The sequence below is a fragment of the Dioscorea cayenensis genome, chromosome 16, assembly GCF_009730915.1.
Source record: "Dioscorea cayenensis subsp. rotundata cultivar TDr96_F1 chromosome 16, TDr96_F1_v2_PseudoChromosome.rev07_lg8_w22 25.fasta, whole genome shotgun sequence".
NCBI lineage: Eukaryota > Viridiplantae > Streptophyta > Magnoliopsida > Dioscoreales > Dioscoreaceae > Dioscorea > Dioscorea cayenensis.
In genome coordinates, this window is record NC_052486.1 from 10147117 (window position 1) to 10206771 (window position 59655).

General features: G+C 33.7%; 1 protein-coding gene, 1 non-coding gene and 1 pseudogene across 2 annotated transcripts; 1 reads left to right on the forward strand and 2 right to left on the reverse strand.

Annotated features, from left to right (window-relative positions):
- Window positions 1–21732: 21732 nt before the first annotated feature.
- On the reverse strand, window positions 21733–21839 carry LOC120279887. The gene has a single exon (XR_005542188.1). It is a non-coding gene; the product is annotated as a small nucleolar RNA R71 (small nucleolar RNA).
- Window positions 21840–40340: 18501 nt separating this feature from the next.
- Window positions 40341–45217, forward strand: LOC120278502 (4-coumarate--CoA ligase 2-like). The gene is given in 8 exon segments (XM_039285286.1): window positions 40341–41443; window positions 41549–41688; window positions 41690–41750; window positions 44300–44513; window positions 44598–44700; window positions 44864–44929; window positions 44931–44987; window positions 45125–45217. Coding segments are annotated over 8 exon segments (1728 nt in total). The 5' UTR covers window positions 40341–40449.
- A 995-nt stretch (window positions 45218–46212) lies between these two features.
- LOC120278503 lies at window positions 46213–47990 on the reverse strand (annotated as a pseudogene).
- Between the last annotated feature and the right edge of the window lie 11665 nt (window positions 47991–59655).

Here is a 59655-nt window from a genome sequence, read left to right on the forward strand (position 1 = left end):
GTTTGGGAATCAATATAAGGGCTTTTAAAACCTGTATATGTTGAACAGAAAGTTAGAGTGACTTAGCTGTGATTTTCTTTGAGAATCAGTATAAGGGCTTTTAAAGAAGAACTGGATCTATGGAATAATACTTTTGAATTTATAGTAGCTTGAGTTACTATGTGATAATAGATGTATCAACTTTGAAGGACTTTGTGTTGCTCCATAAACTTGTAATTTTCTTTTCTTAGTAATCAGGCTTAATTTTTCTCAAATTGAGCCAAAGTTGGTTGATAGCCTGAGACTTCTTAGTAAAAGGACTCCACATTGTTTTAGATGTAGTTTACATATGACAAACTTGGGTTTAAGATTTTTTTAATTGCACAACTTTTTTGTGCTCTAGGCGACAATGTAATCAATAAGGGGCCGTTTGTTTGCAAGGAATGGAATTGAGGAGGAATTCAATAGGAATGAGAATAAGGAGGAATGAATTAGGAATGGAAGAAAAATGTGTTTGGTTGGAGGGTATGGGATAGTAATTCATTGGGAATGGGAAAAGTAAAAAATAAGAAATATATGTGAAAATGTCTTTTATGCCCTTAACATATTAAATAAGTGTATAATTTAAATAAATAAGTGAATATTAAATAAGTAAGTGTATTAGCTAATAATATCATTATATTTATAATATCTTATCATTTTTGTTATAATTTAAATCTTTTTTTATTTTTTTATAATTAATTTTTAAATTTTTAAAATATTGTAATAAAAATATTTGTTATTATTATTATTATTAAAAATTGAAGAAATTATTATAATAATAATATTTATTATTATTATTATTATTATTATTATTTCTATCAGCCACCCTCGATTAATAAAATCCTATCCATCCTCATCGCCTTCAAGAAAGCGAGGCTTCAGTCTCCCCATCCTTCACAGCAAACGTGATGCCAGCAGTCTAGAAACACCGGCTTGCACGCCATCACCCTCTACGCGTGGCCTTTCAAACGCGCTCTTCTCAACCTTCTCCACTCCGATCTCGCCACCGCCACCAGCTGCCGACGCGCTCATGGAGGCTCTCGAACCCCTAAGCATTTTGAGTGCGGAACCCAAACCCCACCACGGTGCCCAAGGACACGGGATTCGATCGAACCATGGGTTTCAGCGTGGGTCAATGGCGAAGGAGGCAAACCACGTGATGGGGCTTAAGAATCTTGCAGATATAAGCGTGTGGAGGCCGCGGCATCGGACGGGATGGTGCGTGAGCGAGTGGCGGCGGACAACTTTCTCTCACGCAGATCGAGCGAAGAAGATGCGGTGGTTTCTCTCCCAGACCAATGGAGAAGGATAAAACTAAGATAGAATTTTTATAAAAATCAGGGGTAAAATAGTCATTTTAAATCCCGGATTGGGCACTCCTTGAGAAATTTGGATGAATCCCAATCAGACTTCTCCCCTCATCTCATTCCTTAGAGAATCCTTCCCCATTCCTATGCATCGCCAACCAAACAACGGATTTGGCCCATTCCTAATCCATTCCCAGTCTAATCCTTGCAAAACAAATAGCCCCTAAGATTTGGAAACTTTTTCGAGCTTTTTCCATTGTTAAGTTTTTTCCAATCTTCTACTACTATTGTTTTTCTTATGTTTCGCATAATAAGTCATAATTATGATGATCTAGTTATGTTGTTATTTTGTGTTGGATTTGCTTTTTATTAAAAGTATTAGTCATGGCTTTATAGGTTTTTATATTATATATAGATTGTGATTTGGGATGACTTTTGTTTGACTTTGGTTTTTGTTTTGAGGGTTTGAGGAACGGAAAGAGAAGGATATAGAAAGTAGTATTCGGAAGTGGAAAAGTATAAATATCTATAGATGAATTTAGATGGTTAAGTGATTGGGGTTTGATATTGATCACTAAAATTGAATAAAGCGTGCTAAAAGTGAAAACACTTACAAGCTTGTAGTGAGAATTGTTCTCTTGGCCCCAAAAGAGAGACACAAAAGCAAAAGAAAGAGAAAAGATAAAACATGTGGTTGCCAAGAAATAAAATGTTGTTCTCATAGAAAACTTGTTGAGAAAATCAAGTTTAGCATATTATTATATTGTTTTCATTTCACATAATCCACATCGTAGAATCCATGTAAGGGAAAGTAATCGGGATTAAAATTGTCATGTGTGTGTTGTGTAATGTGACGAGGGCTTACCCTGTTATGTCACTATATGCACAAAATGAAGTGATTATAACCATGAGAAAATGAACTATTGTATTTCATATTTTTGAACATGATTCCCTCGTATTTAACTCACCCTAGTAGTTTTGGGGCTTGAGTAAGATTCACAACCTTTGAGCAAGAAACATCTAAATCGAAACCAGGCTACGGAGAAGAGCACCTCCGCCATCTGATGAAGCAACTACACCAACACAGGAGGAGTCTATAACATTGAACTAAGGCACAGGTATTTATACTTGTGCATATTATGTTGTTTATACTTTTAGTCTTGTCATCCTTTGTTCCATGAAAGAGCAAGTTTGATCTAACTATTGTCCACAAGATGTTCGGCACTCACTCACATATATCCTAGAACAACTCATGTTTGTTCCAAGCTTCTACTATTTCAAGACTAGACATTAACATATCAGTAGAGAGACCAATGTATTGCTTGCCTTTCAATCTTAAAATAGAATTGTATTAATGCGAAACTGATATAGGTTCATTCGTCTCGACAGGAGGAAAATAAAAACCTCTGGTTGCTTGCCAATAATAATTAGCTTGATATACCTCTGGTTCATTTTCTCAAATATATTTATTATATTTGATAATTAAAGATATCATAGAGGTAATATTTTTTTTTACTCTCATAATTTATTGTTGACAATGTATACAAATTATTTTTGAACTTACGAATATTTATAATATATTTATATATTATAAATATAAAAATATATTTAAGCTGGAGCCATGAAAGTAAATTTGGCTACGGATTTATGGACAAGGTGGATAAGGTTGTGGTTTTATAGACAACAAACACTGCGAGTTATAGTGATGTTATTGTTGGGTTGAGTGATACTGAATAATGAGCATGAGATCTCTCCTTCCACTTTGTTTGTCATAGCTGCTGAATATGAAAAATATTCCTTTCATCAATGGAAGTCCTCAGAATATCTTTTGTTCCTAGTATAAATGATTTCCAAGTGAGGAAACACAGGTTTTTGGAGGAGATACCATTAAAGAAAAATGCTAGCCCTCATGTGCTTAATAAATCTGTGTATATACTTTTTTGTTTTGAGAGACTAATAATGTGTGTGTGCGTGTATGTTTGTGTGTGTTTGCTTATAATATGTATATCTATAATAAAAAAATTTGTTCTTTGGTTTATCTTTTTTAAAATTTTATGGTGTGAGATTAATAAATATATACTATATATATATATCTTTGGTTATCTATATTAGAAACATATTTGATTAGTTATAAAAATATCTACTCAATTTACAAGGCTTATAGTACCAGATTTTATCTGCCGCTATAAGATACTAAACAAATCTATAAGACTGGCTGCAGAAATATTTTGTCACTATAGAATTTACAGCAGTAAAATTTCCCGCCGCTATAGGGATATTAAACAAATCTATAGCTTTTTATATCTGTAGAAATGTTTTACCGCTAAAGAATTTATAGTGGCAAAATTTTTCCACTACTGCAGATTATTGTGTAGCTGTAGCCTTAATAGATTGGATAGCGGCAAAAGTTTATATTTGTTGCAAAAAACATATAGCGACGAAGGTTTTACTCACTAATTGGTTATTTGCCACTATAAAAATATTGAGGCTAAAATGGAACTTATAGCGGAAGATTTTTTGGCAGCTATAAGTTCTTTTTCTTATAGGTGTTTGGGCCTTGGTCTTTCCCTTGTTCAAAAGTCCAAGCTGGTTCTTACTACATAATATTTAAATAAGCATCTCTAAAGCCTTCTTCTCCATCTCATTTATACGTCTAGCATGATTTCATTTATCAATCTTCAATAGCCTTTTCCTTGTGAATGTGTTGAGCATCATCTTCTATTTAGTTAATGATTTTTCATTATTCTCATGTAGACGTAAATCATGGCTCAATATTGATACTCTTGTAATGCACAATATAAATGATATTAGTATATAAGCAGTATGTAATTATGAAAATAAACTAATAATTACTAAGTAGTCATAATATATAAAGAAAAAAATATACATTCAAAAAAATCATATAAATATCAATTAATTGTATCCATTAAAAAAATAGTAGACTCGTAATGAGTGCATTTTTATATTGATATTTTATATACCCTATTATGTGTTTTATTTGTCTTTTTTGCATGTTTTTGTTATAAACCGATGCTACTTGAGGTATGTTTGTTAAATGTTACAGATAATTGTGGTTTGTACCAAAAGAAATAAAAAAAGATGAATTCTAATACAAAATAGTGTTGGGATACAAGTTTCAGGACAAGCAGGGTCCGAAGCACACCCATGCTCAGAAGCAAGGTCGGAAGCATGGGCATGCTGAGCCCATGCATTTTATTGGAGTCTGCACAGAACTGAGAAGCACGGTTTCGTTGCCCCTAGCACCATCATGTTGAGAGAGCACGGTCGGTAAGCACGAGGATGCTTACCCCCGTGCATTTTATTGGAAATCTCTTAGGAATATCAACATGGTTACTGTGCTCCTTGCATGAGCATGCTCTCAGAGCACAAGTATGCTTACCCCCGTGTGTTTTACTGGTTTTGCTCCAAAATTAATTCATAGGATCTGGAGCCAATCACAGTCATCAGCACGCCCGTCAGCACGGACGTGCTTACATCGGAAAAGGGTTATTTAAGCCCTAAAGTTAGATTTCAAAAGGATTTTCTTCTATCTTTCTGGAGGCACGGGTTAGAGCAACTGTCGGCATCATTCATGGCCAGATCTGGAATAGGGACAAGCTTGGAAAATGAGGATCGGGTTAGAACAACCATTGTGAAGCCTTCTCCAACGTAATTGTGAAGAAAGAAGGGAGTTTAATGGACAATCTCTGTTTCTCTTATCGCTTTCTTATGATTGATTGTAAAACCATGAGGGGCTAACCGCCTTTCGTCCCTCGGATTATGAACCTTGACTTTTAATGTTTTGATTTTAGTGGTACTGATTCTTGAGTTTCCTTATGGTCTCTCTTTTGTTCATATTGTTTATTCATCTTTGCGTTGATTGCCTTGTTGCGAGTTCATTGTTAACTTGACATGGGGATTGCCGATAACCACGTGAGCATTGATTTTTCATTGCTAGTTCCCCTGTCGTTGCAATCGCCAATTAAGTTGCTAGTTAACCCTAGATTGCTCTTTCCGCTATCTAGAGGATAGATTCTATTCATCTAGCTATGGCACACATTAGGGAAGGGATTGAATCCTCTCCCGAGCCTTGGGTGAGGACGTACATTATTAAACCCTCGAGTAGGGTGGTCACAACTGTCCAAGAAGATGCTTTTGAATCATTGTCTCAGTCATTGCATTAGTCAAGGGTTTAGTCCCGGACTAATGCTATCTCTTCAACCCAAAACCCTATCTCTTCTTCCTTTTCTTTTCTCCTTTAGTAGTTTAATTAATTCAATCCAATCTTTGAGTCAACTAGATATTAAGAAATGAACAAGTATCCAGAGTTATTCTAACCCCACGTGGATTCAACTACCCGATTCTCATGGGTACATTTTTACTATTTATACTGATCCGTGCACTTGCGGTGGTTACGCAAGGCGTATCAACCGATTCTTTTAGTTCTGTAGATGTCTTATTTTTATGTTTGATTAAAGTGGGTTACTGTAATATGGAGACCCTATTGTAGAAAATAAATATTACCTGTATGTAAAAAAGTATGACTTATATTATAAGATAATTAAAAAATAAATAAAAAAAGAAACAACGCACTCCATTTTCTCGCTTTCTCTTCTTGACTGATAACGCACTTTCATTAAAAAATATTATACATATATGTATGACATAACATTGAGTATGTGTTACTCGTTATTCTTAAATAATAATACTTTACAGATTTGATTTTATTTAAATTACAATATTTTTCAAGTTTTATAAATTTTTTTAATTTCTTCTTTTTGAATTTAAAAATAATCCCAATTTTTAAAAAAATCAAAAAGGAAGGTCAGCTGGTTGACTTAGTAATGTGAAAATTCATTGGACGGTTTGCATTAAGTTTGATTTACTAGTCCTGCCCAACAAACTAATATCCAAAGCAGTCAGTAGTACGTCAACCAGACATGGAAGAATGGTGCAACTATTTTGATTTCATTGCAATCTATAGGTTAATATATTAACTGCTTTATTATATATATATATATATGAATTATGTATATGTATATAGACTTTAAGCTTCTTTGCTGGTATTTATTTATTTATTTATTTATTTGTTAAAATAGCAAGCCCCGTCAGAAGGTTATGTAAGTACAAAAGTGCACTGATTATAGTGACTTAATCACCCTTTAAAAATAACTTTCCTGTCATGAAACTTTGAAAAAGAGAAAATACAATTACTCCGACAAAATCTACACCAAAAACTAACAAAACAATACTAATAAACAATGTTATGCCCCTAATGTACGATGAAGTGAACAATACTAATCAACATTATTGAGGGAAGTAAGGTTTTGAATTTTTGCCTCTTTATACATATGAGCTTTACTTTGATAATTAAAGTTATTCTTGCCTAAACTAACGACTTGATCAAATAAGTACTTATTTTTTATTTATAAAATAAACGGCGATCTCAACATGCTTACCTTTGGAACTACAAGTAGTTTGAAAGTGACATTTCGCCTACTGTTGTTGAAACTTTGGTTGATGAATATGCTTCTTGACTGTTAGTTTATTGTGAGATTTATTGCCTTAACAAATGTTTTTGGATTAATATATCTAAATGTTAGTTTATTGTGAGATTTGTTGGTTTAACATATGTTTTTGGATTAATATATCTAAATGTTAGTTTATTGTGAGATTTGTTGGTTTAACATATGTTTTTGGATTAATATATCTAAATGTACCATTTTAAGGAAGGCATATAAATTCATTAAATATAGAATAAATTATAAAGATTTTTGTACATCTAACCACCCCCTCCTCTCTCTCTAAGATTTTTGTACATCTAACTACCCCCCTCTCTCTCTCTCTCTCTCTCTCTCTCTCTCCGTGTGTATAAATATACATGTTGAAAATTCAAATAGTTTGACTTGGAACTCTAACCTTCGAGCTTGGGAAGGTTCACAAAAATCCAATTATGAGTTAGGTACATAAGGTCTATTTGCTTGTGTCTAGGACTTTTTCTTGCCAGGGCTGAATTGTCTTATGATCAATTCAAACTTGTGCCTTATGCATAATGTCATAATGAATATTACTCTCTCTCTCTAGGTTTTTTTATTTTTTTATTTTTTAAAATATCAATTTTTACAAATTAAAAACATATCATTTAAAACATATTAATTTTTAAAAAAATACTTACAAAAAAATTTATTATTTGATCTACTGATATTTTTTTAAAATTTACTCGTAGTATATTTTTTTAAAAATTCTATGTTTTACTTTTGGTTCTTAACAATATAGTTTATATATTATCTACATGCACATCCAGGGGAGGAAGGGGCGGCCCCCCTGTCGTCGGCGAACCCCCGCCCCCACTCCTTCTTACCCCTCTCTCTCCCGCCGCCCTCCCTCTCGCCGATGAACCCCCGCCCACCTCCATTTACCCCTTTCTCTCTCTCTGCCCTCCTTGTCGCCGCGAACCACCGCCCCTTCCCGTTCCCCATCTCTATTTTTTTATTTTTTTATCTCTCGTCTATATATATTTATCTAGTAAAATCCCCCCTCTGGATTTTTTTTTTCAAAGTACTCTCTCTCTCTCTCAAATATCCCTCCCTTTTTAAAAAAATATTTTAAATATCCCTCCCTTTTTAAGCGTTTTTGTTTTTAAAAAATATTTTTTAACATCCCTCCTTTTTTAGGGGTTTTTATTATAAAAAAAATATTTTAAATGTCACACCCACCCCTTCTACCGAGGTAAATGTGGCACCCATCAGTTAAAATTCCCTTTTAACTGGAAACTGACAACCTGTTTTTAAACAAAATCGGACCTACAAAATCACAATTTACAATTTTTCACCAAGTACATGTTCAAATACATAAATACAATAAATATAATCACTCTAATTTACTGGGTACAACCGCTACAAGATCATGACACCAATAACAAGAAAGAAAGAAAGAGGGACCCACTGCAGTCCCTGGACTCAACCCCCGACTAGCTCTATACTCGATCAGTGCAATCTAGGGGTCCTCGCTCACGTAGCTACAGAGACATTCAGTTGGTCGGTAGTGGCTTAATAATTTCAAATACTAAAATACAGTGTATATAAAGTATATAAATACCAACTTCTCAAATAATTTTTCCAACTTTTTCCAAAATAACGAATTCTAGCAAAAATACGTCTTTAAAGAATTTTTTTGAAACATAAACTCATCATAAATCAATATCAAATCAATTTTTCTAAGAAAAATCCAAATTGTTGTGAGAGACCCGCCTCCTAAGAGCGGCAATATGGGCTTCGCCCCTCATCACAACCCAAAATAACAAGTAATATAAAAACCAATTCTCAATTCCATAGCCTGAAAACTCTCCCCCACTTAGCAGCCGTCGCGTCTAGGTTGGGAGCCGCCAAGGTCTTCGCACCCTTGACGTTGGCCTATCGGTCCCATGTGGTGACGCTGGGATCCCGATGTATAATCCAATCAGGGCTCTACGCTCCCACCTGATCTGGACAAATCAACACTCGAGTCCACCACGCCACCTCTAAAAGGTCGGCCCGTGGAGAACCCACTCATGCAGATGGTCGGGCCTAGCCCGCCGTCACCATCCAAACCAACATGTAGATGCGAAAGAATAATACAAATCTGTATAAATCATATCACATGGTCCTTATCCAGGACATTCACAGTACGATACATGCATAATACCAGTAAAGTCCAAATACAAAATACCATTCCTATGCCAGGAATGAAAACCAGTCCCACAAATATTGTCGGTAAAACATTTTAATACACGCACATAATTTCACAAATCATTCCAAATCAAAGCATATGTAACCATCCAAAAATAAATACATGAATTGTATACTTAAATCACATATACATGTATTTCCACTATTCACAAATATGTATAATTATACAAAACTGATGTATCAATACGGTTATCATGAACATCAATGGCAAACAAATATACGTATATTTCAACTATATATGAAATCAAACATGATAAAATGAAATACTTAAACATTTATTTCCAAAATACTAGCCATTAAATAATTATTTCTTAATAATAATAATTAATCAATTATTTAAAATAATAGCCACTACCAACTCACCTGGTGTCCTTGGGTTCCTTCCTAGGCCCGAAACTCCCTCCCAAGCCTGAACAACACCTAACAGAATAATATAATAAAAATAAATAACACATTTAAACCCAAAATAAAATACAATAAACAAAAATAGACTCTCTATTGGGCACACTCACTCCAATCGGTTAAAACCCGACCTTGCATAATCCAACTGGATTTCAATTGCACTTAAACCAACTCAATTTAGGATAAACACTGCTGAATCAATCTGAACCAACCTTAATTCCACTGAACCAAGCTTAATTGCACTGGACCAAACTCAATTTCACTGAACCATCTTGAACCAACCCAATTCTTATTCAAAATCCATTGAACCAACTTGGTTCAGTCCAAAACCCTTAACCCAAAATCAACTGAACCAAACCCAAACCCAAACCATCTCAACTTGATTTGATCAAGCCCAACTCAACCAAATCAATTTCAACTTGGTTTGATCTAACCAAATCAATTTGGTTAAAACCCAACAAATCAATTCAACCATCATCATTACACCTTAATCATCATTATCATCAACTTAATTAACCAAACCAAACCCTAATCTCGGGTGCTACAAGAATGCTACAAGATCGTCAGTGAACTCCACCAATCCAAGCAATTTTCATCACAAATCTGAGCTTTTTAACACAAAAATTATTTCACAACAATTACTTTCTCATCCTCATCAGATATACATTCAAATCCATAATCATTTTCATCCAATCCAACCAAAAATACATATTTATACATGCATACATACATCCATGCCAAAAATAATACAAGGAAGCCTCTTACCAGTGCAAAGTCATCCCTCCCATGAGTCTCTCCCGACGATCTCCAAGCTTTTTCTCTTTTAAAAACCTCTAATTTCTCTCATTTTCTTCATTTTTAACTCTCGGGTTACTGTAGCAAAAACGGTGGAGAAGAAGATGAACAACACTCAAGTTTCTCAGATTTTTTCTCTCGATTAACTCTTCAACCGAAATTCACTTTTTAGTCCCTCAAAACATAATTTCTTACAAAAAGTCCCTGAAAAACTCACAAATGGTCCCTGAATTATAAAAATAGTATTCTCAAAAAGGTCCTTTAAAAATTATCCAATGGTCCCTGGATTATAGCACAATATTTCAAAAAGATCCCTTCATCTTACCTTTTCAGTCCTTTGTTGCCAGAAATATTTTTATATCAATCCTTTTTCCTTTTTACTCTTTAACCCAAAAATCTTTTTAAAAACTTTTACACTTAGGTCCCTTATTCTTTCCACTGGGGCTTTTCAACAAGATTACTCCGTAGAAAAATCTTATCAGACTAGTAGTAATACCCTGAATATATTTTCCAACAGGTATCCAAAGGTTCAGGGTATTACATTAAATATCCCTCCATTTTAGGTGTTTTTATTTTTAAAAAATATTTTTTAACATCCCTCCTTTTTTAGGCGCTTTTATTTTAAAAACATATTTTAAATATCCCTCCATTTTAGGCGTTTTTATTTTTAAAAAATATTTTTTAACATCCCTCCCTTTTTAGGGGTTTTTATTTTAAAAAATATTTTTTAACAAATTAATACCTATCCTCTAAAGTGTAATATTTTTTTAAAAATTTATTTACAAATGTTTTATTTGATTTATTAATATTTTATAAATTAATACCTAACCTCTAAAGCGTAATAATTTTTTAAAAATTTATTTACAATTTTTTTTATTTGATCTATTAATATTTTATAAATTATTTTATATAGCATATTTAAAAAAAATCTATGTTTTAGTTTTTGGTTTTTATAAATTAGTTTACATTATATATAAAATTATATTCGTAGTATAGAGTTTTTTAAAAATGTATGATTTAAAATTAACATATAGATAAATTAAAAATAAAACTAAAAATTTTATTAATTTGTAATCCCCACTCACATCTATACACATGTTTAAAGTAGTTATATAATATGATTATAGTGGGCTTTAATGAAGAATTTTTATTAAATGTTTCATTAATTATTTCAAATCAATTATAATTATTAAAAAAATTATTTTTTGAGAAAAATTATACCAACAGTTTATGTATTGTTTTGAGTAAAGTTATTAGAATCAGCTCAAATATCGAGCTCTTCTTGGCATTGGGTCCCAAGTAATGGTTGAGAATTCGGGTAGATACTAAGTTAATAAAAATAATTTTAAATATTATTTTATAATTATAAACTATTTATCAATTTTATGATATATAATATATAATATAATATTCAACACAGTTTATTAATTATAAAATAAATAATTTGAAGGAAAAAATAAATTGTTAACAAATTTTTTTATTATATTAAATATGGTATTAATAATTAATAATTTTAATTGCACTTATTTGCTTGGGCAATAAATGCTTATGAAATCTTTTAAAACCAATTATATCAGTAGTTTCCATTATAAGGAATTATTTAACTATAGTTTATATTGTATGTCTTCATACAATATTGGCACGGAGCCCTCAAAACTGTATAAACTCTATGCGAAGCGAGAGAATTCACTTAGTATTATTAAATTAGTTGTATAATCTCCTGTCACACTGTTTTAAGGAATAATTTTAAATGTTTTTAAATATTTTTTTATTAAATAATTGTAAAATAATATTCTATTGCATTTAAGTTTTTAATATATATTAAATGTGATATTAATCACAGAAACCATTTTCATTGCATTAATTTGTTTTTGCACTGGATGTTTCATACACGACGACTTTTCAAAATCAATTATAGCCATTGAAAAAAATTATATAAAAAATTATACCAAGAGTTTGCATTGATAATGAATTTTTTTTTATATGAAAATTGGGTAAAGAACATAAAGGTTTATCATTTTTTTGGTAATCTTATTTTCTAAATAGAAAGCCTTCGGAGTTGTTATAATTTGGAGTTTTTTTTCTTGTTATTATTGCTTCATTTAGTGTTATCTTACTCATTTTCTAATAAATATTATATATATGATATTATAATTTAGATGATTAAACTGGTTTTTTTATTTTGAATTATTTATTTATATACAATATTGTATCAAAATCAACCATATTGTAAAAACCCACGATATAAAAGTAAGAGAATTTAACTAGTATAAAAATTATATCTTTAGCAAAGTTTTTGTAAAAATTTATTGTTTGACCCCTGATTTTTATATACTAAACTATTAAATTAACATATAAATAAATTTCAAAAAAATTATAAAAGTTTATTTAATAGAATTTTTTTTCTTTTTTTGCAATTTGCCCACCCTAACAAAGAGAAAGAAAGCTCCCCATTAGCAAAAAGAATGTTTTTAATATATAGTGTAAACCATAAGTTTGAGAAAATATATCTTCCTAGAATGAGCATCCAAAATTTAACTTATTCTTGTTTCCTTTAAATAAAATAGATATAGGGAATCTTGCACAAGTAATTTTAGTTGCTAATTTTTGGAATATATATATATATATATATATATTACAAAAGCGATAAGTGCCTCCCCATAAGGGTTTGTCGATGGGCAAGGCGATTATGGTGGTGCACCAGCTACTATAACTTACTAACCTTTTAAGGATTTATAAACTAGACCAGACATCACATGGGATGATCAGAGTCCTACCACGTGTATGGATTGAAGATTTTCACTAATCAAACCGAGTTAATAAATCCACACTGCCATACAACTCTAAAGGGGATAGAAACAACACCATCCCATAAGGGACCATCAATGACAGTTTTATTGCAATCTTTTTGCAATGCTTTTACGCATTATAGCACCCAGATCTCGTAGACCTAGGGATTTGACGTTGGAGTGCGCTATTCACCATTCAAGTAATAATCTAATGCGATGAGGCTATGGTTGTTATTTTTTTAGAATCTATTTATGATGTGAAAGGCTTTTTCTTGGATTAATTATGTGATATAAACAAAGGGCCTGTTTGAGTTTTTAAAATTTTTTTATGTTTTTTTAGAAAAGTTTTTGTAAAACTATTTTTTTCAAAACAAGTTTTTGGAAATAAAAAACAAAAGAACATGTTTTAATGAAATTGTTTTGAAAACAGATCTAAAAATAAAATAAAAAACTCGTTTGGAAAAAGTTTTTAAAAACATGTTTTTTTTATAGAAAACTTGTTTAATTCAATTGTTTTTATGTAATTGATATTATTACATGGTTTACAATAAATTAATAACCTTATTACTTTAAATAAATAATATAATAATATATTTTGTAAAAATGAGTCTAAAATGAATGAATATAGAATTCAATATGACATTATAATGCATATGTTCAATTTTCATTAACATTTTTGGAAATAAAAAGTACATGCATAAGTTCAATGTTTATAATTAAATGTTCATAATTATTATAATGTAGCCACATTGAGTCCGCAATATAATCACGATGCATATCCCATTTGATAAGTCCTACAATCTTTCTTTTTCTTTCTCTCGGAAAAATTCAATTGCGCATTTTTCCATTACGTGGGACACACTCAATAATTTTTTTGGGGCATCATCATAATTCCCATCAAGATCAATATGAATGCCACTATTAATATACTCATTTTAAAGTTCAAGCTCATTGGCAGAATTGGGTGGATCTTGTGTAGATGCATGATAAACTACATCCGTAGTAATGCTTCTATTGAAAATTATACCCAATAGTTTATAATTCTCTAGCCCTTGCTTCTTATACTATGACGCCTCATAATGCTCCTAGATAATATGTTCAATGAATTAGTTTTAGTATATATATTCTATCTAAAAGAATTAACAAGTCTTGAGATAGTTATGTACCAATAAGTAGTTCTTCCAAACTATCTTATTAGTCCGGGTCAGAATACCACCCGAGCGGGTCAAGGCACAAGACAAACACGAGTTGCTAAGTTTAAAAGGCCGATTTTCCTTACTCTTTGGGAGATTTACTTGCTTGCCTTATCGATCTTGTGGTTAATTGGTATGCATGATTTGTTTACCTTGGTAAGAGATAGGTCTCCGTTAGGGCTAGAACCTCAAGATTGAAGATGGTTGAGAGGGTGAGTTATGAGATAGTGGAGTGCTCCCTTTCCCTTTCAATTAGTACATTCTACTCCGTATTCCCTAGGCTTTATGGAACCATATTTGGTGTGAGGTGTTGAGATTAAGAGATTTCTCCACCGGAATCTTGTAGGGGGTTAGGGACCTTTCATCTAGAAGTAGGTTAGGTATATCCTTAGGAATCGGATGTACTCTTAGGAATCCCTAGAGTCTATTATGGTCATATATGGTGTGAGGTGTTGAAATTGAGTGATTTCTCCACTAGGATCTCGTAGGGGACTAGTATCGATGATATGGAGGTAGGGACCGATTATTCTTGGATTTCTTTAACTTGATTAACTCGGTTGAAAACACCTTGTAAATCTTACGCTTATTGTCAAATCCTAGGGGGAGCATTGCCCGAGTACCTCATTTTCAATTATTGATACTTCCCTCATTTTTACTTTTCCTTGTTTGCTTGTGGCATTCATATTTCTCGTGATTAAGTTCATTTCATCAAATTCTTGATTCCAACTAGATAACTTAGAAGTAGTTATTACTAATACTTCTATTCCTTGTGGATTCGACTACGTACCCATTGGGTACTTTATTATTTCGACACCCATGCACTTGCGACACACGCACACAAGAGGTGTGTCAAGCACCTCCCTTATTAATAATCTCCGAGCTTCCTAACTTAGACATCTTTCAAAGTTAGATGTTGCAACTCCTGTTATAGCCGAGCTTGAAAACGCGGCCCACCTACAGATCCCGACTGAGTTCTAGCTTTCGTTGCAACGCGACCTTACGACGCCCAGAGTCCTCTCAACTGTGCCAGTCCAAGTCGATACAGTCAACTTCTCCCGAGCTCTTCTTGCCAGCAACTAGCTTGCCTCCTCACATCTTATCAGGAGGTCCCTCTCTTGAGGGTCGCACACACCTAGGAGAGTATCCATCTCACCAAAGATAGTCATCAAAATCTTCTTTCCAAACTTGATCTCCCATTCATCCAAGTTTGGTCTTCACAATCTTCAAACTTGATCTTCAATCATCCAAGTTTGGTCTTCAAAATTCTTGTTACTAAACTTGATCTTTTTTTCATCCAAGTTTAGCTCTTCAATATCTTCCAAGCATGATCTTTAATAATTCAAGCTTGAGTCATTAATCTTCTTCAAATATATGCACTTGCCAAAAATAGCTTATGTATTTCTTTAGAATATCCCTTGAATACCTTTAGTCTCCAAATATCTTCGCCCATAAATAGCCTTGTCTCTTCAAGCAGCTCTGGCCATAATTAACTTTGGATCTTTTCATCAAGTTGAACTGATAATTATCATCTTGAGAATCTTCATAGCTTGGTGTTGCCTTTCTTAGTTTGTTCCTCTAATTAATCTTTACACCAAACTAAAGATCTCCAAATCTTGGCCTCTAAGTAATAAATCTCTCATGAGAAATAGACTTACCAAAGATATATTTTATCATTTTGGATCTTTCCAAAGATAGATTAAATTATATGTTTAGATTTTCTCTTTATGAGCTTGCTCTTCAAGAGAGATCCTTTCACCTTGATGTTTCTTGACAAAAAAATAGTGTCTCTAATAATAGCCTTCATGTCATCATTTTGTGCCACCTTATCTCATTGCCACTTCACCATGCCATGTCATCTTGATTTCCACATCATTGGTTTTACTACGTCATCTTCTACACATGTCAAATAATACCAATTATAGAGCTCTAGTTCTAACAATCTCCCCGTTTGGCATTATTTGACATAACTTTCTTTACTAGACTTATTGTCAGACTGACACCAGTTACAACATGACCCGAACTGACTTAGACTAGATTGATTGTGAGAACATCATCTAGTTGATGCATACATAATACATAAACAGTTTAACACATATATTAACTAGCAACTAGTGATTGCAAAACATTTAACCACATAAAAAAAACTCATCAGTCTTTAAGCAAATGATCAACAACTAAAACATAAACATAAACAAGACAGAACAAAACAGTCAACAGTCTTCATTTCTCCCCCTTTGTGGCAGATGATGGCAAGTCTTTTACTTAATGCACAAGAGGTTGTAACTCTACTTGCAACTCCCCCTAAATTACAGTGTATTAGGGTGAGGTAGCTCCCCTTTCTTCTTCTTAAGTGCTTCTATTCATGCTTGGACACTCTGCTTTTGTTTTGCAATTACAATCAACTTAGCAAAAATAATATTCACCTTCTCTTCAAGTTTTCTAATTGTTTAAGCAAAAGCTTCTCATAATCATCTTCAATGTTAAGACTTGGAACTTCTTCTTTGGAGGTCAAAGGCGGTGGTGGAGACACCCTTCCGACTGGTAAATCAATCTTCTTTCCATAATTGAACAGTTTTGGAGAAATCTTTAGCTTCTTGATAGTAAATATTGTTTCTTCCTTGTATTGTTGTACTCCCTGTTGGAATAGATATTATGTGATAAGCACTGGATAGCCAAGGTGAGTTGTTGTTGAACTATTCCAAGCTTCTTTAACAATTTTCTAAAAAATGAATTTTCCCAGGTTGAACTTCCTTCTAGTAACCATGGTATACAGTAACAGCGCTATCTCCTTCAGAATGCTTGAATTATGAGCCATGAGAAACCAATTGAATATGCCCAACCTAAACATAACATTGTACTTAACGGTTAATAAAGACACTGATAATCTCAATTCAGGTCCCCATGAGCTACACTTTTCACCAGTTATTTTTTTTAGAACTTCATTAGTGTACTCAAAGCCTTCTTCAAACATATCATCTTCACTTTCAGTAGGAAACTCAGAAACTCATTTATGATGTCAGGTGAGAACTCTACCATCTTTCTTCTCACAAACACATGATGATATCCTTCGGCTGATTGAGTCTTGATAGCAGGGGTCAGGTTGCTATAGAATTCTTGCACCAAAGTAGGGTTATAACCTTTTGCACACACAATTAACTTGATCAAACCTTTCTTTGTCAAAAACTCTTCCAACACATATTTTTGAAATAGAATTCATAAATCACCCTTTTTATAATCATCCCTTAGTTACAGATGGTCTTCAACTCTTCTTACACTCCTCATTCAAGAACTTCCTCTGTGTAGGTTTCGATGACTTTCCAGTCTTCTTTTTCCTTTTGGTCAGAGCTTTCTTTCTTTCAACCTTCTCTTTACAGGTGACCTAGGCAGTACTTCTTTAACTTCAGGTTCTGAGAAGGACTTCTTCCTTGGTCTCTTGTTAGCTTTATTCTTCTGGCTTCTTCGTATAGGACCTGTTTTTCTTTTCCTTGGCATACAAGTCTTTAGTGGGATATCATCAGAGCTATGAGAGCTGTCTAAAGATGCATTTGTAGTCAGAACATAGTCTACATCTTTAACTCCAGTGTTTTCTTTTGATTTCCTCATTTCTTCAAGAATCTTTTTCACTATTTCTTCTGGATCTTTGTCATTGTTAGAAGGGTTATTGTCTGAGGAATCACTTGACTCTTCCTCTTCTTCATCACCTATAATACTTTTTCCTTTTCAGTCAACATTACTGATTGGTTCTTTTTGCACATCTTCAGTAACTTGCTTCTATGGTTCATCCTTGCTTTGATTGGTTTCTGTTTTAGCCTGTATTGCAACATTCTCAGCATCATCCTTCATGTTGGTCTCTAAATTGAACTGGGATATTCTAGCCATCTTCTTCTCTTCTTCTTTCTTCGGAACAGTTGGAAATAGATCAAAACCTTGCGTCTTTCTCTAGCTTGAGAACTTGTTGTAGCACTTTCTTTTTTTCTTTCTTTTATTAGAGTTGATCTTGAAAGTTCCATTTTTATGGACTTCCACCTTCTTCTTCTCTCCTTCCTTGAAGATTCCTTGAAACACATCAGACATCCACCCATAGGGATCGTCTTTAGATGTCTTTTTCTTTAAAGTCGATCCATGGGCCATACTCTCTTCCTTGAATAAATCAGGTAGATGTTTGGAGAGCCACACCATGGGATCTTTTCACTCTTCCACAGTTGGTGTTGGAGCTACTTCTCTCAAAGGAATTAGTGCCTCATATGGAACAATAGACATTGACAAATCTTTAGATGCTTCAAGCGAAGAACTCTTTCTGTCATTAGGCTTTTCCATCATCCCTTGCTTCTTTGGAACTTTGTGGGCAACCTTATTCGCCTTCATCTTCATTGTAATGGGTTTCCCCATCTTCTCTTATCTTCTTTCGAGGTTTGTGATGTCCTTGGAATTTGAAATTAGGGTTTGGAAAAGCCTCTTTTTAATTTTGGGAAGTTGTAACCAATCGGGTACCTCTTCACAATGCTTTATAACCATCTTTTATAAAATCTTTTTCCCTCCAAGAGAGTGAAATAGAGCATAATAACATTATTATCAATTTTAATATCAATATGTTCTGAATCATTGATAACAAAAGTTAACTTGCAAATATAAGCCTTGAGAGATGTACTTGTAGTCATACAAAGGGAATAATGCTATTACTTCCAAATCAAATGATTGGGACATTATCAATTTATTTATTTATTTGTAGACAATCCATTTTCAAACTATATTGTGTTAACACAATGGGCATTCAAGCTTGCCAAAAAGTAAAGTTGACATTTCTATTAAACTTTCCAATATCAATTTTCATTACTACATCTTAATCAAAGATATAAAAATATAAACTTGGTGTTAACACCAATTTGTTAGGGAAAAGTGAAACAAACACATTCTAATTGATTTATAACAATGAAATAGAAATAAAGATAGCAACATAAAAGAAAAAAAATATGAGAAAAAAAAATCCAAGAATGAGGGAAACCCACTAGCACAAGAAGAATTCTGATAAATGCTTGTGTATTAGTAATACGAAGGATTCTTTTTTTACGATGAGCATTACTTTTATCAGATTTTAGTGCTAATACATGTCTATTTGTGAACTTTCGTGTATGAAGGGTTGTGGAACCAAATAATGAAAGAAAGAAGCCAAAGTAGATTGCGATTGTACTTTGTTGATGGAGTCTTGGAGTGAACAAATGTGAAGACACAAGTAGTGATCAAAGATACGTGGATGTGTGCCAACCTCCATACGCTCAAGCAATACATGGTTTGGAGGGGTACAAAGGTAGTCACATTTGCGTATTCCGATTTGTGCAATATTAGCAAGATCTTCACCAATATGACATTTGATTGAAGAAGCGATGCGATCTACGGCATAGATGTGTGCTCGTTTATGTTGCCTCGATGAAAAGTGTGGATTCTGGAATATCATGGCGGAGTACTATAGTAGTTACTGTTCACAACCCGTAATAAATCAGATTTTCAGAAATCCACACGGGCGTGTGGAAATTACCCACGGCCGTGTGGATGCCCGATTACAGCCGTATTTAAGCCGTAATTCAGCCTGATTTTAGCATCCTTCTTTCCATCTTTTCTCCATCTTTTGAGAGGCTTGCGACTAGGGTTTAGAGTGGCTTTGGCAAGCCTGTTGGAGTGGTTCTACGGCTTCAACACCGCGTTTCTCTTGGAAGATAGTTATTGGGGAAGCTTTCATCGGCACTGATCCAGCAAGGTGTGCCCTAGGCTTGACAAGGGGACCTTTGGAGAGGACAAGGCTACTCCACAAGACCATTGACACGAATATAGAGGGGGTTTTCTTATGGATTACATGTTTTTACTTTTGATTTCATTATTGATTGTATCTTGCCCCATGGGGAGCTAAACCCCTAGTGGGTACTTGGACTTCTAAACCATATGATGTTATTGTTTCATTGACCTTTTATTATGTTTTTTCTTAATTGATGTCTTTAATTGAGTTCCAATATTGAATGCTTGTTGAATAATTTCTACCTTAGAGTGACACTAGGGTTAAGAGTCCATCTGGGTAGCCTTAATTGATGAGTGACACACCATGAGGCTTAGATAATACTAGATTGGAGAGCGTTGAGATGATGAGTCGAGAGGTAGCGGAGCGTCCTTTTTCCCTTCCGGTGTGATTTATCCTACCTCCATATTCCTAGAGTTCTTTGCAGTCACAATAGAGTAAAGTGCTAAGAGAAAAACTTAGCCGGGGCTTAGTTGCACAAACAATAGAGTGAAGCGTTGAAGTAATCCTTAGTATTTGGGGCTTAATTCTGATTAGGTGTCTTTCGCCTGGACTAAAGGGTTAGATCTATATATAGGAATAGGGTCTATCACTTGGAATCCCTAGAGCTTCTTGCAACTATACACAGTGTGAGGTGTTGAGACTGAGCGATTTCTCAATCGGGCATAGTGTAGAGTTAGTCATGGTTGACCTTAGGTTTTGGACCGTGTATGTTAGAATCTTCACAACTCATTAAGAATCAGTTAGGAGACATAATAGTTGGTCTTGCACTTGAACCAATAGTCCTAGGGGAGCAATGTTCGAGTGTCCCACTTTCTATAGATTGCCTTTCCTCTCATTTTATCGTGTTTCTCTTTCTTATTTCTTTTAGTTCTTTTCACATCAATTTTATTCACACTATCATTGATTCATCTTCATCATAGTTAAATAGCAATCTTGGTGTTTCTAATCACTATTCCCTATGGATACAATACTCCACTCACCTGGGAATTTATTTCTTCGACAAACCTGTGCACTTGCGGGTCACACGCAAGGGGCGTTGTCAAGTTTTTGGCACCGTTGCCGGGGAATAGGAATTTTAGAAACACTTTTTACTTTATTATTTTAGCTATCCATCATCATTTTATTTCACCTTTTCTTATTCTATCATCATTTTGATTTGTTTTTCTTTCTTTGGTGCAACTCCAGGTTATGATCCGAGGGAACCCTTTGATATTGGTTGAAGGAGATCCTGAACTTGAACGAACACTTCATATAAGGGGTAAAGAACTTGTGCAAGAACCATCTATTCGAGCTGAAGTAGAATGTGAAGGGTTAGATAATATGACAGAACAGAATGAGTAGCAAAGGATACTCTCATATTATGCCAAACCCTCAGTTTTGGGCACACAGTCTAGTATTGTGCGGCCACCAATTATGGCTCAGAATTTTGAGCTAAAGCCGGCATTCATCCACATGTTACAGCAGTCCGCACAGTTTAATAGTTTGGCCGATGAGGATCCAAACAGTCACATAGAGAATTCCTTGGAAGTATGCGACATGCTCAAGATCAATGGTGTTACGGATGATGCCATCAAGTTGAGAGCCTTCCCATTTTCCTTGAAGGGGAAAGCAAAGCAATGGGTATATTCATTACCTAGAGCATCGATCACCACATGGGAGGAGATGGTAGAAGCTTTTCTTGCCCAATATTTCCCTTCCGAAAAATCTGCAAAGCTTAGGAATGAAATATCCTCCTTTGTGCAAACGGAATTGGAGTCTCTATTTGAGACATGGGAGAGGTTCAAGGAGCTCTTGCGGAAATGTCCTCAACATGGGTTCCCCAAGTGGATGATTATTCAAACTTTTTACAATGGGTTGAACCCTAGCACAAGGCAGTTACTTGATGCAGCAGCAGGAGGTACCTTAGGTAGCAAGACCCCCGGAGAAGCACGATAATTGATTGAAGAAATGGGTTTGAATAGCTACCAATAGAATGCAAGAGAGAAGAAGAAAGTGGTCGGTCTCCATGAGATTGATGCAGTGACATCGTTGGCGGCCCAAGTGGAGTCATTAAGTAAGAAGTTAGACACTCTAACTTCTCCTAGATTGGCCGCCGTGATGAATTGTAATGGATGTGGAGGAGGTCATGCTCCATCCAATTGTCCGATAGCTATTGGTGGTACATCCTCCATGGAACAAGTTGATTTTGTAGGTAATGCGATGAGGGGCCAAGGAAATCTATATAGAAATACCTACAATCCGAGTTGGAGGAGCCATCCGAACTTTGCTTGGAATAATCAAGGGAAACAAAAAGTCACGGCACCACCGGGTTTCCAACAACAACAAGCCCCGAACATGGAGAATCGAGTTTCAGGCTTGGAGACCCGGATGATCGATCTAGAGAAAGCTTTGACTAGATTTGTTCAATCGTCGGATACAAGATTTCAATCGGTTGAAGCTACACTTTGCAACCACACCACTTCATTGCACAATCTAGAAAATCAAGTGTGTCAAATTGCGAAGTCTCTATCGGAGAGACCTCAAGGGAGTTTACCTAACAACACCAAAACCAATCCTAGAGAACATGTGAAGGCGATCACTTTGAGAAGTGGTCGTGAGGTTGAGGGTAGGCTTCCAAGTGAGAAAACCAATGTTGAAGCACCCGAGGTTGAGTTAGTCACGGTTGACCTTAGGTTTGGGACCGTGTATTTTAGGATCTCCATGACTCATTAAGCATCAGTTAGGAGACATAATAGTTGGTCTTGCACTTAAAACAAAAGTCCTAGGGGGAGCAATGTCCGAGTGCCCCACTTTTTATCGATTGCCTTTCCTCTCGTTTTATCGTGCCTCTCTTTCTTATTTCATTTAGTTCTTTTCACATCAATTTTATTCACACTATCATTGATTCATCTACATCATATTTAAATAGCAATCTTGGTGTTTCTGATCACTATTCTCTGTGGATACGATAGCCCACTCACCAGGGAATTTATTACTTCGACAAACCCATGCACTTGCGGGTCACACGCAAGGGGCGTTGTCAATTTCACTAATAATTTAGGAGATATTACAAATAGGAAGTAAACCTTGGAACATTATCACTATAGTTTTTGAAGAAAACAGGAGATGAGAGCTACATATTGATGAGTCTAAAATAATACAGCATATAATATAATTTTGTACACTCATTAGGAGTGTATTAGAATAATATTATGAAATTCAATGTTAAATATAGTGTATTTTGTATTCTTAGACTTCAGACAATGTTTAAAGATGAGATAGAGCCAAAAGAAGCAATCAAGAGCCAAAATGATGAAGATGAAGTTTTCTCGGCATTTATCAGTGAAGAATAAGCCAGGAAGACTCACTTATGGGAACCTTACCGCCGTGCTTTTGGCCATAAGTCTCTTCCAGAGAACCTTATGGGCATTCTTACACTTGTAAGAATGAGCATAAGGACAATTAGAGGAACTTACTGCCAGGACAGGACTTCCACCTGTAAGTCCTACAGGGTTGTCCAGAGAATTTTATGAGGAGAATATACGCTTGTAAAGGGTGGTCGCTAGGACTGTCTAGAGAAGCTTACAGTCCAGCGCTTATGGTCGTAAGCTAGACCGTAACACCAAATATAAGACCTTACGGATGGGACTTACGGATGTAAATGGTCCCATAAGGCTCATGACATATCTTCTCTAGCTCCTTACGCCCACGTTCTTATGCCCGTAAGTAGCCCGTAAGTGGCTAGGTATAAATATTTCTGAGAAGGGTTTTGAGGGTATATTTTGTTCTATTCAACAGTAAGGCTTGGGGAAAAAGGGGGTGGATCTCCAGGGCTTTAGAGGCAAATCAAGAGGAAGAATTAGCCCACCTAGCTTGGATTATAGAGATTGGAGCTGTTAAGGATTATCATGGCAGCGTTCCTAGAAGGTCCTTGGGCATTCTACAGCAATCACCTCTCGGCGCAATTAACAAGGGAGTTTTCATGTCTTCTTTGTTTCTTGTTGCGTCTTGTTGTTTTGATACTTACTCAGCCTTAATGGAGAGCTAACCTTGTAGATGCTTGGACGTAGATGAACTCTAAGGTTTATTCAATTTTGACATTGGTTGTAGATATTTATTCTTTAATTGTTTCTTTATTGCAATTCATATTATTTAAATCCAATTGAGTGTTTTCAATATCTTGAATAGTATTAAGGTGAAAGCCCTAGTTTTCTTGTATAATGTGCTTTGTGACAAGTAGGAATACTCAGTAGTATAATCAAGCCGCAATTGGAAGGGTTGTGAGTAAGCCTCGCAATGGGGTACTTTGAAGTCAAGAGTTCTCCCTCAATCCTCCCGAGTGAATTAGCAAGTAATTCCATGCTCTTTGCAATCATAGGGAATAGATTTCAGGAGAAATCATATTTCTATTTTGTATGTGATTAGGGATAATTTCTTCACAAGACGGATTGTCTACTTATGAATTCTTATTAATTCACATTGAGATTTCATAGAATGCAATGCGGTTGTGGGGTATCTATATCAGCACTGTACTGAATCAATTACTATTCACCCTTGCAAGAGGAATTCAATATATTTTAGAATTTATCTCTGTTCAAATAGGATTGCTATACTTATACAACCTTTGTCCTGGACTTATAAAACCCCAAAGGTACTCTATGCCTTAGCATCCCATTTCCTCTTTATTCTCAACCGATTTCATTTTCTAATTCTTGCCTTTTATTCTCTTTCTTCTCATTTTTATTTGCACACATGACAACTTTTTGGTTAGAGCTAGTTTTTGGAGTTAGGGTTAGTACTAGTATTATCAATTTACCCTGTGGATCAATGCCCCTATCACATATATGCCCATGTGATTGAAAAATCTTATACTAATCAAGCTTTAAAACATAAATTTTTAAACATACTCAAACTTTTTATTCTCATTAAACTAAAGAATACAAGTTGTCTTTTTAGGATTTTTTTGAGTTACACTTGACACATTCATAAGTTAGGGTCGGTCTCATCATTTAAATCATATCGAGAGATTACTCTCATTATGAAGCTATATACTTGAGGCCTAGTATATTTGATAACAATAGAGTTATATTACTATATAAACATCCATTGATTGATAAAAATGTCACATGAAAAGTCATCTACATGGCCTATATTGCTAGTTACGATCCATTATTGGGATATAAAAAACAAAGCCATTCTAAGAACCAATTTTAAGGTACCAATGACCAAATGGTCTATTGGTAACCAGGTCCTCATTAGAATCCTTCACAAGTTGTGAGAGTTCGAATCATGGGCGAGGACACATTTCTAAAAAGTGTGAGTAGTGGTTGTGTGGGAGTTGTTCTAAGCGCCCATGTGTCGCAAAGCCCCGCTTCCACTTGCTCAGCCAAGGTTTGTGTACACCCCTGCCTTTCTTAGCGGTTTAACAACTCATCTTGGTAAAAAAAAAAGAAAAAAGAAAAAAAAAGGGAACAAATTTTAAGCTCATATTTTTTTTTTTTGGTTGATATACTCAGCTACAAGGACAATATGGCGCCATATTATTAGGTATGATAAGCAAAACCTCAACAATAGATTTATTAGATTTAACCTTAGAGGTTTTCTTTTTCTACTAAGAATGGACTATCTAGGAGCTAAAGAAAACAAAAATTACAAGAAACTCTAAAAAACTTAAATCCTATAAGGGAACATGCATCAATAAGCTATCAAGGTAAATCAAATACTCTAAAAGTAAGGATAACTAGGGTTTGTGTCGACCATGGAACGCAAACCAATTGATAAGTGTATAATTGAACATGATTTTATATTTTTTTATACACTTAATTGGTATGTATAAGGGTATTTTTTGGGGGGATGATGCTAACATAGTGTAAAAATGTGATTTCAAGTGACTGGCAGTGCATAATTAAAGGATGAAGCCAAAAGAAGAAATTGGTAACAAAAAAACAAAGAAGATCGAGCTCTCCCAACATCAACCTCAAAGGGAGCAAGACAAATAGAACACCTTGCGGTTAGATTTACGACCTTAAACATCATCTAGAGTATCTTACGGTCATGTTTATGTCCATAACAAGGAGCATAATTTCCAGACAGATGGGCTTACGGGTCAAACTTATGGCCCTATGCCGGACCACAATGGCCATCTAGAGGAGCTTACAGGGAGTAGAACACATGAGTTCACAAGCGCCATCTTGAGAAGTTTACTATCTAGCACATACAACCATAAGCTAGATCAAAATACCAAGATAGAAGACCTTATAGAGGAGCTTATGATAGTAAGATGCTCTTAAGGCACGCTGACCATTGATCACATGCTTTACGTGTGTATATACGAGTAAGTGCACGTGTCATCAAGTAATTCCTCGTGGGTGAGCACGAGGGTCATATTTCTCAGAGAATGATGAGAGACTCCTATTACTTTCTTTTCACTTAATCAATATCCTGAATGTCTATGGTGTTTCTTAGTTTTACTTCTACAAATTAATTAATTAAATATAATTGAGGATCGTTAAGTGTGATTGGAAGGAGTGGGTGACTGTATGGGAAGTTTCCTAACAATTACTTATGAAATGAATTGAGTTGTAGCAATTATGTTCTAGTGTTGGATCGAGGGAATTCAGATGCCTACTAGTACCAATCTCTTGGCAACTAGGTCTAAAACACTAGGAACTTAAGATGGAATCTCTTCAACCCCACCTCCTATGTTCACCTTAAGATCAAGAACTCTTCTAAAAGGGCTAAATCAAACCCCTAATCCAAAAATCAAGCAATACTTAATCTCTTAGCGCATGCATATTTTTAATAAGGCATGTGTATTCTAATGCATGGGAATCTCTTCCTCACTGCATCAATAAATAATCATTAAACAATCATGTATTGAATCACAATCAACTAGAAAGATTAATTAATTGCCAAAGAAAGTTTACAAGTAAAATTTAAGGTACATGACATACAATTCCCCTAGAATAGGGGTCCTATGGATCTAGAATAAAGATTGAAACAATAAAGATCCATGAGACAAAGAATAAAGAATTCCTAAAACTAACTCCCTCCAATAGATCTCTAATGTTTGTGATAAAGAAGACCCCAAGATCGTCAAGGCAACACTGAATCTCTTTGCTCACCCTCCACTATCAATGCTCATTGAATCCTCCTTGAGAAAATCATGGGAATCCACTGAATGGATGATGAAAATCATCTTCTGCCACATAGGTCTCCAGAAATCTGGCAGCTTCTCCCAAATTCAACAAAAGAATCCCCCTTTCAATGTAAAAGCTAGGGGTATTTATAATCTGTCACGACCTCACCACGCTCGTTGTGAAGTCCGTGGTGAGTAAGTTTTGTTGCTTGGGCCACAAGTTGTGTTCTGGCATGGTCTATCTTAGCGTTGTATGGATTGACCATGGCAGTTATGATTTACAATGCCCTTTGTAAAATCTGTGCTATTTTCAATGGCTCCACACTGGCACGGCTTGGCCATGGCCATGGTCAGGTGTCACTATGGCCATTGTGAGCCGTGATGGTGCTCTGATTTAGCAAGTTGATTAGTTTTGCTTCAAAATGCCTCCATATTCACTTCTTTAGCCCTGAGACAGAATAAAAGCCCATGGTGAACAAAAGAATAAAATTTTATATTAGTTTGGTGCTTAACATGTTAAATCTCATGTTAAATGAAGTATATATGATGTATAAAATACCCATTTCGAATTACTTAACACCCATCATCTCCAGCTCCTTAAGGCATTTTTCTCACACCCGTAAGTAGTCCCGTAATTGGTTAGGTATAAAAGTATTTACTAAGGATTTTTGGGAAATCTTTTTAACGACCAATCAAAGTAATAAAATGGGGAGAGTTTCTCATAGGCTAATCCAATAATCCAGACAAGGGGAGAGGTTCATCCACCATTTAGGGCATCATTGGAGCCATCAAGGAGCATCCTTGGCTAAGTTTGAGGAAGATAAGAGGAGAGTTCATCGACATCCTAAGTCGCCGAAGAGAGAAAATGTGGGTTTTCCAAGTTTCCATTTATTTCTCTTGCACTTATTGGATTATATGAGTGTTCTCCTTTAATGGAGAATTAATTTTTTTGTGTTTGGGCGTAGATGAAACCTAGGGTTTACATTTTGATTGACATTGGTTGTAGACTTTGAATGCTTTTATGTTAATTGATTAATTATAATCTATTGTTGTTAAATTCAATTACGTGTTTCTATTGTAGTGAAAGCCAAGAATTCATGATTGATGTACTTGTGTGATGAATTGAAAGATCCATTTAGTATAGAAAAGCTGCAACTGAAGGGAATCATGAGTCTGCCTAAAAATATGGCACTTTGGAGTTGAAATTTTTCCTCCAGTGATCCTTCCGAGTGAGTTAGCATAGGATTCCATGTGTAATGTAATCGTAGGGAGTAGCTTCATGAAGAGATTTAGATTTTACTTGGTATGGGCTTATGGGCAATATCTTCGAGAGAAGATTTGTCTAAACCTTTGAGTTTGTGCTTTCTCTAAACAGAGTTTGTATAGACAAACTACAATATTGAGGGTGTATAAATAAGCACTAGTAAGAAAATATACCATGTATTAATTTCCTAATGAAAATATTAAGTCTAGGAGACCATTCTAAGCTTCCAAATACTAGGCCAATGATTCTAGTTATCGATTGTATGAGGAACCCTCATTCAAATAGTTGTAAATTTCAGCAACAACAAAAGGTTTTCGAGAAGCAAGAAGCTAAACCCAATAATTCTAAGAGGAATAGTCTACATGAAGTTTAGTTAGCCTATTCCAATCCAAATCTTGATCCAACAAATTCCTAAGACTATTAAACTGCAAATGATTTCCAAGGACAAAATCATCAAAACTCAAAATTTCAATATGCCATTACATATTAATATAAGTTGCTTTCAAAGAGAAGGGAATGTCAAACACCCAATCATCCATATATTAGTAAGATTTGGATTGCTCACATTAATCCAAAGATTTTGGTGGAGACAGTTAACAATTTTACAAATAGAATTGTAAAAGCCTGAAGATTTAGGAAATTTTTTCCATTTCTACTAATTGAAAGACCCATATTTCAAATTAAAAATATGAACCTAGAGTTTATCTTCAACACTTAACTTAGCAAATAAATTTTTAGCCATTAAAACTATTTTAGAAAATCGAAGGTTTCTAAGACCTAGCCCTCCTCAGATTTAGTAAATGTAGTAGTGCTTCAACCAATAGTAGGAAAGCCACTCTAATTAGTACTCTGTCCCCACAAGGACTTCTTAGCAAGCATGTATATCTCATCCAAGATTTTATTAAGAATAGAATAAATAGATAGAAGATGAAGAATAAATATTAAATATACAACTAGAGGAAAACCTATATATATGAATATTAAATAAATCAATAACATCAATTAAATAAGTTATTTTTGGGTCCTGATTTTGTCCAACGTGCTAAATTATTAATTTTGATAAATATATAAAATAATAAATTTTTTAAACTCTTTTAGGACCCAATAAAAATATAAATTAATAATTTATTGTATACATAGAAAAAAATATTATACTGAAATTCATAATATTGTACTTTTTTCAAAATTACTATTTTTAAACTTTACTCTTTTTGTAAAAATATGCATGTAAAGTCATTTGTTTCTTATTTGTCTATGAACTAAATTTAATCTAATCCGTAATATGTTTTGTAGTACATATCATATTTGGTATATTTTTTTCTCATATTAGAACAAGTAATTTTTAAAAGTTTCTATTTCTAGAAAAGCCTCTTTTGAAGAAACATTTAGTAAAACATAACTATCGTCTAGATCTTGATCATCATTAGCGGCATATCCATTACTCCTTGAAGAACCTCTTCGTCTATAAGTAATTCCATCACGGTATCATTTTCAGTAGAGATAGTTCAAAAGCTACTCAACATCTATTGCATGTCTATACAAATTACAAGTAACTTCTTTAGCTCATGGATGCTTTCTTCTTCACCAATTTGCTCAAAAATCATTCTTCTTTTAATCAGATTTTGTAATGTCGAAAACAAATTGCAATAGTTGTCATCATATTAATGTTCCTAACCGTATTGATAAAATTAATAACATCTAACATGTTAATTTTTTTAGGATTTGTTGTTCACACCCAATTTGTATAAAATATAAAAAAACTCCATCTAAATTAATAAATATTCATTTATTGATAAATTATTTAAAATTCATAGCATCTAATATGTTAATGTTATAAGTATTTATTGCTCACACCCAATTGTATAAAATATAAAAACTCCATCTAAATTAATAAATATTTATTTATTGATAAATTATTTAAAATTAATAGCATCTAATATATTAATGTTTTTAGGATTTGTTGCTCACACTAAATTGTACAAAATATTAAAAACTCCAACTAAATTAATAAATATTCAATTATTGATAAATTATTTAAAATTAATAGCATCTAATATGTTAATGTTTTTAGAATTTGTTGCTCACACCAAATTGTAAAAAATATAAAAACTCCCTGATGATTTATAGATATTCATTAATCAATAAATTAATAAATTATTTATTTATTGATAAATAAATAAACTCTATAAAATAATAATTCTTTTCCATCCCAAGAGTATTATTTCCTGGAGGTTTTACTGTATTGATCAGAACTACACGAGAAAGAATGAAGATGTTAGAATGGTTCTAAGAGATAATGGATGAAGCTAGCCTATCCATTAAATAGTGACACTATGTAGGAGTTGGTTGTTGGGAGATATTTGAACCACAACATAGTTAAAGTGGAAGCTATGTAGTTTTAGTCCAAGAATGTTTCCAAAGGCCACAATAATTTTCCTAGTTCACTAGATAGGATAGTAAATAGTGTATTTAGATATATTAGAGTTTTAACAGCTAAATTCCTAAAAATATTACGACACAACAAACAATCCTTAGTAGTAGCACAAGTGGCTTTGGTGAAAATAAGAAAATCATGTACAAATATTAATTACTTGATTAAAATTTCTATTTGGCTTGTCATTAAAGACCGAGAGCCCGAGAGCCCGAGATCATCTTCAATCTAAGCACATAGTTAAGAATGGCTGAGAGATTTTGAGTAACAAGAATAAAAAGAAAAGGGGAAATAAGATCCCCTTGTTTAATACCACTACTACTAGAAATCCAACAGCTTGGTTGACCATTAATTAAAAAATGAAGAACTTGTAGATGAAAAAAATAAGTTTACACACAAGAAATCCCTAAGAGTAGCAAGAATAGCTTTCTACTCTAAGACATCATAATCTTTTTCAATGTCAACTTTAACGATCATCCAAGCGCAACGCTAGTGTCATTTTCAATTGAGTACGCAACCTCTTAAGCGTAATAATATTATCAAAGGTTGCACGATTCTAGAGAAAACTATTTTGCCCAAGAGCAACTAATATATAATCACATTTTTAAGGCAATTGACCATGATTTTATTGATGATTTATAACAAACTTTACAAAGGGGAATAGGCCAAAAATCAAACACAAATATATTGGAATCTAATCAAGGGATAAGAGCAACATAAGTATTCCCACAATATTTAGGCATTCTATAAGTAAGAAAAAGTGGGAGATGGCTTTTAAAAGACAACCATGCACTTTGTTCCAATAAAACAAATAAAAATCAACTTTGAGACCATCTAGAGCTGGACTCCTACATCTAGGCATAGACCCAAGTGTAGCAAAAAATAGTCATATGTTTGATCAAAGATTTTTTTATCATCACAATATAGAATATCAAAATCATTCACAGATAGAATGCGACATACGATATAGAGAGTTAGAAGAAGAAGTCCAAAGCTTAGAGTAGAAATCCAAGAAACAAACTTTGATCTCGTTTTGATTATAAAATGCATTGCCCAAATTATTAGTGATACCACAAATCCTATTACTATGCTTGCAAATATGATAAAATTATTTTAAAAAAAAACCTAGTACTTAAATTACCCATGTTAACCCACATAAACCAACATCTTTGGCTCCCAAAATGGAATTTTGTAGAAGAATGCACTATGACGATTGTCTAAGGATCTAAGCAAATAAGAGTTCCAAGTATAAGAATCAAAAGAAACTTTTACTGCTTCAAAGTTATTAATTTCCGACTTAGTTCTCTCGATCTCAACATCCAATTAACACAACTCAGAGGTCTTCCATTAGATAAGATTATTCTTAGTATAGGAAATCATATGAGAGAGGACATACATAGTGTTAGAGAAATATTATATAAATAAAATCAAGTGCATGCAGAAGCAAGGAAATTTTGTGACCAACTAGACGATTTAATGAACACCTTAATTTAATTAATTTAATTCAATATAGATATCGAATATTACCTTTGATGTGCCAAATTTGTTCCTTAAATCATCCAAGATCTTTTAGCATTGAACAAAGGTCCCACGTCTCTAGATCACACACCGAAATTTAGAAACAATATCCTCTTCTTCTCCAAAATAGTAGCTGGGGTGAGAATGAGAGAGAAATCGAGGAATTAATCTCATAAGTGTATATAATTGTTTATCTAAAGTTAGAGAGAAGTCATATTGATATGAACGTCATAAAACATGATAAACGTTATCCTATTATAAAAGTCTTGATGCGAAAATGAGTCATAAAAGCAACTAAAAACAACTTTTGTCTTCAAGCTTTTTGTTTTTGATTAATTATTCAACTCCATCGAACTTTTAATCAAAAATTTAAACTTAAGAAAATCTTAGACCAATTTATTAAGTGAAATTATAAATTGGTCTAGGGTTTTGTCACAATGATCTTAGTAACCTTTACAGCTTCTCAGTTAGTTAAATTCTCATGAAGTATAATTTAAATTGATAATTTTATCCCTACACTCAAAATGAGACTGATTTTCAATCCCTTTAAGCGTGACTTTCTAGGTTATCCCGATTAATTATGAAAGGATACCAAAGAACATGGGTGAAATCTAGCTAGCCCCGTGGCCCATGTCATAACCCAATTAAAAATGAATGAATAGATCGTTATGAACCTTTCTGATTATGAATATCATATGTGTGTAAACCCTTCATTCTTGTATCCCAACCCAGTGAGAGCTATGGTGATAGTCAAGCTCACTAAACTCAATCATATGCAAATGACAATAGTAGAGTAAGATTACCAAACTACCCTTCGGGTCTTATATGATTAATTTAACTGTGTTGGCCAAGGTCTTCTAATCTCACTTACTCATGATTTCATAGGATATTAACTCATTTACTTTTGAGAATCAAGTTATGAAGAGGGGGAAAATCTCCTTGATAATCAAGTTAATATTTTTCAAACCAAAATACTTTCCTTTTGAACCAATACTAATAACAACAATTAAAGGCATGGGAGCATAATTAGAGCTAGTTCTAGCAAGATGATCATTAAAATAAGAATCATACTTGGAATCCAAGTGAAAAGATATCTTAGTAGCGACCACTGGACTTACCTTTCTAATATCACGAAGACCACAAAGTAATGATACCTCTAGACATACCAAGGGTCATAATAGCCATTCATTTATAGTTCTTATGAAAGTTAAAGTAGAAATGGTGAGCCCTAGCCTCCTTAGCCCTAGTTTCTATCAAGCACACTATTTATGGCTTCATCATAGCAATGGAATTTTCAACATGATCTATCATATTAGAACTGGATGAACCTTTACAATTCCAGCATAAAATTTTTGTTCAATCCATGATATGAAAAGAGATGAAAAGGAAAAAATCATATCTAAAAAAAAGAACAAATAGGGTTTGTACAACAACTCTTTTTGGGGCATGAACCATATTTGTCAAAGTCTCTACAGGCAATAGCCTCTAATTTTATGTCCTTTTGATATTGAATAAGAGACATCTCATGATCAAGATTGGCATCCTTCTCAAGATCATCATATTCCTCGTATTTCATTGAGTTTTCACCCTCAACCATTGGACGTATAGCACCCATCACCTTGTCCACCAACATCATGTCTAGTAGACTCAATGGTAAGGTAGGACCCTATGAGATATGACTAGGAGAAATGGTGGAAATTAAAAGAGGAACAAAAACAGTTACATTGTCGCTAGAAACACTTTGCTTAGCATTCATTAGGGCTCCCACATCTTGCAAGGAGATGAGAGATAAGTGATATGAGTTCCAGGCTCTAAAGAAGTCATCCCATCACTACAATTTAGCAAATGAAGAACGTGCCCACCTGACATAGGGAGTGGAGAAGGTACACTACTGCGAACCATTTATTAGCCTTAGGGTGTCCAAAGGCTACCAAACCCTCATCCAAAATCAATCCCACATCATTAAGATTATGCACTGAAAATAGTGTGGTCATTTTACAATGCCACCACCCCTGACAATGCCACCTCCATATCAACCACAACACCCATGGTTGCCTTGTGAAGTCTCAACAAATTTTGATCAAGGTATGTGGATCTAACCTAGGAGCCATGTGTTGCAATCTTGGCCTTCATCTCTGCTTCAACTGAAAAAAAAAAAGCTACATAATTTCAACCCCCACCAAAGATGGATAACTAGCCATGGATCGTACTTACTCTCTTTCTCTAGGCTAATATCCTAAGTTGAAATCTGAGGTTGTGAATTCATTAAAGCGGTCTTACCATCCAATTCCTTTTCACCCTCATCAATCAACATTGTTTACTTCACCAGTACCTACAATTACACCCTCGGCGAAGCAGATACCTTACTAGTAGAACCAATGTGCCAATTGCTAGTTAGAAAATAGCAAGTTGCCTCATCGTGTACAACATCTCCACACTTGTAGTAAAAATTGGCAATTTCTTATATAAGACCATAACAAAAATTTGATCATGTTCATTACATACCATAAACCTCCACTTCAATGGTAAGAAAGATAATTCTCAAAGAAAATCCTCACAATTTATACCCGTGATAAATTCAAGGTATGATCATCTATCTTAATTAGCCTTTGAATTATGCTGCAATAGTTTTAAGAAGCTCACTTTTCCAAAACTCCATAGGAAAACGGTGTAGCTGAAGCCATACAATAATAGTGGGAAGTCATTGGAAGCCAAGTTAAAAAATTTTACTCCAAACCCATACCATTTACTATCCAAGGACCCTCTAAGAGAAATTTGGCCTACATCTTAAATAACTCAAAGTGGATGTAGTAGAATAGATTAGGGAGATCAACCATTGTGAAAGATCTAAAATATTTCTAGATCTCAACTAGATCTATTCTTACCTGATCAAGAGACATTGCCTTACAATGGAACTTTCCATAATACATAGATGATTGTATTCTATCAAAATCATGCATAGAGCTTTTCAACCTTTTAAAATGCTCATTTTGGTTCAGAGGGTGCTAAAGACTCCATGGAGGCCTCCTTACTACTTAAATAAATAATTTTAGCCTTCGACCTCCCCGTGCCAACATTAGCTATCGCTTTTGGGAGCGAAAAACACTGCTTTTTCCACCCCTCCCCCAACACACAATCACCATTGTAACAAGGGGGAAGAATCATGAAGAGACAATAGGATTTGAGAAATTAGTGTTGGTTAGAGTAACCATGAGATGACTAGCCATAGATCTCACTCACTCTTTTTCTCTAGGCTAATATCCTAAGTTGAAATCTGAGTTAGTGAACTCATCGTAGCGATCTAACCATCCAATTCCTATCCACCTTCATTAGGCAATAATGTTTGCTCCGCCGGCACCTGTAATTGCATGTCGAGCGTATAAAATACCTGGCTAACAGCACCAATGTGCTGATTACTAGTCAGAAATGATCAAGTTGCATCATTGTGTACAACACATCCATACTTATAGCAAATATTGGCAATTTCTTATGTAAGACCATAACTAAAATTTGATTATGTTCATTACCTACTAAAAACACCTTACTTCAATAGTACGAAAGATAATTCTCAAACTAGATCCTCACAATTTATGTCCATGATAAATTCATGATATGATTGTCTGTCTCAATTAGCCTATGAACTATACATCAATAGTTTCAAGCAACTTACTTTTCTAGAACTCAATAGGGAGATGGTGTAGTTAAAGCCAAACAATAGTAGTGGTAAGCTATTGGAAACCAGGTTGAATTTTTTCATTACAAGTTCATACCATTTACTATCCAAGGACCTTCTAAGAGCAATTTGGCCTACATCTTAAATAACTCATAGCGGATATAGTAGAATTGATTGGGGAAATTAGCTATTGTGAAAGATCTAAGACCTTTCCAGATCTTAGCCAGAGATATTCTTACCTAATCAAGAGGCGAAGCCTTACACAAGAACTTTCCATACAAAAATATACAAATGCATTCTATCAAAGTCATGCATAAAGCATTTCAATGTTTCAAAATGCTCATTTTGGTTAAGAGGAGGTAGATACACTAAGTAGGCCTCCTTTCTAATGGAACCGACAATCTTAGCCTAAGACCTCACTGAGTTGCTGCTTTGGGAGCCCCATAAACCGCCTTTCCACCTCAGTTACCATTGCAAGTAAGGGAAGAATCACTAAGGGACAATAGGAGGATTAGAGGAATCGGTGTTGGTTAGAGTAACCATATGGTTTCTTTGTGTTTTTGGTGATAGAGGTGTTCATTGGACATGGTTCCTCTCTATTAAATAAAAGGCATTGTATATTAATAAAGATGAGAACAAGAAAATTAATTATTACATATTTTAATGTATATTGTTTCTGACGAGATAAAACATATATACATAACTTTAGCTTGGTGAGTAACATCTTGGTAGGCTAAATTTTTTAGTAGGTCACTAATCTTTGGCTCATTTTCACTTTGATCACCGAACTTCAATTTGTATCAATTTGATCAATCAACTTTAATTTGATTTCACTGGGTAATAAATCAAGGATTTCAACCCCTAATTGGTTACATGGTTGTCTGAAAATCTGAGTTAATTCTCCCCATAACACATTATTAAGTCTATTGGAGGTGTCCATGTCAACGAAAAAGAGCTACATCATTCATTTGGCAGCCGAAATCCCTTGATTTACTACCCAATGAAATTAAATTAAAGTCGAGTGATCAAATTGATATAAATTGAAGTTCTGTGATCAAAGTAAAAATGAGCCAAAGTTTAGTGACTTACTAAAATTTTTACCCCATCTTGGTAGTATATGATATTATTCTTTGTTGGCAAACTTCTATAAACCATGCATTTCGGAAATTTTCATTTTCACCTGAGTTAGATTTTCTTAAAATTTTTTATTGAATTTAATTTTTGCACATAGACATTCAATCTTGTTTAGTTTTTAACTTCCAATCAATATATTAAAAAAATAACTTTTAGACTCGGGTTGTGTTTTGGATGCATGGGTTGATACCCAAGGAATGGGGATCAATCCTTCTGGTATGTGCATGCCCATGTTTGGGCATGCACCAAAAGGCATGGGAACGGATTGAAGGGGGGAGTGTATGCCCCTCAAACCCTTCATTCTCATCCTCTCATTTTAGGGGGATTGAGCATGCCTTGATGAGATATTTACATTTATACAAGTTGATTTTTAATTTTTTTAAATAATGTTTTTGATGAGAATTAAAAAAACCCATTGTGATTTATATTTATTTTTAAAATATTAGATTTATTAAAATTTTAGTGATTTAAAAATAATTAATTTTGGGCATTTGTTTATCTTAAATAAAAATAATTAAATTATATTTGTCAATTAAAATATATAAATTTAAAATTTTATTTAGAAAATGAATACATCAATAATTTAGTTAAAAAATTTTATAGAAATTGGAGCCATTTAATAATTATTTCTTTTACAATTAAGATATATTATTTAATTAAATTATTAGAAGATACAAAAGTAATTTTACTAAAATTCCTCCCTGTACTCTCTTATTCCTATCCACATTCCCTCCAACCAAACATTACTTTTGCTCTCATCCTGTTCCTTTTTTCTATTCCCATCTCCATCCCCATCTTCATATTCTCTTTTCCTCGAACCAAACAGACCCTTAAGTTAAGGTTTACGGTGAGGACAATGGAAATCAAGTTAGTGTATTTCTTGAGAATAAAGAGGGTTGCTACTTTGGAATATGCTATGAGATACTAGGATGTGTTGGGGAACATTGAACAGCATGCCATTCTTGATTATGCTTGAAATTGGAATTCTACCTGAAATAATTAGGTTTTAAATTAGTCTATAATTGCAATGCCTTTTGGTCCAGATAGAAGTAAATAGAATAATTTTGTTAAATTATGTTCAAGTTTGATTATCATTCAATGTTTACTGTTGGTCTGATTTTTTTAACTTTTATGAACTATTAAATCAATTTATTACCTTGTTTTACATTTTAATAATTTAATTTTAATAGCAAATCGGACTCGCTGAATTTCTTAACTTAGGACTCTATTATTAATTTTTCTCAGTTATAAAATAAATAAAAATCAACTTTGTGGTGGTAGAATACTAAGGATGGTTTTGGATATGGTCTTATTTGATTGACAATGAATTGAAATAATCCAATGTTACATTTTTGCAAACCAAATTGCTTGTATCATTAGTGTATGATGACTCATTAACAAAAGTTAGATAATGAAATAAAAAAATTAATAGTCAAATATAGTAACAAATATTGGAACCAAATCATTTAAAATAAAGACCAAAGGATTGGTTCGAGATCTTATTTAAAATATATCTCCTCCAACTAAATGGATGTTTTTTTCTTTTTTTCCATATTTAATGTTTTTGCCCACAAACTCATTGTAGTCAACTACTCAATTAGTTATATTCTTATTGAACATAATAATCATATGCAAATACCTAATCCTAAAATTTTACATTAAACTTTTTAAAAAAAAAGTTTTGTCCTCTTGGTTTATGTAGAAATAAGTAGGATAATGTTATTAAATAAAGTTCATATCTAATCATTATTGACATTATGGAGTATTAATTCAGTTTTTTATCATTAACCATTAAAACATAAAATTGATATGACTTTTTAATGTCGATCTCTGTTAATGGTTCTCCTCTATATTTAATTAATTATTTAAAAAAAATTATGGAGGTAGGAAAAATTTTGGATTATTCTATTGTGCTCATGTTGTTATGACAAAAACTGCAAAAGTGAATTTAATTGGAAATGGTCTTCTATAAATTGACTAAAAATAATCTGAAATTATCCTATGTCACACTCTACAGCACAAAGTTGATTGCTTGTATCATTAATACATATGTCTTTTCATTACGCATGTCCATCTATCAATTACTATTTAAATAGAGCATAAAATAGTTGAACCAATCAAACAAATTTATACATTTTATATTGCAATGAAATCATAAGAAAAGAAGGATATTTTAATATTAACTTAGAAATTTTAAAAAAAATTGCATATTAAATAAGGTTGCAGCATTGTCACAGTAAGAAGGCAACAAGATTTTCAATCTCATTTTGTAGTCATTATCCAAAACAAAATATTATTGGAAGAACTAATTGTTAATTATAAAATATAAAAAATGAGAAAACAGATATTTTTATGAAAAATATTAAATTTAGTTTTACCCGGATTTTATGAAGGCTTTTTATTTTTTATTTTTTGGTCTGAATAATTAAAAAAAATTCAGGAATTATTTAATTAAAAAGATAAATCAAGGCACATAAAAAAGGCACTGTTTTTTAGGAGGCCATGCCCAGCCACATTTCAAACGGTTGGTAAATCCACGTGGCATACTGTGGTAGGTGAAATCCAACCATCACTCGCCACGTGATCACTAAATCAAGCCACCACTTAGTTGCCCATCAACCATGCTGTTACGACCATCCAACGGTCAAGATTCATCACCCCCACACTACTTATCCATAACGTGCCGTCCAATGACGCGCAACGAAGCTCACCTACAACCGATGACATCATACCAGGTCATTCTCCACCGAACCGGTTCGGATTCGGGCGTGTGGTAGGTGGACGGTTCAAGTCCGGTCCAACCAAACCGGTTCAGACCAAGTCCGGTCTAACTTAACTATATCTTTTTTTCCCATATTATTTTATGCATTGTTACATTTCCCACCTATTTTTATCAATACTTAATGCAAAAAAACCACCTTTCATAAGTGAAATGACGATAATAACCTCATCATTATATATATATTAAGTTATTAACCTAGAACATTAAGCGCATTAAACTGAAGAATTGAGTGTTAGGTAAGAGGAGGGAGTTGGTCTAATATGGGCCATATTGCAAGGAGTCAAACTCCAAACCCATCTCACCAACCCCCACCAAAACTCCCTCCCCATGCCCACCCTAAACAAACCCACTAATTCCTCCCATATCCCCATTCTCCCCACCAGTATATCTACTTTCCCTCCTCCCACTTCTTCTCTTCAGGGAAGTGAACCACAACATCAGTAACCTCTCTTCTCTTCCCTTCTCTTCTCTTCACTTTTTTCAGCCAAAAAAATTTCTTAAAAAAAAAATGGGTTCTTGTGGAGAAGACAAGGAAATCATATACCAATCAAAGTTGCCGGACATCTACATTCCAAACCATCTTCCACTCCACACATACTGCTTTGAAAACCTCTCTCAGTTCTCCTCCCGGCCATGCATAATCGATGGAGCCACTCACGAAATCTACACCTACGCCGACGTCGACCTAATCTCCCGCAGGGTCGCCGTTGGCCTTAACAACCTCGGCATCTCCCAAGGCCATGTCATAATGCTCCTCCTCCAAAACACCCCCGAGTTCGCCTTCGCCTTCCTCGCCGCCTCCCATCTTGGCGCCATCTCCACCACAGCCAACCCTTTCTACACCCCCGCCGAGATCCTCAAACAAGCCCTCGCCTCCACCTCACGTCTCATCATCACCGAGTCATGCTACGTCCCCAAACTCCAACCACTCCTCGCTGATCACGACATCAAGGTTGTCGTCATCGACGACTCCGTCCCTGACGGTTGCATCCCATTCTCCACCCTCATGTCTTCTGACGAAAACCAGTTACCAGAAGTCACTATAGATTCCAACGACGTTGTCGCCTTGCCGTACTCCTCCGGCACCACCGGGTTACCCAAAGGTGTCATGCTCACACATAAAGGACTCATCACTAGCGTCGCACAACAAGTGGACGGAGATAACCCTAATCTCTATTTCCACAGTGAAGATGTTATCCTTTGTGTTCTACCATTGTTTCACATATACTCTCTCAACTCTGTGCTTCTCTGTGGATTGAGAGCTGGTGCTGCCATTCTTATAATGAAGAAGTTTGATATTATAAAGTTGATGGAGCTGGTGCAGAACTATAAGGTGACTATCGCGCCGTTTGTGCCACCCATCGTAGTTGAGATTGCCAAAAGCCCGGTCGTCGACGACTATGATTTGTCTTCTATTAGAACCGTCATGTCCGGCGCTGCTCCGATGGGTAAAGAGCTTCAGGATACTCTCAGGGCCAAGATACCAAATGCCAAGTTAGGGCCAGGTTATTATTATTATTATTATTATTATTATTATTATTATTAATTAACTAATTGATTAATTTTGATTGTTGTATTAGTTGGTTAATTAGAGTTGATACAAATGTAGGGTTATGGGATGACTGAAGCTGGCCCAGTACTATCTATGTGCTTGGCTTTTGCGAAGGAACCGTTTGAGATAAAATCAGGATCTTGTGGAACTGTTGTTAGGAATGCCGAGATGAAAATTGTTGATCCCGAGACTGGCTTATCTTTTGCCACGTAATCAGCCGGGAGAGATTTGCATTAGAGGTGATCAAATCATGAAAGGTATACTTTTCTTTTCACTCATTTATTACATACTATTTTTTCTTTATTGATGCATTATGTTGTGGACAAAATTTTTTATTATTTTAAAAATACTCTTAAAAAATAATTATATTTTACACATGTTATGGTACATCTTTTTTTGGCGTCTCATCATCTATGATCTCTGTTCTATGACTTTATTTTGGTTATTTCTGAATTCACATATAATACACATGTATACAATATAACTGTCATGATACCAGTTGAATAGTTTCATAAAAATATTCAGAGTTCAAAAATAAGGCATAATAAGTGAATTGATCTTTCTACTTTCTCTCCTCTTTTGATCTCTCTACTGAAAAATACGTCTCACTAATTCCTCTACTCTTAAAAATGACTCAAATTAGTCATTCTATTCTTAATCTCTTCCTGTTTAGTCCCTCTATTTTTGAAAATACAACCATTAATTGGCTCATTTTAGAGTAGAAGTGATTAAGTAGAACCATTTTTAAGAGTAGAGGAATTAGATGCAGAGTTTCGAAAGAGTGAAAAAGCGGTGAAAAGTAGAGGACCATTGTGATTATACCCTAAATATAAACATATCTCGTAAACTGTTTCATAATCCATTAGCATTGGCTACATTGAGAAAAATTGATATTGTAGAAAAATTTAAATTCTACTAGACACAATGATAACAATCGGGTCCCCGATTTGTGGGTGTGGGCTTAAGCTCAAATCTCGACTCGTCAGATGAGAGAGTAAGGGCAGGATGATCAATTATCGATCCATGCGTGAGCTCTTGACTCAGTAGTGTGCTTATTGTATTTGTCAAAAATAAATAATAATAATAAAATAAACATATTTTTACTTTATTATTTTAAATTTAAATTAAATATTTTATAAAATAATTATTAATTTATTAAATTTAATCTAATTTATATTTGTTTCATATATATATATATTAACTTAGTAATCTCATAACGACAATACATGTATGTAATCACCCGTTGAATTATTATTATTATTATTATTATTTTCTTTTTTTCTTTTTTATTTTTTTTTGCTTGAGTGTGAATAAAGGGAAATGATCTAATTAAGTTAGGTAGGATAAACATAAGATTAGAATCTAGCCACCATCGCTTGACATTTAATTATGGAACAAGAAAGTGATGGTCTTATGGTAGTTGCACCGAACGAGCTTGCATGAAATGTCTTTGAACAGCTAGCCTTCCAAACTAATTCAAAAGTTTAAGGCCCTGCCCCAATTGTCTACACCAACCCATCAAAACTGGAATGACCTCATGCCTTTAGGTCAAAATTGGAGACCATTTCATCAACGTACCAAACGTGTTAAGAACTTATATAAATATGTTCTGTGGTTTGTACTAAGTCAAAGGTAAAATGTGAGGGAAGGAAGTCTTAAGTTTGATGTGACTTGCTGTAGTTGATTAGAAGGTTTTGCCTTTTTCAAGCTCACTTTGGGCAAAGGTTGGCTGTGTCTGGAAGAGGCCATAGAAAATAAATATATCTAATATTTCGCTATAAAATTTTAAATAATATATAAAGAAATTCAAATTTGAAATGGTCTCTCCTAGATTTTATAACTAAAATTTCCTTTCCTTCTCCACCACTATGTTCTTTTTTCAATTTAATAAGACTTATTGAAAAAGGAAAGAAAAAAACAATTAGAGATGTTGATATTTTAAATCACATAAATTAAATAAGATCGCCAATGAGCATAATTAATTTTGACTTTGATGAGTTGGCATAACAGTTAGTCTTTGCAAAATATTTTATTTTTGACAAAATAAAAATTAAGTGAATTCCATTACTATTTTTTTTTAAAAAAAAGTTAAGACATGAATCATAAAACTAAAATTAAAGAAAATCTCTATATAAAAAAAAACCTTATCTTGCATAAAGCACACAATTTAATTGATCATGATAAAGATCGCATGCACAAGTCCACTAGTTCATGCAACCATCATGACTTTGGTTTCACTTTTTTAAGGTGCTAGACTTGGTGGAGTGGAGCTAACTCCCAACCTTCTGCCACCCACTCCATGCTTACAAAAAAGAATAATACCATTTATTCATGAAGAGTGCCCATTAAATATTCCCACTCCCCCTCACACCAAGAGGACTTATCTCTACTTGAATTATTCCCCGCCCTTTTTTTTTTTGGTGTTAACATTTAGTTGATTTTAATTAATAAGCTATTTCATTTTGTGTAAGTAAGTATAAATGAAGTTTATTTTACATATGACTAGTAAATGAAAAATATAATTGAAGTCGTAGATCAATATTTTAAATTTCCAATTATATTTGTCCATTTCCAATCTCGCAAAATTCATTCAAGGTGATAATAAAGTCTAAAAGATGACTATATTAACAAAAGAATAGGCAACATCTCACTTGGTGACTAGATTTTCTTTTATAGCTATCTTCCTCAAATATTCTATTGTATCAACTAGATCATTAGCAAACCTAACAACTCAATTTTTACCAAATGATTTAAAATTTATAATAAAAACTCTTAATCTAACTCTAATGCTTAAATTCTATGCCAGGCTATCTAAATGATCCTAAAGCAACAGATAATACCATAGACAAGGAAGGCTGGTTGCACACCGGAGACATTGGTTATGTCGATGATGATGATGAGATTTTCATTGTGGACCGTCTCAAGGAGCTCATCAAATACAAAGGTTTTCAGGTCGCGCCTGCTGAGCTCGAGGCTATGCTTATCACTTATCCAGAAATTGCCGACGCTGCAGTTGTCCCGTAAGTAAATATGGATTTAAATATATAAGCTAACGGAAACTTATTATTTTAGAATAAAATTTGAAATAATTTAATGTAATCCAGAATGAAAGATGAACTTGCTGGGGAGGTGCCAGTGGCTTTTGTGGTCAGATCAGAAGGGTCAGAAATCACTGAGGACCAAATCAAGCAATATATCTCCAAACAGGTGCAACCTTTTTATCTTTTCATTGCTTCTTAATCAATTCCCATTGATATTCAAACACTACCATTCTGACTTAAATACAATGTAGGACACATATATATTTTTGCATTAATCTCTAACAATTTCATATGTGTGCAAACTGATAATTGGAACTATGCTACATCAGGTGGTTTTCTACAAGAGGATACACAAGGTGTTCTTCTCAGAGGCCATACCAAAGGCACCATCTGGAAAAGATCCTTAGGAAGGACTTGAGAGCAAAGTTGGCAGCTGGAATTCCTAATGGAAAAGTAAGGATGATGTCTCTTTCTATCTTTTGGTTGTCCTTTTTCATGCAAAATGAAGTGCGACCTAAATATAAATCAACTAGCCGCTCATGCAAAAAGAATTAATTTGGTTTATTGTTCCTAAATGGGTTCAACTGAAGATGACTTTGGTGTTTGTATGCTGGGGAGAGTATCTGATCTTCACTCAGCCAAGAACTTCTCATATTCTATTTGTTTACGAGTTTTCTACGTAATGTAAAATGTAAAAGACATTGTGTGAGTGAAATCTCAGATGTAATATTCTTTTTTATGTATTTTATATGCATAATCATAAATATTAAATGCATCATTATTAAGTATGTTGTTTTCTGGGCCAATATTATTGGAAATGCAACGACCTGGATAATTTGTTTCTTTCAAATATTTAATTGTTTTTCTACTCTGAAATAATAAAAGTCAGCCAGCATTTATTTGTCACATGACCGACTGCAAACCAACAAAAATATCGCACTACACCAAAAGAAGGTTTTAGAGGCGGTTTTTCAAGCCCTATGAGGCGGTTTAAACCGCTCTCTATAGCTATAGTATTCTTTTTTACCCGCCTCTAAGCACATCGTGTCGACCGATTTCTACACTTTAGAGCAGTTTATACCAACCGTTAGGGGTAATATTGAGGCGGTTTTTAATAACAAGTGTAGAGGTGGTTATAACGTCTCTATTGCTAAAAATTTTTATTCCTCCACAATGGTTTTAGAGGCGGTTATAACCGCCTCTATAATTAATAATTTTTTTATCCCTTTTTAAATAGTTTTTAGGGAGGTTATAACCACCTCTATAGCTCATGATTTCTTATACCTTTCCAATATAGTTTTAGAAACGGTTATAATCGTAATAATTTTTATCCCTCCCTAAAAGTTTTAGAGGCGGTTATAACCGCCTCTATAACTAATAATTTTTTATCCCAAACTTTTAGAGGCAGTTATAACCACCTCTACATTTGTTAACTGTATGTTAATTTATTTATTTACTAATAATAAATAGATTTATTTAACCTATAAATCAAAAACACAAATCTTTAAATACATTCAAAAATATCCAAAATTTAAATTCATTGACTTTCATAGACAAGTAATGAGCTCAAGTGGTATTTTGATTAATAACAAAATGCAGAGAGTTTTACACTATTTGTCTAGTTTTATTACAAAATAATTTTTTGCTTAATTAAACAAAGTAAAAAGCATGCATCCTCTTAATCTTCGACTCTTTCGATCTTTAACCATGAATTCTCCTACATAAAAAAAACAAACAATATCAAATAAAAAACTATAATTCTAATTAAAATCAAATAAAAAACAATTAAATGCTAAACCTCTAAAAATCAAATAATGAACAAATATCCCAACAATTGAACAACATAGCATGAACAATGTCCATAGTTAAAAATCAAAGAATCTTTTTACTCTTTCCACAAAAACCTCTAAAAATCCCATCTCTGCCACAAATCTATTAGAACATTCACTTATATTGCAAAATCTCATCAAAAGAACCAAGATTTAATACCTAATCTCCATCAAAATTAAATTTAGAAACCAATGCGAACACTCACATAGCTTGAAAACCCAACTTTAGCAAAGCATTCTATGCATGGTACTATTCAATTATTAAACTTTTATTTAAAGGAAAGAAACAAAAAGCACAACTCTCTCAAAATAAATAAATGAATAAAAGATATTTCACCAATTCAGAAGTGAAAGGCTAATGACACCAAAAATTAACAGGAGAATGTATGCCTCCAGTCAAGAGAAATATTCACCTTGTCTAAGTAAAAATATGTTCTAATCAGTCATTTAATATAACATCATATCAGTTATCCTATAGCAGGATGCCTCTAGAAATATCCAAAAATCAGATTAACCAAAAGCAAAGTAATTAAAGGCGGGTTTTAGAAGTGCATACTTGTGCATCTACCCTTGAAGAGACTAGCACATTCATCATCTCGGAAAATACAAGTCCTGTGATTTTCTTCTGGTGACCTTTTAGTTTTGTTTTAACCTACATGCATGCGATGAAAACAAAAAGTGGAGGGAAAAAGAGCTCGAAACAAAGTGCGAGAATAAGTTTATTGGCCCCATCAAACTTCTGATTGACCTACCAATTACTTAAATGGATTGAATAATTAAATGTACACATACACAAATGAAAGAATACACACAATACTCAGTTAAGACTGCTGTAGTTACCTCATCAATTCGGACATTATAAATTTGAATAGAAGAGTCATCCGTTCCAATTGCAATAATGTTATTATCTTGAGGATGAAATGCCAAATAAGTGGCCGCAGGGGGTGGTGCCATGAAAGCTGTCATTACCTGAAGCAAGACTAAAATGACAAATTCAAATCAGAGAGACAAAAACTGTTAGTTTAGTTCTAATATGATGAATATCTGTTTTTGCACAAAGCCCATCATCGATGGTCTTTTGAGCACTGCATGTTCCAGACTCTTACTCATTCAGGTGAAACAATGCATGATGATTTGAAAATTGCAAGAGTCAAAATTGTTGACTTAATTGAAAGAATACACCCATAAACAAACTTGAACATAGATTTATAGTTGTGTATCAGTATGGCATTCATAAAGAGAGACACATACAACATCTCTCAAAGCCAAGGTCAATATTCAACTTTAGTGTGCTCAAACACCAACATATTTTTATAATTTTCCGGCTGAGCAAAAACCCATACTTGGATCAGAATGTGAAAATCATGCAAACAACAAAATTACATTACAAAGTGGCTTTCCAAAATATTATTAGAAGAGTGAAAGGGGGTTAATATATATACCTTGAAGGTCATCATGTTGACACAGAAACCTTTCCCCTAGAGGTAGTCATAACATAGAATTCATTCTTTGACAAAGCTATACAACCAGTTGATTCTTCAGTCATGTTGTTGTCACCAGTTTCATTAGACATGACAATACCATTTGTTGGTTGCCATAACTGAACAACTTGTGATTCTTCAGTCATGCTGTTGTCACCAGTTGATTCTTATGTATTTATTAAAAAAAATTTAAAAATATGTGGACTTGCAGGGCTGGTACTACTAATTATAAGGATTGCAGGAGTGTAGGTATGAAAGTTCCTAACTTAACAACCAAACTTATGGCTTAGATTAATCCCAAACTTATGAAGTATCAGCCTCTTATTAATTTATTTAGCCAACTTGACAATGATGATTGATGGAAAAATGACCTTGTATTATCTGTATTGATGAAAGCATAAACCAAACAAATCTTAAAGATTTTCTTTTAGCTCAACTTGAGGTGGGCAGCCCGGCCAAACTTAGCTAGATCCAGGGCTACATTAATTATTAAGATGATAATAGCATATAATTAACCAAAATTTTAAGAAATTATACAGGTTTTTATTTTTAGATCATATAGATATATAAGTTCATGGTAGCAAATGATTAAAAAGGAGAATTTTAGATATACTGTTACTATTCACAAGTTGTTCATTGAGGTCTCATGGAAGAAAATCCGTATTATAATCAAGATGATCAAAGAAAAGCTAGAGAGCAAACAAATTGGGTTCTAAGATAAATAACAAAAACTAAAGAAAAACAACAAGTGTTGTTTGTACTTTTCAAAGACAAAGAATCTGAGTAATTGTTGCTCTGACATATATGTTCTGCTTATCTAATTCATAGCTAATAAGTGTGAGAGAAAAAGGACACCATTAGGATGCATCACTAGTACAATTGCTACTTTGCATCATTTGGCTCCAATCCATGTCAGGCTATTGAATGAGGTACATAGGTCAAAAAGAACAAATATGATTGCAAATAGACCTTTGCTGTGGTTGTCATAGAGTCGGGTAATTGCAAATCTTTGAGGTGACCAGAGTCAATGATATCAGCCAATTTCTAGGTCTTGATCTTGTCCACATCATCTAAAATTCTTGGTTTAACATCTACAATCCTAGTGCTGTCAACAGTAGCTTGCAAAGTTGTCACATTAGAAACTGTAGGCACATAAACATCACTGGAATTGTTGCATAGTCACCAGGTTAGTCATTGGCATCGCAGGGAATTTCTGTCAGAGATCTCAGCGATAATTTGGGAACTAGAAACATTGTGAACATCATTAATTGCATTACCAACTGAAGGCTGTACAAAAAATGGTCGGTGGAATATTGATTAGCAAAAGCCCAGCCAAGCATCTCAACCTTAGGCAATATTGTGCATGGTATGCTATATTTACATTTGGAATGAGTACCTTCATATGTATATGTTTGGGAAGCACCTCAAGAGCCCTCAAGTGCCCAACTTTCCATCCTTACTAGTTCCACAAGAAAAAATCCTGCATATGGATGTAATGAAAGCACTAAAACAGATTAGACCAACACTAAAACCTACAGCTACTCTGATAATCAAATACTCGCAAGTTACAAGTGGAACATTAACAAACCACCAAGTTTTCTTATTCCAAGTTCACTAACAAGCATCAATAAAATATAACCAAAATGGAGGCAAAAACATACATGTAAAAGCATAAATTATAAGCACAGCAACGTTCAAGTCAGAGAAGTTCACCTTAAACCATTTGCACTATATGGAAAACATGACTAGCAATGACACCAAACTGCAGAGCTGAAAGGTAGCAGCAAAATCATGACTGCAGAGATTATGGAAAACTTTACTGGTATAGGAAGCTACTAATAAACAAACCAACCAACCTCTATGAGAATAAAGGTAGGGCGCTTTGGTTTCCCAAAATTGATGCATGGCAAATCAGCAGAATATCTCAGCTCTACACCACGAATCTTCACAAAATAAGCAAATACTATAATTTCAGTAGACTGAACATCACAGTCACTATTCCTATTTCTCCCACTTCCCTACTTAAGGGTGAACCTGAAAAAAAAATTGAATCAATTCCCACGAAGTAAGAACAACCCTTAGACACTTGAATAAAAATACTAGGAAACTAGGACAACAAAGCTAACAATTGAGGACAAAAAATTGTACATAGACAAGCTAAACCATTTAATGACTGGTGGAGTTAATGCAAAGATCAACTGTACATTTCAAAGACAAGGAAGCTCTTATAGATTAACAAATATGTTTGCCAACATTTAGCAGTTTGAAAATACTAATGCTCTCATTTTTTTCTAGGTTTCTTTCTTAACAAACTCAAAATCCAACATGTTGTGCAGTTCCCAACATAAACATGAAAAAGACAAACTCAAAATCCAACAAAGGCCAACAAGTTTAAGAAATATTTCAAAGTGTTAACATAATACAATATAACTAAAGTTTACATCTATATGATCATCCAATTCTTACAGAAAGCATAAAATTGAATAAGTTAAGACGAAATTGAAGACATGTCATGGTTCTGCATCTCTCTTCACCCACATGTATTGCTGACCAAAATGAGTACCTCAAACAATGGATTTATCAAAAATTAACCAAGATATTCACTCCAATAACTTCACTTGTTCCACATTCCTTATCGATATAAATATTAACACTTTTCTCTATTGTCTTAACCATTTCATCAACCAATTTAAATGCACCGATAAGTACAAGGATAAACAAATGTGTTCAAATTTGTATGCACTAAACAAGACCTGCATACTCACCAATTATTGTCATTCAAGCGTTCTACTAGCAAAATTAATCATAATTCAACCAAAAAAACTCAAAAATCAACTCAAAAACACACAAAAACACCCGCATCCACAACATTAGAAACCAAATGCCATCAATAATAAATAAGAAATTATCCAAAGTAGTGATTCCGGTTTTTCAAAAACCAAATAGCAAGGTGATGGAGATGTTATTAGGGATGTGGATTAGTACCTGAATTGATGGATATCATCATTCTAGTGTGGGCAAAGATCGTTGGTGGGGTTTTTGGGGGTGCGTCGACCAGCGAAGGTTGATGGATGTGTCGAGCAAGAACATCAAGGTGGCGGCGGAGGGAAAGAACATCAAGGCGGCGGATGTCATCGCCGTCGAGAACACAACACCGGTGGAGGGTTCCTAGAGGCAGTTAAGAGCGGGGAGAAAAGAGGACTTATAGCTGCCGCTAGGGCCGATGATGCCAACGATGGAGGCCTTGGGAATTTCCAAGCTGATTCATTTCAAGATCGTCTCTCGGGTCTCCGATCGCCATTCCAATCTCTCAACCTGGATCATGGCTTCTTCTTTCTCCGATTCGTACCTCCATGGCGTCATTTCCCAACAATCGCTCAGCGGCTTCCCCGCAAGAGCAATGAAAAACTCATCGACTATGGATTCATGGTGAAAAATTATGGAGAAATTTGGAATTTAGGAAGTGAATGAAGGGTTTACGTGACGCCGGAGTTGAACCCATGAATCACGGAGAGAGAGAGAAAGGAATGAGGGGAGTGAGATGTGGAGTGCTTTAGTTATTATTATTATTATCTTATTGAGCCGGTTGTGTTAAACCGGCTTGAAAAGATGTTGGAAATTTTCAATCTCCCCATTAGAGCCGGTTTTCTTAAAACCCCTCTACATGTCTGCCTCTACAGCCATAAAATGACGTTGTGTCAGTAGACTGTAGAGTTAGGCGACAACACGGCAAGAACTCAACACTATTAATATAATCTTTTAAATATGTATAAGTGCAATTAATATCTCAATAGCTGCTACATCTGTAATAATTTAACATTTTTAAAATCTAATTTAATTTTTAAAAAATGCCTAAAACAAAAAGTTACTTATTTAACGTATAAGTTCAATAAAACTTGATAATTGCAAGCAAAATACTACGTCAAAAAAGAATATGAGAATGTTAATTAAAAACAATATTTGATTTCTAACTTAGTTACTTTTTAAAGGCGGAAGGGAAATAATTACTAAAAACCCTTAATAGCCTAGTAATTACAAATTTGACAAAAAATCATAAATAAAGAAAATAAAAAAATTTATTTGGCAGAAAAAATACTCACTTTTTTAAATAAAAGAAAAATTATATATAATCCCACGAAATAATATAATAAAATAATTTTTATTAAAAAAAAAATACTATTTCATTTAATATAGTATCAATTTTTTTAAAAACAGACAAAACTCTGATTAGTTAAGGGACGTGGACAGAGTTAATGCCTTACACACCTTATCTTATTTTATTAGAGTCCTCATGAGGGGTCCAAATTCTCACCAAGTTAATACTGCACAGGGAATTTAAACTCTCATAGACTTTATGTCTTTATGTGGGCTTTGAATTTGAGCCACTTTCTCCCTCTCTAAAAAAACCCGGGTTAGTGCCATTAACTGGTTGGCTTGGGCAAAATAGTTTCATTTTCAAAACTCATAGGTTTTAAAATTCATAAACTATAACATATTTTTTACATCTAAATATTTAAAAGGCACTCAAGATTAGAAGCATAACTCAAATTTTATTTATGTCAAAGTGACATATTTTCTAAAATTAACATTTTCTCTAAAGTTCACGAACAATGACAATTCACCTCCGCAAATTTAGACAAATTTAGAAAGCACTTAATCAAAACTAATCAATGATTATATATGGTGTATTTAGATTCATTTTTATCTTACCGAGCACTTAACCATGAAATAGGCTACTTAAAAGAGCATGTTTATTGACTTTTGAAAAAAAAGAAAAAGAAAAAGAAAAACCCACCCACTAAAAAAACTGGTCTTTGTGCTTTCTTTAGAAGTCAGTAGATTATTGTTGTTTCTCGCAAAAGCATTCCTAATTGTGGGAAAAGCACTGGTATTAAAATTTTGTTAGCAAATGTCCTCAGAAGACAAGATTTTTTCCACTATATCTGATATAAAATTAGTGTGTTTTATATTATTACTTTTTAGCTTCAATTTGTTTTTTTAAGAAAGATCCCCAGAGGATTTTATTAAAAAAGAGAAGGCAAACAAAGCCAAAAAGCTAAAATTACACCAACAAAGAAAGCAAACAAATCTAAAACCTAAACCAACAACAATCTAAACTTAAAACAAAAACCCAAAATTTAAGAAACACTTCATGATCTAAAAAGGGAGCTCCCGACAAAGAAGAAAGAGAGATAAAGCGTGTAAATTAGCGCCATGAGCGTCCAGCTTGGTTGCAGGAGTGATCCAAGCATGTGGGATGACGTGAATGGTTGGATTGCCAGCCGTGACAAGGAGCTGCCGGAGATCAGCGAGACTGGAAGTAAGGCGCCAATCAAAGGGTGAGACAGCTGAGCTAATATGAGAGGACGAATCTTGATTGTCAATAAAAATGTGCTGCACATGATTGAAATTATCCACAGAAGCTCTAATTGTAACAATCAACGCTCGGCAGAAGTGATATCCTCGGCTGTGGAGGAGCAGCAACCTGCAAAAGAGATGGAGTAATAAGAGTTTCACTACAAGAAAGTTACAATTTAAAAACAGAATATTAGAAACGGAATTTATTTTTGTTTTGTCTTGCAATGACAGATTAGAACTGAATAACAATCGTTTTAAATATGATCTTAATAACAACGAACTTCCTAAACCAGGCGTTTAAAAATACGATTTATTAAGATTTTTAAAAAAATATCCGCTTTTTAATCCGATTCTTGATAGAAAAAGAGCTAAAGCGGATTTAAAAATTAATATATTAATTAAATATTATTAAATATTAGAAAATATCCGTTTCTAATCCGTTTCTAATAGAAAGGGACTAGAAACGGATTTAAAAATTAATATATTATTTAAATATTATTAAATATTAGAAAATATCCGTTTCTAATCCGTTTCTAATAGAAAAGGACTAGAAACGGATTTAAAAATTAATATATTATTTAAATATTATTAAATATTAGAAAATATATGTTTTTAATCCGTTTCTAATAGAAAGGGACTAGAAACGGATTTAAAAATTAATATATTATTTAAATATTATTAAATATTAGAAAATATCCGTTTCTACTCCGTTTCTATTAGAAAAGGACTAGAAACAGATTTAAAAATTAATATATTATTTAAATATTAAATATTAAAAAAAAATATCTGTTTCTAATCCGTTTCTAATAGAAAAGACTATAAACGGATTTAAAAATTAATATATTATTTAAATATCATTAAATATTAGAAAATATCCGTTTCTAATCCGTTTATAATAGAAAAGGACTAGAAACGGTTTTAAAAATTAATATATTATTTAAATATCATTAAATATTAAAAAATATCCGTTTCTAATCCGTTTATAATAAAAAGGACTAGGATTTAAAAATTAATGTATTATTTAAATATCATTAAATATTAAAAAAATATCCGTTTTTAATCCGTTTCTAATAGAAAGGGAGTAGAAATGGATTTAAAACTTAATATATTATTTATATATCATTAAATACTTCCCCTTTCATTTGCTTTGCAGAGCTGTTCTCATTTCTCTCCGGACACGAATCACAAAGCGGAGAAGCTCGAGCTCGGCCGCCCTCCAATCGCCGAGAAAGGGTTTCGATCTCCGAGCTCCGGCGAGAGATCCAGCGTTCCAATATCTTTGATCGGTCTGCAGAGTTCGCGGATCTTGCAGGTGCTCTAGATCCCTTCCCGATTGCTTCTTTTCTAGTGATTTCTATGTTTTTTTCCTTTGATTTTTAGCTTTTCTTTGAATATTGATGTGATTTTAATAGCTGAGTCGTAGATCGATTGGTTTGTATGAATAGGCAGTTTGTTTTGAGTTCTTTGTGGAACGAATTCGGATTTTTGGTATGGATTTTGATGGTTTGTTGTTCATGAGCTCTAGATCTAGCTCATATGGAATTCTAATAGTTTTTCTTGGTAAATTGGCTAGATCCTATCTTAGTTATGGAGCTTGAATGTTTTAATGAGGAAATTGATACTAATCTAATGATTGGGAGCTGCTATGAATCTCATGTTTTTTGATGTCATATTTGTTCATAAGATCTGAATTATTAGATATAATGGGGTGTTGATCGTCATGGCTAATCTAGTGAGCGGCATGTCTTTGCAGAACAAGAGGAGACAGTGTAGCGTTTATAAAAACCTTATATTTGGTTGATTTTCTATATATATATATATATGAATATATATGAAACAAATTGATTAGTTTGCAAAGAATGTTTGGAAAAGAAAAATGTTATTGTAGATGGTGAGAAAAAGTTAATATATGCTGGAAAAGAAAAATAACTTGCTCCATTTTGGTTAATTGTAGTTTATCTTCCGAACATGCCTTTATATGCTTGGTTTTCGGTTTTTGCATCATTCTTAAAAAATGCATTAATAATGATTGAAGATAGCTTAATGTGACATGAATAAATGGAAAAGTGCTTATTTTGTTTTTTGACATATTTTTTATTTGATTGTGCAGTGGGTGTTTCTGAATTTGGTCTTGACATTGAAGATTATTTGATAGGTTTGCCATCGAAACTATCTAAATATTCTCTTTATATTGTCACTCAAACTAGTGTCTATTATACGTTTAATCTTGTGAATTTTATGAGCAATATGTTTTATTGCTTAGTCTTGATCATTGTTTCTTTCATGTCTACTGCCCTCACTTGTTGTTTCTAGATTCCGCAAGTTTTGTTTCATTTCCTGGTATGTCCGGGAAATTTCTAGTAGTGTCTTGTCCAGAGTCATTTTTGTATGGTCTAAACTAATCATTGCCGGAAATTGTGATTCTGAATTATAGTTTATATATTGGTGAAGATACTTGAGTTTGTTGTAGTTCTTTAGGAATTAGGATCACTATGAAATCAAGTATGCTTTTGGTAAAGTTAATATAATCAAATCCCAATTTCCCTGCACTCATTTCCCATACTCTATCTTCAATGCAGGTCTTACTTATGGGTTTTCCTGACTAATAATCTTTGCATTCTGTGTTGTAGGAATATATATATATAAATTTGTGCACCCTTATTGTGTTTATCTCCTCCAAAATAGGATCTAAAGGTCAATAGACTAAACTAGAAATGTTGTCAACTGTGAGGTTTGGAAATGGTGTTCTCAAAAACACCATCTTTTGAATTTTTTTGTTTTCCCAAAGATAAACTCTCTGAATAATTTGTGACAATGCTCATTTGCTTCAAATATTTATTCTTTATTACTAATTGAGTAATTAGTGTTATTCATACTATATCAGTTACAATCAATTGCATACATTCAGTAGTATGCCTTAGTCCTGTTACTTATTTTTGCCTATATTGATATCTTAAAGTATCTAGTTATTATTATTATTTTTTATATTGATAATGTTCTGTGATTCTGTTCAATAATTTTTGGATGATGATGTACTTGAATACTGCTCTAACTTGTCAAACATAGATGTGCTGTCAGCTTGGCGCCATATCCTGCAAAACAGAGAGTGGATATCCCCACATGTTATCCCCTTTTGTTTAAAACTTTATCAAAGACTCAGTGACTTGGGAAGTCCCGAGACCGGGGTCAAGCTACAACCTGTAGATCGTCAAAAAGGTAGTTTTCGCCTTGAACATCCAATCCGCCAAACGGGTAGTGCAGAAAGAATACATCACCTACTTCAAGAAGCACCGAGACGAAAAACTCAGACCAGCATCCTAAAAAAGAAAAAGGAAGGTCGATTTCCTTTTCTTTGAAATCCTTATCTTTCTATTTCCTATCACATTGATGTTCCAAGCCCTTTCCACTATCTGTAGGTCTGGGTGCTTTGTCCACATTTGAGAAAACTCAAATGGTTTCGGGCCACTGTTTAGCTAAGGTTTTAATGTGATTGATAGGGGAGAATGATCCGATACACCTGGATTGAGATAAAGGTTGAATTAATCATAGATGAAGATGGTATTTTATGTGGAAGTATATGTTAAACCTTCTTGACATTATTTATGGCACAGGCAATCTAGCAATTAATGTGGAATATGGGGCAGATTATGCATATCCTTAATGATAAGGTCACCATGCAAACATATAGGGTAACTCTTGGTCATGGTATTATCGTATGTGTTGTTTTGTTGGTCCATTTCAGTTATATTGGATTATCTTATTGTACTTTTTGTGACAATGATAGAATGAGTTATCCTTCATTTCAAGTAAAAAGTTTTATCTGTATTCAGGAAAGTGTACAGTTTTATTATTGTGCTTGTGTTTTTTTGAGAAAATTCTACACATGCTTATGGTAGTTATATAATCGCATTACCATCTCTGGTCAGATAAGTCTGTGTAGATCATAAATTAAATCATCAATAGAACATAAATGAGATGGAGTTGGACATTTAACCAACATCACTTAAATTAAATTTGCACCACCTAATTCAATCAGAAATATTAAATTCCAACATGCTGTAATCCTACCTTTTTTTAGCAATTAACTACCCAATATTAATGTCATGACATGGATGCATGTATAATGTTCATGCCCATCCATCTCTCTTTGCAATCTCATTTGTCTTTGTTTGATCTACTTCTGATCATCCTTTTTCCTGCCATGCATCTTTCAAAGATTTCATGCAATTAATTAACACAACACACTCTTGATAATTAAATTGCAAACATATATATATATATATATATATATATATATATATATATATATATATAAATGTTCTTGTGTATGTACATGAATTCATATATGAATTTTTCATGAGAGTTGATTTAATCTCATTTGTGTTTTAACAGTTATGCCATATTATTTGTATTTTTATATTGATTTCAATTCATACTAGGAAAGTTGAAGAACACACCAAGGCCATACTTGCTTTCTTCAAAATGCTTCACTTTTGTTCCAGAAATATATGGGTGACCACCCTAGTAGATCTTCAACTAAGATATCCTACACCATGTCCACTTCAACAAGGTAACCAAACAGTACCTTTTTATTTTTATAAGATCTCCAGAATATTATAGTTCAAGCAGGGGTGAATACTTTCTAATAGCAAAAATAATAATACTTTGAGCAATAGCCTATTCTGAAAGAAAAAAATAAAAACTATAAAGATTGCAGTGTACCTCAAGAATTTTCATTACTGAAGACAAGGCTTCAACTCTCCATGAAGACAAAGATTCACTTCTTTATCATCTTCATTTTCATCTCCATCCTTTGTTTAATTTTCTTCTCTTGTATATATTTATATGTTCATATTCTCATAAATGCATGTGCTTTGTTATGATATTTTGTTTTCAGAAGGTAACAGCACCTTGCTCTTCTCTACTTGAGTTCAAGGGTTCCGTTCTACCCTGCCCCATAAGCAGCGACATCAATAAGGTTGTGAATTGGAGGAATTTTAGATTAAACACTAGATTGAGTGGTCATTATGGTTTGGGTTGATTTGTCATGCAACATTGAGTTGAATTATTTTGGAAATATTAAAATAAAAATGAATAAATATAAATAAATTTGATTAAAGAATCAATGGAAAAGTATATATAACATTAAAGAAAGTGGGTCCACTTTTAGATAGCAGTCATATATAATTCTATACGTTTGGTATTCATGGTGAGTCAGCTGCTCTAGAATGGCTGGCGGGAAAAGCATTCAACTAGTTCTTATGCTTGGGTTGTCTTACTAGAAGCAAGACTGGTTGTTAATTAATTCTTCTATTATAAAAAGAATAATATTTTGGATTAATTTATATATTATCTATATATAGCCGAACTAGATTTCAACTTTTATTAGCATTAGCGCATGAGTTGTATCGGACGAAAATGATAGAGAGCGAGGATGCAAGCCGCAATGCTAGTGTGTACTTGAGTAGTTCTTGGCGCTGGAGAAGGAGAATTTAGAAGAGTGTTTGAGTGTGTTGTAGTATTTCTTGTTTAGCCACTTCTGATTGTCTTTGTTGATGGCATTATCTATTGGTGAAAGCTTTAGACATGAATTTCACTCTATGTGCATTCTGAATTAATAATATAACAAACTGATTTGTTTTCAAGAACGAGGGGTTCTCGTTAGCAAATCCCTGTCGAGAGGATCATGTGGCAAGAATATTGCAGATTAAGTGAAAGAGTTGGGATGTTATTATGGTTTTATCATCAGGTGAGAACTTAGTCATGTAACGCTGAAGTTGAGCATCTTTGTGTCTCATCTAAGTTGAATCAAATGCCCTCAATTTTGATGTTCCAAGTAGTAGGTCTGACAGAAAGGCTTCCTTCTTTCCTCTTTTGCTTTTGGCATGTTGCCCAAGTGCTATAGCAGATAAATCACTTGTATCTGATTGTATTTTGTTGAGGGCTCTTATTGAGATCATGAATTCACAGGTCAATGCACTCACAGTTATGCAAGTGGGTTTTGAATCTTTGTGTACTTCTTCTTTGTTATAAAGCGAGACTGGTATTTCATTAGATAAAAGAAAAGGATAGTCCTCTCGTATGCGAGTTATGTGGGTGCGGTGAGTCCACATTTTCTTACTCATACCCGTCACACTACTGCAGAGAGAAAACAATCATCGGCCCGTGTGTTTTACTAATTCAGTCAGAATTCCCTATGTGTCCATCTGTTTGCTTTGGGCCAAAAATCCTGTTAACGTATCTCGAAACTACGCAAGAACCCCCTATGGTAATCAAATGTTCTTTCTCATGACATACAAGCAATAATTCCCTGGTTTCTCTCGAGAGTTTATGAATATAGAGTTTGATGCAATATAAACGTGCATGTTTACATTGAGATAACCTTCATAAAGTGTAAAAGTGAAAGTTTAAATGGAGGTTGTATGTAGAAGTTATAAGCTCTCGGACCAAGCT